We start from the raw sequence: 72,089 nt of genomic DNA, 5'->3' as shown, positions 1-72,089 counted from the left end.
TTCAGAGTCCAAAAACTGCTCTCTGACTTTTGCCTTGTGTACCACTGAGAGTCGACCTGCCAACCATCGGAGTCGACTCGCGTTCCACAGGAGTCGACTCGAATCTCAGGGTCGAAAATCGCTCTCTGACTTTTCTGTCTGTAACTCCTTGGAGTCGACTCATACTACTCCGGAGTCGACTCGGTAATCATCGGAGTCGACTCGCGCACTTCAGGAGTCGACTCGCTGACAGGTTTTGAGTTGAGTCTTTCTGTTCGTCTGTCAGTTCTCAGTCGGAGTCGACTCGTAATGATCCGAAGTCGACTCGAGCCCGTGCCAGTGATTCTGATACGCTTGGAGTCGACTCGTAATATCCCGGAGTCGACTCGAGTCTCAGACTTTGGTTCAAACTGACTTCTTAACTTATCCAAAATATCTTGAACCAAGTCTAGAAACACTTAGACAAGATTTTCACTAAAACACTCAATTGAATTCATTAGTAAACAAAAGATATACTCAAATGCTTTGAGCTCATCAAAATCAAATAGGGTTTTAATCAATCACTCCACAATGGCCTCAAACTGTGGCTTGCCAAGGAGATCAAACTCAAACAACTAACGCGGCTACAAGAGACGATGCACACGGCGGAAATCCTAGACCAAAGCTACAACCCGGAGTAGCGGATATCCAAGGATAGTGCGGGCAGCAAGCACACCGAATCCCCACCATCCAAGGTAATGAATGAAGGCAAAAAAGAGGCCGGAACCAGCAACAAACACCATCCAAAGGAGGTAAAAAAACTAACTCATGATGACCTAAAGGATTACATAAAAAAGGACTATGTTTCAAGAGCGGTGAAAAGTGGAGCCGAGAGTATCGTTGCAAGACCAGTCAAGTCTACGTCCTTGATGCAAGCAGCGAGGAAGAGGACGAGGTGTCTGAATTTTCTGATGAAGATGGTGAAAAATCTCATCAAAAGAAGGCCGAGCATTATGAAATGATCAAAAAAGCTGAACTTTCATTACATGCTATGTCGGAAGTTCAAAAACCTTCTACTATGTGGCTTACGGCATGGATCGATATGCCTGAAGTTTCTTTATTGATTGATTCGGGCTCTTCACATAATTTTATTAATGCGGAGACACTGCAAAAGATGGGCTTGAAAGGTATATCGGTGGAGCCCTTTGAGGTAAAAATTGCGAGTGGAAAGAGAATGAAGCGTGAGGAGATTGTGAGAGATGCAAAAATGAGGGTCCAGAGGGTTCAAATTAGTGTTGATTTGCATGTACTATAGTTGGTTGGAGTAGATGTGGTACTTGGGATTTCATGGATTCGAAGATTGGGCAAGATAGAGACAGACTATAAGTCGATGACCATGAAGTTTAGACTTGGTGGACGGATGAGGAAGCGGACCGCTTGGGGAAGTAATGACATGAGGCCTTGTGAGGCCAGTATGTTGGAGAAACTGTACGGCCGAAAGCCTAAAGAAGAAGCTATATAGAAAGCTAATGAAGGAGGAGTTCGATGACACTCAGAGCATATCCTTGGGGGCAAGGATATTTTTCAAGGGAGGGGGTTTGTTAAGGACCCACGCAAGCAACGCCGAGGTAGCGCCAAGCCGAGAGAGGACCATGTGCCAACCGAAGGCCAAAGTAGCCAAATGATGTGTATTGTGGCTGGCTGACCCTTGGCCAACCATAAGGTTCATCCACGACTTCGGCATCACTTGGGATCAGCCCGTGCGCCAGACCTCACCCTATCAACCCAATGGGCAGTCTCCACATATGCTCCAATCCGACCTTGGGCCTTGCCGAAGGCCGAGCCGACCTCGAGCCCTACCGAAGGCCGAGCCGACTTCGGCTAGACTGGGACTCCCGGGTTGCGCGTCCCGTGTGTCCCAGCCAGCTGCACACCATGGCCGTTGATCACCCTAGAAGATCGAGTCAACCATTGAAGGCCTTCTAGGACCCCTCCATGCCATTGATCACATGCCAATCAATGGTGGAGAAGCCTTGGATCCGTGGAAAGACGATTATCCATGTTTATTTTAAGGATGGTTACTTAATTTTGTCTAGGATCTTGGTCTATAAATAGAGTTGTAAGGGGCCATTGTGAGGCATCCCAGAATAATTTAGAGTTGAGTTTAGTCTTGTTCTCTTGTGAGAGAGTCAGCCGTAAGACTTAGGTGTTGAAAATTGTATCCTAAATGTCAATCGTCAGCATATTGATGATTGAATTTTGTAAATAAATTGACAAATTAATAAAGTATTATTTGGCATTATTCATCATTTCATCTTCAAATGAACTCTTATATGATGAAGTCCTTAGAACTTATGTTATGATAAAGGAGGATTTATCTTTGAGTCCTTAAACTTATTCGCGACCAAATAATATGTTGTTACTAGGACGACAACATTATCGAGATTAGGTCGTTGTGTGACATATACGTTGGTTGTCCTCTTAACCAAGGAGTGTGGAGATACTGGTATGTCATACAGGTGAAGTGTAGGAGTACATTTCACTGAACGTGACCAATTCCGGAACGCTCTACTGTCGAGAGATGTTCCGAGTGGATATGGGTATAAGTTTGGCCCTCTGACCTGAGACCGCAACCTGTGACTAGCAAGCAACTCACTGTACTTTGGTACCGGACTACCTGAATTTCTAATTTAGTGACGAAAGGTCACTGGGTGCAGTCAAGTACTTGCGTAGTCAGTTGTGAGTCAAGATGGAATTGACCCCTCCTGGAAACAGGAATAATGTATTGTGATTAATTTAGCAAAACCTTGGCCAGGGTAATCCCAGTGAGGAGTCACGGGATATCTAAAGTTAATCACATAATGGATGTACTAATTATAGGGTTGACAGTGAGCTCTAAGTCATCCTGGCATTAAGAGTCAAAGGAATTGAATTATACAGTAACCATAGTTCAAGGTTCCAGAATATTTGCTTCGCATATATTCGGCCTATTCGGACGTCGGGTACCATTGCTAGATGGTCACATCGATTAGTGTAGGAAGTCGTTCCTATACTATCGGCTTAGGTTCGAACCTATGAGGTCACACGCATAGAAGATTCCTGATTGATCAAGAAGGCTGATGAATGATTAAGAATCATTCAGGGATAATTTGGTCAATTCGATTGGCAAATTATCTTATAAAATAATTAAAGTAATTATCGGAGGATTAATTAGTAATTAGATTGCTAATGAACTCAATTGGATTGAGTAATTAGACTAAGGATGAGCCAAATTGAATTAGATTCAATTCTGGGCTCAATCAGGGTTTTTGACCTAATTGGATTAGGTCTGAATCAAGAGGACTTAGGTTGACCAAATTAAATTAGATTAAATTTGTGCTTAATTAGGGTTGACCTAATTGGATTAGGCTCAACCCATGGTAATTGGATCATTCTAATTGTTAGGATTTAATTAAATTAAATGGGTTTGATTTGAAACTGTTCGAATCTTGAAATCCACTTGTCACATATCCATACATGGCGCCATAAATTGATTTTTAATACGATTAAAAATTAATTTAATTTATTTAATGGTGCCATAGGACACTTGGCAACATCAGGGACCTCTTTCATCATTAGATGGGTCGAAATGGACAGATAAATTCATGAAAAGAATTGGATAAGATCAAATTCTCTCTCTTCATGACATATGTCAATCCTTATCTTTATCTCACTTCTAATTAAGGTTGAATTTCGAATTTAATCATCACAAAATCACCACGTGCCCCTCTAATCTGTTTGGGGGCATGGGAATTTCAAAATTGAAAGAGAAAAGTGGCAACATGATGAATGGTTTAGATTAGAACAAGCTTCATCATGTAATGGCACATGAACTTGAATTTTGAATTCAAAATTCAAACCCCCACAAAATCTTCCACAAATATAGGATGGTTGGCATGAAGTTAGGTAGGAGAGCAACATTAAAAGGACCTCCATCATCTGGTGGTCGAATTCAAGGAAAAAAGAGAGAAAAAGAAGAAGAAAAAAGGAAAAAGAAAAGAGAGGAACCCTAGTTCATGCATGGAAAAATTCTGCATTCAATCTAGCTGACTTCTTCCTCCTCTAAGTCCATCGCGCCATTAGTGTTAGGGGTCCCTGATAAGAGTCTTTAGATCAGATCTAAGTCCTCTTCAATCCCTTTAAACCTTTCCTCCAAGTTCTTCCAAGAAGGCGGATCAAAAGTTGATAGCGTTTGGAAGATCAAATTTCAGCCTCAAGAAATTCTGCGCAAGCTAGCACTTCCGCAGGATTGGATCTCTTCAGAAACTTCGCGTGGACTTCTCGTAGAGGCCATTCGTGTGCGTGGCTGCGAAGTCGAGGATCAGATCCACAAGTTTCATCCATCATAAAAGGTATTAATCCTACATTAATCTTTTATTATGGTGTCAAGATCTAGGTCTGATTTCCCGAGGTTTTACCCTCTTTTGGGGCTCCTCACGGAGATATCTCCAGAATCCATTCAATGGATATTCCGAGATTAATCGGAATAGAGTTCTTAAGTTTCAGATCTGATAGTTAATCATGCATGAAAGTTTTAGCATAATTGTTTAAACGATTTCGGCATAATTCTATGTGTTCTTAAGGTGCTGATTTCTAGATTTGATCTTGTAAGCATGCATGAATTAAATTGTTTGATTCGATTTTTCCGCTGTATTTTAAAACTTAAAAAGAACTACGTATGGCTTGATCCCCCTTATGAAGGGGTACGTAGGCAACCCGATCAGGTTCAGCCATGGTTTAAAAAAAAAAAAAATCAGCATGCTTAACACCGAAGAACCTAGGATTCACTTTCAGTGGTATCACAGCCAGGTTCATGTTTAAACTTTTATGTTTTAATTCTTGTAATTAAATCTGAAATCATTAACATATTTAGATTAGATCTAAAGTATTGATTTAATTGCTGATTATGCATGATTAAGTAGATCTAAAATTTTGGATGCATATGATGCATGTTTGTGTTAGGATTAGTAACATGAATAAATCTAAAATTATAATATTATTTAGATTAGATCAAAATAAAGTTTATGATTTATATGATCTCTGATTTTAATGAACAAATCAGATCTGAAAATAAAAGTGAAAAAATAAATACATAAGATGTATGTTGTTTGAATTAATTCATGTTGTTGTGTATATGTGATGCATGAACATAAAACATAATGACTTAAACATGAATTAAATCTGATTACATGTGATTAATTACAAAAACTCAGATCTGAAAATATGTTTTAAGAACTGAAAGATTGTAATTAATATGTTATTAAAAATAAATATGCAATGATCAAAACTTTCATAAGTCTAAACTTAATTGAGAATTAAGTGTTATGAAATAGAATTGTAACTCAATTAATTGACATTACATAATTATTTGGGCATATGGGTTAGCTTGAATCAAGTTCCTAGGATTGGGTTAGACCTAAGGTTAGAATCATACATGGACAAATAGAATTAATTGATCAAATCTAATTAAGTAGTAACTAGATTAGGTCAAGGAAATTCTAGGTCAATTTACAATAGTTGTAGATGGATCAAGTCCGTGTCTTTGATTAGACCAAGATGGAACTTGATTTAGGCTCAGAGGTGTAGCCCGAGTCATTTGAGTAATCAAATCGAAATTGATTAACCAGTCGGTGTCTAAGGTAAGTTTGGCAGTTTTGACCGGTGGTTTTTAATTGGGAGCTACTCGCACTGATTCGTCTTTGCCGAGTTAATGGCATATCCCTTCCTCCGATCTCACTTATCTGGCCGACATGGTCAATCACATTTTGATTGGATCACTTAATAATTCGAGTTAGCCCATGCCTATAAGGAAAATCAATTTGACTGATTTAGGTGCCTCCTTAACCGGTTTGAGTCTAATCTGATTTGGTGAAGTCAGTGGGAGAAATTAGACTAACCGGATCTTCTTATCTATCCTAATTAAGAAATCCTCTAAAATTATTAGGTCCTTAAAATGAAATGGTTATGGGGATAACTAGGTCATAGCCTCCCATTAAGTTGGGTGATAATGGGTCCAATGTTTTGATAATTATTGGATGCGCGACACGCCTGGTACTTATCAAGCATTGGAATTGTCATTCAATATATGATGAGTTAAGTGTACCTTCAATAGGCGGTCAGGTGAGCCGAGCCACACTCGGGCTTGGTCGTCTATTAGTTGATTAGACTTAACCCTATCATTTAATGGTTGGACCTGACTAGGGTATTCGGTGGAGGCGCCACACGCCTGCCGAAGAACCTAGGGCAAAATTATCACTAGAAGTTGCTTGGTGAAGCAACTGGTTTAGAACCTACCAATAGGTGCATATGGGTTAGCCGAGCCACACTCGGGCCTATATGCGATCTATTGGGTTCTAGTGCCTACTAACGAATTAGGAGTAATTTTTCGAATTGGAGGTAGAGGCTACCAATTTATATAAAATAGTGGGAGTACCTTTAGACTAAAGTCCAAGTCTAATGTGTTTAGTCAATTCATATACTAATAGCCAAATTTTTTTTTTTATGCAGAAATGGCCACTAATTTGTCACTTTGCTCATTGTTGGACAATGACAAGTTGACTGGTCTAAATTTTAATAATTGGCATAGAAAACTGAAAATAGTGCTAGAGTATGAAAGGATCCTTTATGTGATAACGGATCCAGCACCTGAGCAGCCCGCTGCTAATGCATCAAGATCGGCCAGAGACACTTATCAGAAGTGGCTTAGTGACCGGATCACTGTTCGATGCATCATGTTGGCAGCAATGAGTGATGAGTTTAGTAGGCGTTTTGAGAATACGCAGCCGGAAGATATTATTCAAGTGTTGAATGAATCATTCGGTGTTCCTGACGACGTTAAGAGGCACAAAACTAGTTGTGCCATCTTCAGCGCCCGAATGAAAGATGGAACCTCGGTAACTGATCATGTACTGTACATGATTAAGTTGATCGAGCGTCTAAGCTCTCTTGGTTTTCCCCTTTATGATCAATTGGGGAAGGATGCCATACTAAACTCATTGCCTGGATCATACCGTCCTTTTCTCACTCATTTTCGTATGACGAAACCTGTAGTGAATTATCACCAATTGTTGGGGTTACTACAGACGTTTGAGAATGATCACCAACTTCTTAAGAAGACGGTGAACTTTGTGGGAGGTTCATCCAAGGGTCGCCCCTTTAAGAAAGAAAAAAATAAAAAATAAAATCCAAAAGAAACAAGTGCACCATGCTCAGCCTAGTCAGAAAAAGAATAAAAAGGCTGATCAGAGCAAGGCGGAGTGCTTCTTCTGCAAGAAGCAAGGACATTGGAAGAGGAACTGTCCTCTTTACATTGCATCTCTCGATCCGAACCGGCTTAAGAAAAGTGGGCAATCAGTTGCCAATCAAGATACTTATATGATAACACCTTGCAATTTTTCTATTTGTGATAATTCGACCTGGGTATTGGATACCGGTAGTCCTTTTAATATTTGCAATTCGTTGCAGGGGCTACAAGTCAGTGAGAGATTTGAAAAAGGAGAAAGGTTCCTGAATGTTGGAGATGGAAGATCAGTTCCAGTTCTAGCTTTAGAAATTCTTAAACTTGAATTTAGCTCTCATGTAAATGTCCTTAGTGATTGTCACTATTGTCCAAGTTTTTTATTGAATGTCATTTCTGTAGGCCTTTTGGCCAAAAATGGTTATGAAATATCAATAAAAAAGGATTATTGCAATATCATTTGGAATGGTGCTGCTGTAATGAATGGAATTCTGAGTAATGGCATTTACATTTTGTCACAGCCTGTTCATGTAATGTACAAGTCCAATAAGCGCCCTAAAATAGATAATGTCACGGATGTCTACCTTTGGCATCATAGGCTAGGACATATTAACAAGAATAGGATGAACAGGTTAAGTAAAGAGGGAATCCTCGATGTTAATGATTATGAATCATTGACAACCTGTGAATCATGCCTTCTTGGTAAAATGACCAAATCACCTTTTACCGGAAAAGGTGAACGAGCCAGTGACTTATTGACCCTTGTACATTCTGATGTATGTGGGCCAATGAGCACAAATGCTAGAGGTGGGTATTCATATTTCATTACGTTTACAGACGACCTTTCTAGGTATGGTTATGTCTATTTAATGAGACATAAATCTGAATCATTTGAAATGTTCAAATTATATCGTAATGAAGTAGAAAAACAAACTGGAAAGAGTATTAAAACTCTTCGATCAGATCGAGGAGGTGAATACCTCACCAGTGAGTTTTTGACATATCTAGGAGAAAATGGAATTCTCTCTCAATGGACTCCTCCTGGTACACCACAGTATAACGGTGTATCAGAAAGAAGAAATCGAACTCTGTTAGACATGGTTCGATCCATGATGGGGTTTGCTGATCTGCCCATATCCTTTTGGGGATATGCTCTTGAGTCAGCCTGCTACATTCTAAATAAGGTTCCAAAGTCTGTAAATAAAACACCACATGAGATGTGGACTGGACGTAAGCCGATGCTCTCTCACCTTAGGGTTTGGGGGTGTCCAGTGTACGTCAAATGTTTGAAGACAGACAAACTTGAACCCAAGTCTGACAAATATTTCTTTGTTGGTTATCCTAAAGAAACTAAAGGATATTACTTCTACTTTGCTAAAGAACAAAAGTTATTCGTAAGCAATAGAGCTGTTTTCTTAGAGAAAGAATTCCTTAGTGAAGGAACTAAAAGCTCTAATGTTGAGCTTAGGAAAGTTCAACATGTAGAAGATCCGACACCATCTACTGAACTAGTTGAGTCGGATTTGATTAGATCAGATCCAGAACCCATCTTAGATGCACCATTAAGGCGATCAGGTAGAGTACCACGTCAGCCGGACAGATACTACGGTTTTTTGGTCCAGGACGGGGATCCTGTCGAACTTGATGAAAACGATGAGGATCCGATCACCTATATGGATGCTATGCAGAGGCATGACTCTGATGCATGGCTTGGAGCCATGCAATCCGAAATGGAATCCATGAAGGTCAATGATGTATGGACATTAGTTGACCCACCCGAAGGGATTAAACCCATAGGGTGTAAGTGGATTTTCAAAAGAAAACGGGGCGCAGACGGAAAAATAGAGACCTATAAAGCCCGTCTGGTTGCCAAGGGATATCGTCAACGTTATGGTATTGACTATGACGAGATATTTTCTCCTGTGGCAATGCTCAAATCCATTCGGATTATGCTTGCGATAGCAGCACACTTAGATTATGAGATCTGGCAGATGGATGTTAAAACCGCTTTTCTAAATGGAGATTTAGAAGAGGAGGTGTATATGATGCACCCTGAAGGTTTTATATCTGCAGATGAGTCTAAGGTGTGCAAGCTTCAAAAATCCATTTATGGATTAAAGCAAGCTTCACGGAGTTGGAACATACGATTTGATAAGGTGATCAAATCATATGGCTTCATTAAGAATGAAGAGGAACCTTGCATTTATAAATAGGCTAATGGTTCAGTTATTATATTTCTTATTTTGTATGTGGATGACATTCTTTTAATCGGGAATGACATTCCTGCATTACAAGGAATAAAGGTTTGGCTATCATCTCAATTTGCCATGAAGGATTTGGGAGAAGCATCTTACATCCTAGGGATGAAGATCTATAGAGATAGATCTAGAAGATTGCTTGGATTATCCCAATCCACATACATTGATACTATACTGAAAAGGTTCAGTATGATTAATTCCAAGAAAGGCTATCTTCCAATGGGCCATGGAATTAACCTCTCTAAAAGGGATTGTCCGACAACCTCTCAAGAAAGAGAAAGTATGGATAGAATTCCATATGCTTCGGCAGTGGAATCTATAACGTATGCCATGACATGTACTAGACCAGACGTGGCATACTCACTAGGAGTAGTGAGTACATACCAGTCTGATCCAGGTAGCAACCACTGGAAGGTTGTAAAAACCATCCTTAAGTATTTGAGAAATACTAAAGATCAGTGGCTTGTCTACGGTGATTCTGACTTAAAACTTGAGGGATATACCGATTCAGGTTTTCAGTCAGATCAAGATGATAGCAAGAGCGTGTCGGGATATATCTTCACTCTTAAGGGTGGGGCCATCTACTGGAAGAGTTCCAAGCAGCATACAGTGGCAGATTCTACAATTGAAGCAGAATACATTGCAGCATCTGATGCAGCCAAGGAAGCCGTATGGTTGCGCAAGTTCATCACCGAGCTGGGAGTGGCACCTTCCATTGATGGTCTAGTTCCTATATTTTGTGATAACACTGGAGCCATAGCTCAGGCAAAGGAACCTAAAGCACATCAGCGGACCAAGCATATTCTGCGACGCTATCACCTGGTTCGAGAGATTATAGAACGAGGTGATATTGATCTTCAAAAGATTGACACAAAAGAAAATCTGGCTGACCCATTTACCAAAGTCCTCGGCATCAAAGAGTTCAACGAACACAAGTCGAAGATGGGTATTAGATACTGTGCCGATTGGCTTTAGGCTAAGTGGGAGTTGTTGGGAATTGTATCCTAAATGTCAATCGTCAGCATATTGATGATTGAATTTTGTAAATAAATTGACAAATTAATAAAGTATTATTTGGCATTATTCATCATTTCATCTTCATATGAACTCTTATATGATGAAGTCCTTAGGACTTATGTTATGATAAAGGAGGATTTATCTTTGAGTCCTTAAACTTGTTCGCGACCAAATAATATGTTGTTACTAGGACGACAACATTATCGAGATTAGGTCGTTGTGTGACATATACGTTGGTTGTCCTCTTAACCAAAGAGTGTGGAGACACTGGTATGCCATACAGGTAAAGTGTAGGAGTACATTTCACTGAACGTGACCAATTCCGGAACGCTCTACTGTCGAGAGATGTTCCGAGTGGATATGGGTATAAGTTTGGCCCTCTGACCTGAGACCGCAACCTGTGACTAGCAAGCAACTCACTGTACTTTGGTACCGAACTACCTGAATTTCTAATTCAGTGACGGAAGGTCACTGGGTGCAGTCAAGTACTTGCGTAGTCAGTTGTGAGTCAAGATGGAATTGACCCCTCCTGAAAATAGGAATAATGTCTTGTGATTAATTTAGCAAAACCTTGGCCAGCGTAATCCCAGTGAGGAGTCACGGGATATCTAAAGTTAATCACATAATGGATGTACTAATTATAGGGTTGACAGTGAGCTCTAAGTCATCCTGGCATTAAGAGTCAAAGGGATTGAATTATACAGTAACCATAGTTCAGAATTCCAGAATATTTGCTTCGCATATATTCGGCCTATTCGGACGTCGGGTACCATTGCTAGATGGTCACATCGATTAGTGTAGGAAGTCGTTCCTATACTACCGGCTTAGGTTCGAACCTATGAGGTCACACGCATAGAAGATTCCTGATTGATCAAGAAGGCTGATGAATGATTAAGAAACATTCAGGGGTAATTTGGTCAATTTGATTGGCAAATTATCTTATAAAATAATTAAAGTAATTATCGGAGGATTAATTAGTAATTAGATTGCTAATGAACTCAATTGGATTGAGTAATTGACTAAGGATGAGCCAAATTGAATTAGATTCAATTCTGGGCTCAATCAGGGTTTTTGACCTGATTGGATTAGGTCTGAATCAAGAGGACTTAGGTTGACCAAATTAAATTAGATTAAATTTGTGCTTAATTAGGGATTGACCTAATTGGATTAGGTTCAACCCATGGTAATTAGATCATTCTAATTGTTAGGATTTAATTAAATTAAATGGGTTTGATCTGAAACTGTTCGGATCTTGAAATCCACTTGTCACATATCCATACATGGCGCCATAAATTAATTTTTAATATGATTAAAAATTAATTTAATTTATTTAATGGTGCCATAGGACACTTGGCAACATCAGGGACCTCTTTCATCATTAGATGGGTCGAAATGGACAGATAAATTCATGAAAAGAATTGGATAAGATCAAATTCTCTCTCTTCATGACATATGTCATCCTTATCTTTATCTCACTTCTAATTAAGGTTGAATTTCGAATTTAATCATCACAAAATCACCACGTGACCCTCTAATCTATTTGGGGGCATGGAAATTTCGAAATTGAAAGAGAAAAGTGGCAACATGATGAATGGTTTAGATTAGATCAAGCTTCATCATGTAATGGCACATGAACTTGAATTTTGAATTCAAAATTCAAAACCCCACAAAATCCTCCACAAATATAGGATGGTTGGCATGAAGTTAGGTAGGAGAGCAACATTAAAAGGACCTCCATCATCTGGTGGTCGAATTCAAGGAAAAAAGAGAGAAAAAAAAGAAGAAAAAAGGGAAAAGAAAAGAGAGGAACCCTAGTTCATGCATGGAAAAATTCTGCATTCAATCTAGCTGACTTCTTCCTCCTCTAAGTCCATCGCGCCATTAGTGTTAGGGGTCCCTGATAAGAGTCTTTAGATCAGATCTAAGTCCTCTTCAATCCCTTTAAACCTTTCCTCCAAGTTCTTCCAAGAAGGCAGATCAAAAGTTGATAGCGTTTGGAAGATCAAATTTCAGCCTCAAGAAATTCTGCGCAAGCTAGCACTTCCGCAGGATTGGATCTCTTCAGGAACTTCGCGTGGACTTCTCGTAGAGGCCATTCGTGTGCGTGGCTGCGAAGTCGAGGATCAGATCCACAAGTTTCATCCATCATAAAAGGTATTAATCCTACATTAATCTTTTTATTATGGTGTCAAGATCTAGGTCTGATTTTCCGAGGTTTTACCCTCTTTTGGGGCTCCTCACGGAGATATCTCCAGAATCCATTCAATGGATATTCGGAGATTAATCGGAATAGAGTTCTTAAGTTTCAGATCTGATAGTTAATCATGCATGAAAGTTTTAGCATAATTGTTTAAACGATTCCGGGATAATCCTATGTGTTCTTAAGGTGCTGATTTCTAGATTTGATCTTGTAAGCATGCATGAATTAAATTATTTGATTCGATTTTTTTGCTGCATTTTAAAACTTAAAAAGAACTACGTATGGCTTGATCCCCCTTATGAAGGGGTACGTAGGCAACCCGATCAGGTTCAGCCATAGTTTTTAAAAAAAAAAAAATCAGCATGCTTAACACCGAAGAACCTAGGATTCACTTTCATTAGGCGGTGTTTGTGCCGATTTCGGTCCTTAGATCTTGTGTTCTAGGACTTGGGCTAGCGGTAGATATATCAATCTCCACTAGATTGGGCTAGGAAAGGATCCTTTCGATCCTTTGCTAGATTTAGGCTTGTAGAGATCCTTAATTGCTCTACTAGATTGTTTTGCTTTTGGTTATTCTTATTATTGTTTGTTCTTCAATTTGAGGGGAATAAAATTTAGTTTGCTTCATTGTTAATCTTTGTATTGAGTTATTCCACCGACGTTACCTATAATTGGTCCACCGTCAGCGATTTTCAAAGGCGCACGCAAGGAGCGCGAGGCAAAGAGGCTTGGTGAGGGGCTTGGGACCGTGAGCCCCCATCAGGCATCCGACGACGCTTATGAGCGTCATTTTAGATCTAGGTCTCCGACAATGCTTATAAGCATAGTCTTAGGCCAGGCGGACACATTGGGGATGGCCTCTGACAATGCTTATAAACATCGTCTTAAGCCAGCGGACACGATACTTATAGCATCGTCTTAGGCTAGGCGGACATGTAGGGGATGGCCTCCGACGATGCTTATACGCGTCGTCTTAGGCCAGGCAGACACGACGCTTGTAAGCATTGTCTTAGGCTAGGCGAACACGTGGGGATGGTCTCCGACGACGCTTATAAGTGTCGTCTTAAGTCATGTTGACTCCAACAACGCTCTTTAGCATCGTCTACTTTCTGTACTTGCCGACACTTTTATCTATTGTGAGCCGTCAAAAATTGGAAGAGGCTACTTTTCTTGTAGCGCCGCGTGGGGGATAAAAACTGGGTACATGTAGGCCAAAAACGAAGTCCTCGACCGATGCATTTCCTCCCATCATTAAAGCTCATATCCTTTACCGGTGCTAGAGATTGTTCTGGTTAGGTTGGGATTTTTGGCGAGAAATTTTTCTGGTTAGCTTTATAGACTATAATTAAGAGAACTTGGGCCTGCGACACCTTTTGAGTTGGGCTTGTCACTCTTAATTGAACATGGTTTGGAGTTTCTCCAAGCTAAAGTACGAGGAAAGTTTGCCAGAAATCAAATTCTAGTAGTTGTTAGTTTTATTAATAATTTTCTAAATGGTATTTATGTTTTACTTTATAAAGTCATTTAATTTGCAAGAGGTTTGGACGAGCTCAAAAATTTATGGCAAGAGGTCTACTCTGATATCTTATGGGAAGGTAATGAAAAGACAATTTGCTGGCATTTATTGCAAAAAATTTATGGCTTTGGTTGGATAGTTTATTTACTGTTATTAAAAGAAAAGAAAAGCCGCTTAAACTGCATTGCATTTGGTGTCACAGTCATTTTAAAAAAAAATAAAAATAAAAATTCTATTTTTTAAAATTTTTAATAATTAAAAATATATTTGATTTTTCTTTTTTAACAACGAAGGCTGGCGATAAAGGAGAGAAAGAGAGGATAGAGTTTGCGACGTGGTCAAATGGAGGGTGGCAGGGGGGAAAGAATTTAGAAATAATAAAAATTATTTAACAAAAAAAAGAAAAACCGAAACAAGAGGAGGGCAACGAGACAAGTTTTCTCACCGTCCATATTTCAGTTTAAAAAAAGACGCAGTACCAAACAGATCCTTCGTATCCATTACAGACTATGAATGTTATTACTCCGTACAGAATCATTAAGCATGATTGAATCCTATGTCACATCTTTGTTTTTACTAATACACCTTAAGACACCATTTAGAAAGTAGAGTGTTCACAGAAGTAGGGCAGTTGAGGAGGTATCGTCCTAACAATGGGGAATGTTGCGGAGAATAAAGCAAGCTAAGCCTATTCTTTGAGCATCCAAAAAGAGAGAGATCTTTCAAGCCACCCAAGCTAGTTAGCTGTACTCAAAGTACGATCGCACTTGGAACTAAAATAGTGTGAAATCACTGTTCTTGCTGTAGTGATAAATGACACCCTGAAAGCATTCAATAGATAGAATTACCAGACAGAAGAGCATTTAAAGCAGTGGTAGGTGGACCCTGTGCCGACGGTCAAGTTGCGAAGAGAACCTGCAGGTCTGTACGTTTAAAGTGTCATATATAAGCGACCACATGGTCTCTGCAGCCTCCATTGTTAATGTAGGGACGAGAGAGAGAGAGAGAGAGAGAGAGAGATTGCAGGCTGGTATCACGAGTACGGCAATCAAAAACAACCAAACCGCACCAGGGTGGTACTGTCCAGTACGTAGATCTCCCTCTCTCTCTCTCTCTCTCTCTCTCTCTCTCTCTCTCTCTCTCTCATATATCATGTGAGAGAAGCATGGGAGGAGCAACAGAAAACTGCCTCTCGGTAAATGATGAAAACTTGGAGGATTGGCAAAGTAAGAGCTTGCTCGAGTTCTGGGAAAGTAGCATGGGAAAATAAACTTTGTAGTGACACTGCAGCGAGGGTTGTTTATTCCTATGCTTTCAGCTTCATTTCTGGGAGGACACACCATTTTGGATGGCTTGCATTGCGCAGTGACACATAAACTGCATATAAAGAAGGTAGCACAGTATCTTTCAGATTGTACTTTATAAATAAAGTTACTTTTATAGAGAAAGATATCAACTGATCAGGCTTCGACTGAGGGTTAATTCCAGCAATTCATGCGCCAAAAAAAAATACGAGAGAGAGACAGGCTTGGAGTTGGAGACCGTGTTCAACACCCCATCAGAGAAGACAAGGTAAAAGTGATCAGTGGGGAGAATCGGTTACTTAAGTTGCATTTTGTATTGCAGAAAATATTTTAATACTAAATAGGATGAGGTGCTGCTCGGTATCAGAGAAATTAACGTCAGAACCCAAGAATATAAATTTAAAATTAATGCTCCATTTCCTTACGTTAACATCAGGATCCAAGTTGCTCTTTTATTAAAGATCATCAAAGGTCCAAATGTTGTCGACAAGTAACTCCTAAGACAATTTAAAATATGGAACGAATCCTCGGAACAAATACTCACAAAAAAAACTCAGATAACGAAGGATTAAAATAAAAAACAAAAACAAAGAAGGAGAGAGATAAATAGACTATAGTAGGTTTGTAAATTACTATTGCTGCTAAAATCCAATATGATGATTTAGAGATGATAAGAGTGTTGATCAATCTGATACAATAGAAGATGAAGCATAGATCTATACACAAGAGGAAGAGCAAAGAAGAATATCGTTGAGTCACTCTGGTGAAAACTGTCCTTAGCTTGTTCTTGTTCTTTCTAGTATGCAATTCCATTGTACCCAAGGCCCTGTTGATAATTTTGGAGTAGATGCTCAGGAACTTAATTTGGAGCAGGCGGGAGGGCAGAGAAGGAGTGCACTTAGTGGCCTAGGAAGCTGATTGTCAACCCCTAGACAGTAGTGGCTTAGGTATTCATCCTTGCTAATGAGGGGCTTCTAGCTGCTAGATATGTGGTCAGGTACCTACTTGAGCTGGGGAGCCTTTGGTGCACTATGATGAGGGCTAAGTATAGCATGCAGTCCACGGTGAGAGATTTTCAGGCTGGGCAGCACGGCTCTTTCATCTAGTGGGAGATGTGTGTTCGCACCCCATTGGTGTTATCTAACATTAGATCGTCAGTTGGAGATGGTTAGTCGATAGATATGATGGAGGATAGATGGATGACTAAGTTGCTTCTATGTCTATGGCCTACTATGGTTGACCAGAAGAACGCAGTTGGCCTTAAGGTCAGTGACCTACTCATTTCGGAGGAGAGTAGATGAAATGAAACAGTTATTCAATGTATCTTCAGAGCTCAGTTGGTAGAGAGAGTTATGGCTCTATCAATTCTCACTTAGAGGGTTGCTGATAGAACGGTCTAAATATCGACCAACAGGTCGGAAGTGAGAGCCAGAGACCTCTATGATTTGTTCAAAGCTGAGGCTGCTCGGAGGATGGATCAAGGTTAGATCTGGAAGCTCCACATTCATCCCTGCATTATCTTATTCATTTGGAACGCAGCATGGGATTGTCTCCCAAATAAGGGTGTGTTGGCTAGATGGGGGCTGAAGGCTCAATCTTGCCTGTGACGGATGTTCAGATGATGAGGAATTTGTTGCCCACATTCTGTTTGGGTGGACAATAGGGGCCCAAGTGTGGAGTTTGGCTGGGGGTGCTTTGAGCTTCATGTAGTCTATGACCTCGATTGAAGTCTTCATTGGCTACCTCAAGGGATCCGTGAGGAACCCTGTTACTGCAACTTGGGGTATCGAATCTGGTATGTGGCCTACCATATTTGGTTGGATAGGAATGCCTAAGTCTTCGAAAAAAGAAGGCAGCATTTGAAGATGGTGGTTGACAAGGTGTTATTCTATGTGGCCGAGATCCTCTCGTCTCATTCCTTTGATGCACCTAGGATTGCAAGGGACATCTAAGACTCCCATTCAGCTTTTACAGCGATTCAGATAGTCTATATCTCCTGGAAGCCTTTACCCCCGAGCTTTCTCAAAGTGAACTTCGATGGTAGTATGACCAATGGCATCAATAGGTACGGTGTTGGATTTATGATTAGAGACCACGACTCTAGACTTGTTGCGGTTGGAGGACGATACATGATGCTTCCATCTCTGAAGCAAAGTTAAGAATAGCTTCGGAAGGTATTGTCTATGCAAGGCTCATCTTGAGACCGAATTGCATTTAAAGGGGATTCGATTATGGCGATCAAGTGGATCTAGGGCCAACATAGAGATTATGATGGACATTGCCTCCTGCAAGACATCCATAGGTTGATGATGAATTTTCCGACCACTTATGTTTATCGAGAGGCGAATAGAGATACTGATTGGATTGTTTTCGCTAGAAAAGCTATGAGACTATTTTTTTTTCATCATTTTTTTAATTTTTAATTTTTTTAGTTGTATTTATAGTAGAACAATACGGTCTATGTGGTCTATTAAAAAAAATAAAATGTTGGGGTTGATCTGACCGGAAGGCGGTGTCAGATATTGTTAATAAAAAGTGACAGGGAGGTCGGATTTTTGGCCACATCAACTACTTTTCCTACTAATTTCTCTGGTAGAAAGTGGGAAGTTGAAAAAACTGTACCAAAATCCTTTAAACCCAAGCAAACATATACCCACTTTGGATATGGGAATCAAATATCAGAAACTTTAGCCCCTCACAAACAATTCAACCAAAATGCAAGCACGGACTTCTGGACAAGATAGTATACGGAGGGAGATCTTGGTGAATGGGATAGGAGGGGCCAGGTTTGTCCTTTGGAAGGGCTGGCAGAGGGAGGTTAAAGGGTCAGCTGGGCATGTCGTTTCCTCCAGGACGCACACATTCCAACACACCCGTGGTCTGTCCTCCCCTTCGCACCCCACCACATGCCCCTGCTCCTCTCTCTCTCCACACCCCACCCCCATCTCACTCCCCCGCAAATACCTCCTCGCCACCCTCTTATTAGCTCTCCCACCACCACCACCACCACCACGGCAGCACACCACACTTCAAATTCTCTCCTTTCCCTCTCCAACCACTCCCAACTTTCTCTTTCTCTCTCAAGTTCTAAGCACTTGGTAGTTCTCGAAGAAGAGAAAAAGGAAAGAAATGGCCATTAGGAAGTTTAACAAGCTCCCTCAAACGGCTGTTTTGAAGCAAATACTGAAGAGGTGCTCGAGCTTGGGGAGGAGTGGAGGAGAGCAAGAAGGACTGCCAGTGGACGTCCCAAAGGGGCACTTTGCGGTGTACGTGGGGGAGAACCGGAGCCGGTTCATTGTTCCCATCTCCTATCTGAGGCACCCTGAGTTCCAGAGCCTCCTCCGGCGAGCCGAGGAGGAGTTCGGCTTCGACCATGACATGGGCCTCACCATCCCCTGCGAGGAGGTCGTCTTCCGTTCCCTCACCTCCATGCTACGGTGAACAGGAGAAGCGTGCTCGCTCTGTGTTCTTCTCTGCCGGCTTCTATCTAACTTCTTGTGTTCTTTTTGCCGGCTTTTTTTTTTCTTTTTTTTTTTTTTTGGTGATTCGGACTCAAAACCTATGGGATTATCTGTGGGTTGGATTTATACATCTCTGAGCGGCGTGCGGTTTGCGCCACCCTGTGAGAGCTGATTCCCCTGTTTATATCCATCTCTCTTCTCTTTGTCCATTTTCTATTTTCTCTCTCTTTTTCTTTTAACTTTTCTGTTTGAGCCCATGGCATGGCAACGAGAACACTGCAGGGAAATTGAGATTGCTGAATGAAGGTAGAGGTCAGATTAAGAAGAAAGGATGGAGAGAGGAGCCAAGGTAGCACGTAACTTTGGTTGGTAATAGAAACCGGGGTGGGAGGGGAATGGTGAAATTTTGACTCTTAATCCACCTTTTATTCTTGGACAAAATGTTAAATATAAGAAGCAGTGCAAAGGAAACTTAATTTACTTCCAACCACTCATACGGGCGGGCCAACACCGGCTGCTCTTTTATGAGCACTTTCTAAGTGGCGGACTACTTTAACTGTTTCAATTAAAAAGGATGTCAAGAATCAGAGACGTTATTTTCTGCTCCGATACATGTTGTACCAGAAAAAATCCTGTTTTTTTTTTTTTTTTGAACGTCTCACAAAGTCAACAAATAAAATACAATGCAGAGGAAGAGGAACAGATATATATCCCATCCGTAAGTACTTCGCCGCTTACGTATGGGATATATATGCACCTTTATTCGCTTCACAATAAATAGGAGTGGTATAGAGAGAGCTAAAGCTACTGGCTATAGCTTTTCCTTAAGTTGGACAGCAAAAGAAAAGCTACATTAGCATGGGGGGAGCCTTCTAATACTCCCACACCTTCCAATTTATCTCCTATTACAACAGAACAACCATGTCAAAGTCAATTGTAGGAACCCACCCTTTTTTAACTTTTGGCTTTTTTTTTTCTTAGAGTTAATTAAGGCCAGATCTCAGGCCTAAACTATATTTGGTTTTAATCAAGCTTCAGCTCGGGCTTATTTAAAATTTAATATTTATTATGTCCAAAGTTGACACATAATCGGCTCTAATTTTTCTGTATTAAAGAATATCTCCTAATTACAATAGAACAGCTGCAACAAATATAATATTTGGCCACCATTGTTTTTGTACTCACAATGTGATCGTTTGAAGGTCTCACCTGTTGGGATAGGGCCGGATTGTATCTTTGGCGCAAAAAAAAAAAGATTCATCTTCCTTCATGGGAATCTACCATTGCTGATCGCTTCGGGATTTATGCACGTAGATAAATAGAGATGTTTGAAGTATTTGGAGATCTATGCATGGTGTGATCCATTGATTCACACTGCAAAAGAAGATCAACTATTTTTTGGCACGAAAGATACAACCCAGACTTATGAGTTGCCGACATAGGTGCCAAATATGGCTAGCTTATTAAGATGTTAGGATATAACCTTGCATATGTGCAAGTATAGCAGCACATTTAATATGCAAAGTAATCAGATAGGTAAGCTAGCTAGAATGAGCACTATTTTTTAATGTACATCAGAAACTATAGAGCAGCTTTACAAGTGAAAAGAAATTTGTTAAAAATGATTATCCGCCCATAGGCTTGAATGATCGTATGTTTTGATTTATATATATACAACATATTCTATAGCCAATAGACTTTCACATCAGCTCTAATAAATTACGAACAAACTTTCTAACAAATTTAAGTTATAGATGGATGTGTAACCCTGTCCACATTTTTTTGTGTTGGATTATTATCATCCCCCTCAAGATAAGCTACTTATCAAGGAGACTCAGCTTGCCTTTCAATATGCGGATCCACCTAAGATGTAGCCCTTTAGTGAAGATATCTGCCATTCGATCAATAGAAGGAACAAAACGAAAATCGAGCAACTTCCACGCGACTTTCTTACAAACATAATGATCGCCAATTTCCACATGTTTGGTGCAAGCATGGAAGATAGGATTGTATGTAAGGGCTAGTAGGCCAAGCAACGATACTTAGCTTCTATTGATGATCTAGAAACCGTAGGTTGCTTCTTTGCATACCACAAAATTGGATTAGATCCCCAATAGATCTAGGAACCAATAGATTTGGACAGCTAACCCAATCGGCATCACAATATGCAACAAGATCTATTAGACCATGCTTGAGATAAAGTCCACAAGTAATGGACCCTTTTAAGAAGTGTTGGATACACTTTGCTGCTGTAAAATGCTCCTTAGTTGGGTTCTTCAAGAATGGGCATACTTGATTAATAGAAACAAAGATGCAGGTTGTGGGAGAGTGACATATTGCAAAGCTCCAACCATGCTTCCATAATGAGTGGGATCATTGAAAGGAGGATTGTATGAGAGGTCCAACTTTTGAGTAGATGATGGTGAGGCCACTAGTTTGCACCGAAGCATATTAGCATGTTGAAGAGGGTCCATAATGTACTTGCTTTAATTGAGAAATAAACTTGAAGATGTCCGATGAACCTCAACACCAAGAAAGCAAAAAAGATGTCCCATATCCCTCATTTTAAAGGAATTGCTAATTGGAGTAGCCATAAGATGTTGAAGAGAAGATTGATTGTTTCTAGCAAGGATGATATCATCAAAGTATAGAATAGGATAGATAATGACACCATCATAATTATAAATAAATAAAGAAAGATCGAAAAAGGATATGGTCAAGCCCAAGTCTTGCAAGTTGGAGCTAAACTTTTCACTCCATGCCCTAGGTGCCTGTCGAAGTTCATAGATGAATTACCTCATCAGACAAACATGATTAGGGTACTGGTCCACATAACCAATTGATTGAGCTATGTATACTTCCTCTTGAAGATTACCATAAAGAAAAGCACATTCTATATCTAGTTGACATAAAGTCCAATTATGGGACAACTTAAGGCTATTATAAAAAAGAACAACCCGAATGGTAGAATGCTTGACCATAGGGCTAAAAGTTTCAATAAAATCTACACCAGCTTGCTGATGAAAACCTTCAACCACCAAGCAATCTTATTTATTAATGGGTCCATTTGGGATGTGTTTAATTTTGAAAACCTTGCACTTGACAACATTCAAATTGGGCTTGTAAGAATCTAAGGTTCAAGTACCCTGTTGTTGAAGAGCATTGAACTCTTTGTCCATAGTTTCTCTCCACTCCACACTCTTGACAGCTTGAGCATAGCATGTGAGTTCAACAACATGATTAACAGTTAATGCAACAGGCAAGGGATGTTTAGTAGCTGAGAAAACTTTCTTGTTGATAATTCCATTTTGAGACCATGTAACCATGGGGTGGGTTCTCATGATCCATGTGGTGGGACCAGGCTAGTGGGTTGTGGTTCCATAGCAGGGATGGGCATGGGATGATTTTCTATTAGGGTACCTGATATAGGTAGAGTAGAGCCATGAGTTGTCTGAGAAGGTATGGGAAGAGGAGTCAATGGGCCTTATGAGTGATCCTGTGAGTTGTTAGTCATGGGTGAAGGATTCAAGTTGACATTGAGAGTAGACTCTTGTATAGGTGCCGCATGTATGGGGTGAAGATTGATGAGACCAACTAGTATATATTAGTGGGGTTAGTTTGTGAACTAGCATGTAATTAAGCCATGAGGGAACATTTAACTTGAATATGAGAAAAGCGAGAAGAATATGGGAACACTCGCTCATTGAATACAATATGACGTGAGATATACATTGTGCCAGTAGCCATGTCAAGACATTGGCATCCTTTATGTTGAGAGCTATACCTAAGGAAAATACACTTTGCAAATTGAAACTCTAGTTTATTTTGAGTATAAGGCTTCAGCCACGGGTAATACAAACAACCAAAAGCCTTTATATGATCATAGTTAGGAGGAGATTTGAACAATGATTCATAAGGGAATATTTTAGGTAGGGATGCATGTGGCATATGATTGATTAAATATGCAACAGTATTAAATACTTCAAACCAAAATTTGGGTGGAAGTGATGAGTGCGCAAAAAGAGAGAGCCTCATTTCAATGATATGGCAATGCTTGCGCTCAACTACACCATTTTACTCGGGTGTACAAGAACAAGATAATTGAAGGATGATACCATTACTATGGATAAAATGAGTGAAATGATTACTAGTGAGTTCCCCCACCATCAGAATTGAAAATCTTGATTTTGGAATTAAAGAGAATTTCAGCTCACACTTTAAACTCAATGAAAATATTACAAAACTCAGCTTTAAAATATATGAAAAATATCCATGAATTATAAGAGAAAATATCAACAAATAAAATATAATATTTAAAATTTGAACAAGATAAAATGGGAGCAAGACTCCACACATCACAATGAATCGATTCCAAAGGTTCATGAGAAATAAAAGTAGAACTAGAAATTGGCAATTTGCAACTCTTGCCTAATTGACATGATGAGCAATATGCTTCTCTTCTTTATTAGCAAGCAAAAAATAGGAGCAAATGGCTGATTAAATATCTTTGGAAGGGTGTCCAAGGTGGTGATGCCATAAATCATGGAAAACATAGAGGCTAAGATGGACGATGGGTTGCAGAGATGAACGAAATGGGTAGAGTCCATTCTCAATTGTTCCTTAGTAGAAAGTCTTTCCGGGATTTGGTCCTTCACAAGAAAAGCACAATCGTCAAAAACAATGAAACAATTGTTATCTTTCAAAAATTGTTTTGACTGAAAGTAAGTTGCAAGATGCATTGGAACAATACAAAATATGATTTAGCCAAAATGTAGCATTTGGAAATAAAGAAGAAGAAGATCCAATGTTGGAGATAAACAAACCTTGCCCACTGCAAATCTGAACTGTGTCCGAAAGATTACCAAGGTCGGATATAATATAGTGTATCGCTCCAATGTTAGAATACTAAGTGGTGTCATCGGTCATATGGTGAGAAGCTGCCATACACTATATTATAGCAAAACGGCCCACTTTATTGCAGGATATGACAAGTCGGTCTAGAAGACGACCGAACAGATTTCCATTGTTACATGGATGCTTTGGGCATGTTTGCTACTGTAACTGATTATTAATTTACACTCCATGGGCATTGTAGCATTGATTTGTTTGATCTAAGTCTGATTATTAGATTACACTCCATGGGCATTGTAGCATCGATTTGGTCATGATCTAGGTCTGTTCTATTATTCTATATTATGTTCTGTCTTAACCCATGAAATTGATTGGGCCTCATACTAGAACCATGAGATATGTTGCAGTTTTAGCATTTGGCAGCAAAGGCAGTACTTTGGTCTATACCATGAGTCTCTTCTTCAAGACTCACCTCATCACAAATCAGTAGATTGGATGCTTCCTCAAAGGATATATATGACAGTTCGAGCTCGATCTCAAATGATAGAAGCAATAGGATGATATATTGGGGGCAAACCATCGAAAATGCAAAGAGAAGTTCATCATTTGAGACAACAAAACCAACGGCAGCAAGTTGGTTTGTAAGTACCTTAAAATTTTGCAAGTAATCTTGCAGTGAGAGTGAACCTTTCTTGATGCACTGGAGCTGTTTCTGAAGTGTTGTGACTTGAGAGAGAGTAGCCAATCCATAATGACATTCCAAGACTTCCCAAACTTGCTTGGCAGATTTGATAAAAGCTGAGATCAACAAAGTGGCATTAAATCAAGATAAAAGCATTTGATCTTTTGCGTACTAGTCATTTTATTAAGGTATTGTCTTTCGATGGAGCCAGTGTTGAGCCATCAACATAGCCCATTAGATGATCCCCACGAAGTATTGGTTCAAATAAAGACTGCCTCATCAAGTAATTAGTGCCATCAAGCTTCATAGGTACAATGCTGGAAATATTTGCTATGACAAGGGAAGGTGATGGAACAAAAGATAAAACTAAGTTGGTGGATGAAGAAAAGGAAGAAGAGGATGTGGAAAAGGAGGAAGAAGATGAGAATGCCATGAGTAGGATCTGGGCTATTAGGCTAATGGCTCTGATATCATAAGAGTGGAAAGAGAATTGATGAAAATAGTAGCCTAGATGATCCTATGTTCTTACTTATATAGATATAACATATTGTACAGTCGATAGACCCACACCAGCTCTAACGAATTGCTAACAAACTTCCTAACAAATTCAAGTAACAGATGGGTGTGTAACCCAGTCAACATGTTTCCATGTTAGACTATTATCAAATTTAACATGACTCCATGCTTCCTATTTCTTATGCCATGCCAGTGGCATATGTAGTAAAGAAACTCCTTTTGTCAATTCATTATTTTTGTGTATTGAAATTTTATATTTATTATTTTTAATTTTTGATTTTATGGTGATTGATTTTAATTCTTTTATATTTTATATCAATTTTCTTTTTTGGATGCCTCAAAGAAACATATTTCTTGATGAATGATAGTTTTTTTTCTGAAGAGATGCATCCTTTCTTCTTGGCGCAACTCTTTGCAAAAGAGTGCGTTCCTTTAATAAAAAGATGCATAAATCAACATTCCTAAAGCATCATGCCTCTCTTCTTGCATCCTTTCTGAAACCTATAAATAGAGATCATAGGGCAGCATCAAACTGATCAATTAGAGACTTAGAGGATTGTGAGATTTTCCTACTATCTTGATCCTCCTTATCAGTATTATATCTTATATTACTATTTTAAAATTTAGGCTTAGACTAGTTCGGGTTCCCCCTTAAATTGTTTTCTTGGAGTACACCTTAAGGCAACAATGAAATGTTTGTTATATCTTAGGAGTAGACTATCAACTATTTGCATTAAGGTAGCAAAATTCTACTCTAAAGGGAATGCCACCCATAATGTGCTTCGAATAGGATTATCTTCTTCTAATTGCACTACAGTGTATATATTAGTAGGCTGAGAAAACTCAATATGTATCAATTGGGCATGTCCCATCTATTAGAGAAGCAATGATTTGAGCTATGTGTTACCTTAATTACAAGTGTACATCAATAACTATGAGGTATGTATCCATAATATGGTGGGTATCTATCAACAAATTGTTGGGCCGCCATTAGGTCGATAGCCAAGCAGGATACCTACATTAGGTCTCCTTCCTCTGGCAAAGCCCAAGCATTAGTCTCTCCCTCTGATCCACTGCCCTACATGTCCATATAAAGGAGAAGAGGAAGATCCTTTCATATCTCCTTTGATGGGTGAGATTGAAGTAGATATGATTGTATTGGATCTTTCAAGCCAAATCTTGCCGCAATCACGGATCACCGCTTCTAGGGGAAGAGGTGGTGGATTAGAAGAAAAGGGCATTAGAGTTCATGGAGATTTGAAGAGGCATGATAGCGATGGTGGTATTGAAAGATAAGGAGGAGGTGGAGTATTTAGGTGGTAGGTAGTTAAGTAGAGGAAGATGAAGTAGGGAAGGGAGACTGGGAGAGGAAGATGAAGTAGGGGAGGCTGGTGATCACTGGTGCCTCTCTTTCCTGTTCGTCTCTTCTTTCTTTGTTTTCCTAATCGTTGGTCTCGGTTAATGAGAATCTGTTACATAATCTCTAGTTTATCTTGTGTATGCTTTGGGATTCTTGAGATCAGGTACGTAGCATAATATAAATCAAGGCGCTTATGAATAATATAAAATAGGTTACGAGCACTAGAAAAATCTTATGCAATTATATGCTAATAAAAGCTTAGTGCACTAGAAAAATCTCATGCAATATGCTATTGAAAGCTTAGTTCCCCAGAAAAATCTCATTTAATGTGCTAATAATGTTAGTAGTCAATATGATAATAGACAGGTCATAAAAGGACATACTTAATCAAACTTGATTGGTCTAATATCTTGAACAATGAGTTAATTCAACTCAGTCCACACCCACGCCATATTTAGAGCTCAACTCAATATGAAGATCAACTGGAGCTCAAGTCCTAGGCCCTACTTGATCTGTGAAAAGAAGGATTTATTTTCAGATATATATCATGATTGATCTAATATTAGATATAATATTATATATGTCATAGAAATATATTTTATAATTTTTGAACGAAATATGTTATATGTGATAACATGTCTGAAGTTCTAGTAAACCTAGAGAATGAACGATCCCTATAATTCCCTTTCAAGTTCAATGAAGAAGCCTAGGACCCATAATGGTGCATATATGGTTATACGGATTTTCCACAACCTATTTCAAAAATTAACAAAACTAGTATGTCTGCAACAAGTCCTTGGGCGATGGATCTACAAGACTACTGCTTGGGTGATGGATGACACAGATCTCTCTAGTCTTCTGCATGCAGCTGATCGGGAGGACTTCTCTAGCTTCACTACTTTCTGCTAAGAGCCCAACGTGAAAGCCGTAGCACCCCAAAGCCATAAACCAACCAGGAATCATTGGAAGTTTCAACAAAGGATTTATAAGACTTAACATGGACAAACTTTGAGAGAGTAGTAATTTCCTATGTTGAAGGAGCCATGATTTAAAACTTTTTAGTGCGAAGGACTCAATGGGGCTCACGGAAGAGATCGAGCTAGGGGTTTAATTTGTCAAAAAGGAAGTCCTTTAGCCTCTTTTCTTCCTTCTGTTCTTTAGGTTATCGTGGTTTTTTTTTATGCATTAGCATGGCCTTACTCTTGCATAACTATGGCTAGTCCTATCCTTCCTCTCGGATTTTTAGGGGAAGGTGAGATGTTTTAATACCTCCCTTCCCCACGAACTTCCTTCTTTAGTATCTTCGCAAGTATTTCTTTTTTAGTTTTTAGTTTAGATTTAGCTTCTTGCACCTAATGTTTAATTTTATTTTCGCTTCTGCTCCCAGGCACTTTTAAATCCCTAGGCTAGGTATATCCTTACCCAGTGATTTGGGAGGATCATTGGATCTGTTGTTGATAAATTTGGCCTCTTAAGATCGGTTTGGGCAGGTCTGGGGCAAAATCCACCACGTCTCGACATAATGGTAAACCAAAATTTTGAGATACAGTCTGAGTCTGAGTCTAGCTTCTGCCCAAATGTTAAAACTTTATAATATTTTTATTTGAAAAGTTTTGCCCCAACTAGGAGAGGAATCTAACTTGGATTCTCCAAAAAAAAACTTCATCAGCATAAATCGAAGCTTCATACCACAATTTTGTACATGTTAATGTTAGGAGAAAGAAAAAGTTTTATCCTGCTTTTGACCTAATCTTGTTTCATCTCGAAAAGGAATTCGACCTAGATTTAGGTATTCTAATCTTGCTAATATAAACAGAGGATTTCTCGAAAAGTTTTATTCAATTAATAAAACAAAATGGACTTAAAACTCTGCTTTCAAAATTCTCCTATTTTTTATTATTCATAGGGGTGGCAATTTACTCTATCCCATCATGTACCCGCCCTGATTCCAACCTGAATATGTATAACTCTTCACAAATTTTCTCTCCGGGGCAAAAGGAAATTGATTTGGATGCCAAAAAAAGAAAATTTTGTAGCTTTCCATGACTTGATCCATTCAACCAGCCCCATCTAGCTCTACCTACCCCACTCCGAGACTCTACCTTCTCTGTCCCAAAGCAAGTATGGGAACGGAATGAGTAATAGCTTACCTGATCTATACCCGACCCATTGCCATCTCTAATTATTCTTTTTGAGAGGTTTGTGTTGAGTATATTGAAGGAATTTTTTCCTTTTCTCTTAGACTGGATCTAGTTAATATCAAAGCCTAGGGTCCTTGAATAATTGCACGTTGCAAGGCATGAGTAGGAGTGCCTGAATGATCATCCTTAGAGCATCCACATAGTCCTAGGAGTTCTCCTAGATGACTGCTCCTAAGGGACCTTTGACGGCAAGGGTAACCTTTGCAGATTACTGATTTTCATAGGTTATTTCTTCTCTTAGAAGCCACCATCCTCCTCTCTCAAGGTCAACTTTGATAGTAGTGTGTAGGAGAGAGGTGCATTTGGTGGAACTACATAATGCGTAGAAAGGGCAAACTTATATTATAGAAATATTGAGAACTTTCTACATCTATCTTGAGGGGGACTCGTTGACCGTTATCAGGTGACTTTCAGCTTCACCATATGTAGATACCAAATCTCATCCCCTCTTATAGGATTGCTGACGAATGGTGCACCTCTTGCTATCTTTTCAAATGACATATCTGCAAGAAAGCCAACAGTGCAGCGGATTGGATGACAATTGCTAATTTTTGAATATTTTGTATTCGGACTCCTATAGATATATCTATACATGTATAGTATAATATTTTGTATTATCAAACAGGATCTTTTGTTGCTAGAAATGCATGCTAGAGTCTCTCAAGTTCAGAAATGGCAGAGGAAGATAGGAGTGGAGAAGAGGATGGCATCCCATTCCATTCTCCTCGCATGACAGACATGGGGAGTTATAGAGAGTTACCTCTTGTGACAACTCCATGGTGTAGTTATCACCAAGATGGCAACTACTCTTCCGAGCGGCCATGAGCATGTCCATGAGCGCCCAACCAGGTTTCCGTCAGGTGCATTGTAAGAAAACTAGAGCTGGAATTTGTAATTCGATATTGGTAGATTAACATGGCCAGAAACAGCTGAAATCAACTATGGACAGTATCATTATCTCAAACAACTTTATATGCAGAATCTGTAATGATCCTCAAACACATAAAATGGGGACAAAAAATGTAGATAAACAAATTTATATAGGATTTGACAAGCTTCACGATGATAATAAACAATTCATTCTTACTGCAGGGTTGAACCATTGGTAACTAGTCATCTTAAGTTCGGCCGTGTGTCAGCTTTCGGATAGGTAATATTAACTAAATGAACGAAATTGACCGCCAAAGATACCATAATCTTAGATTGCAGAAGCTTTTATGCAAGTTAACTGTACATAAACAAATAGTTGTACCAAAAACACAGCTGTCAAATCCAAATCTCATGTTCTTCAAAAAAAATTAAAAAAAAATAAAAAATGGAATGCACTCCGCCATGCCATTTTACAGGGACCTTCAGTTTGGGAGACCCGTGATTCCTGTCCTGGTATTCTGATCAGTTAATTATCAAGGACATATGGTATGGAGCTTTGACAAACTGCAATTTGAGAAGCTCAATTCTTGGCCCCTGACACTTGAGTCGATAAGATTGAAGACTACCCCTACGATCACAAATAAACATCATCTTCTGCAAGTGGGATCTATTGAGCATCAGAAAACTACTTTGAAAGACTGCAAACTGCTTAAGTTTTAATAGACATTTAATAACTCATGGCTGATCAGAGAATGTATAACCACACCATTATATGCAGCAGAGAATTGCTCTCAAGGCATGCCTTAATGATCACTCTTTCCCTTAGAGAAAAATCTGCTGAAACCACGTCCGTGTTTCTCAGGCATGACATTAGGCAAGGAAGTAGAGGATGATGATCTGGATGACCTGTGCTTTTGGCGCTTTGAGCTGATAGGTGATCTAGGAAATGAGCTTGCTTCGGTGTCAGATGGGCTCATGTCGAAGTTGTATCCATCCAAGGGAGACCCGCCTCCTGTTATCTGTGTCATATGAACAGAAGCAATTTCCATCTCAGAGTGAACAGGGTTAAAGCCGCTTGGACCTGGTTCATTTTCCAAAAAGTAGTCGCTCATTGGATATCTATTGTTTGGATAGGAACTCAAAGATTCTGCTGGTGGACGCATTGCTTGCAGTTGCCTGCCAAGAAGAAGTATGGTCTCCTGACACTCTGCAAGCTTCTCTGCTGCTGCTGCTATCTCCTCCTGTTATGATACATATACAAATTTTAGAGCAAAATTGAAGGACGTTCATATTTTCAGAGTCTAGATATATTGCAAATAGTTAACAGTTTACTGAAAAAGATGTGTACACAGCAGAAAATTTAAACAGTACTTCTGGTATCCAGGACTTGGCTGATAAAAGTCCCAATATAAAATACATATCAAATGATAAGTAGCCAGATTATTCTTGAATTGGATGATTTATATTTAATTAACTGCATGTCCAACTTTCAAAGTGAGGAAATAACAAAACTCTGATTGCAGGGGGACTGATGTCCCTCCTTTTCTCCTCAAAGATATTCACATGCATTTTAAGAACTTGGATGGGAACAAGACATCAAGCATATAATATGTTTCCTAGTGACACATTATGATAGGGCAGTACTTGCTAAATCCCTTTCTTTCATAACTCTAAGTCACAACAGGTCCTACCACAAAAAGGATAAAAAAAAACTTAGCAATGACAGATTTGTAAATGAAAAAGGAAGAGCACACGGCATATAGAACCATGGAAACCTAAAAGAATATGTGGATATAATATAGCCAAGATGCCAAATAAGCAAAGCCAAGAGAAAAGGTTTCAGTAGCCTTCTCCATGAAATTGTGCGCTTCACCTACATGATCAACATTTGTCCCTGTCAATCAGAGTAATATTGAGACAGACCAAGTTAGTTTGCCCAGTGCCACAAGAAATGCTAATAATGGTTGGAAGCGTCCATGTGGATGAGTCATGCTGAGACTTTAATTCACTTTGCTAAAAAAACTTAGCAATGACAGATTTGTAAATGGAAAAGGAAGAGCACACGGCATATAGAACCATGGAAACCTAAAAGAATATGTGGATATAATATAACCAAGACGCCAAATAAGCAAAGCCAGGAGAAAAGGTTTCAGTAGCCTTCTCCATGAAATTGTGTGCTTCACCTACATGATCAACGTTTGTCCCTGTCAATCAGAGTAATATTGAGACAGACCAAGTTAGTTTGCCCAGTGCCACAAGAAATGCTAATAATGGTTGGAAGCGTCAATGTGGATGAGTCATGCTGAGACTTTAATTCACTTTGCTCAAGCTAGAAGTCTCGAAAGCTAGGAGCAAGTAAGCTCAATTCTTTTGGGTTTCTCCCAAGCACAAGATCCACTAGCTTCTTCAGGCATTTTACAGGCTCTAACCCTCTCAGCTTACTATGATATTAATGCCAGTTAAGCTTGCTTAGGAGAACAATGTTTTAGGTCACATAAGATTCCAGATTACTTTTCAAAGTTTTCTGGCTAAGAATGACACCAATCTTAAGTTAGCAAAAGTGGAGACAAGGATAATGCTGGTAGAAAGTGGGAAGAAGCAATTTTGTATGTATGTGCTTATGGATGCATGCATATATGCATGTATCATAAGTGTGCCCATGAGCAGCTGGGTGGGTGCGATGCCTGCATCTTTTATGGTGTGTTTTATTATTTTTGTTGTTGGAGAAAAAATTTACCTTCCATTTCTAAACCGAGGGTACTGCTTTATTAGTTATTACTCAAACTTGGCTGGATTTATGTTTAAATCGTTTTCTCATGTCCACACAACAATAAATTATTAAATACTTACACATGCCAATTTATATTTTGCTGTCAAATCAGAAAGAACTTTGCAAATCACAACTTGAAAGATCTCATCGATGGCTTATGCTCAGTATCGAGCTTCATCTTTTTGAAGAAATGTAAACTCAAATAACTCAATAAGGTTGCATGGTGCACCATTCAATAAGATGAGGCTTCCCTGATGATGTGAGTATAAGGTTCTAGAGGAAGATTGGGATAATGAGTCAATGTATCACCGGAAGAGCTTGATACCAGACATGAGGATGTGGAATTTGCTTCAAATTTAAGATCTCCTCAACCATGACCAAGGGGAATACAACTTTTGGGATTAGCTTCCCATGTTGGAAACATTGAGATAATCTAATTAAAACTGTTTAGGTTCTTCAACTTAGAACTTATATTTTCCTGATACAGCATGATTAATTATTGAAGGAAGCTTGAAAATAAAATATTATATGGAATCATATGTTTATAGCATCAAAGAATCCAAAAGGTATAAAATATGCATTAAAAGATGGGGACAAACAGAACCCAGTTGCTTCTGGAAATAAATCAAAGAGAATGGAATCCATAAAGCATTAAAATAAGCTAAACAGAATACAGCAACTAATGCAGAATAGTCTGTCTAGTAGTTAGCTACCTGAGATGAGTCTAAGATCAGATCAATGTGACAAGATCTCGAAATGTGAGAAATTCTACCAGAAGGCATCTAGAGCTCACTGGTGAGACCACGAGAATAGAAACTCCTAATAAATTTATGCTCAGAAAAAGAACAGAAGAGCCAGGAGCAAGATAGTGATAGAAGACATCTGATAGGAACATATTTGATTTTATCACAATCTTTTCTGGAATGGAACGAAGAGCTTAGAGGTATTAACTTAAGAGGTAGCTCTCTCATGAAGCTAGAACATGGATGACCTTCAAAACTGGAAGAGGTGGAAATCATTATTTGTGAGATGAAATCCAGTAAAGCTCCTAGACTAGATGGTTTCAGTCAAGGGTAAGGTCTATGAACTAGATAGAACTATTGATTTAACATTTTGATCCCTAAGGAGGTTAAGCATACCATTTTGACACAAGTTCCCAAAACAAAATGCACTACCATCATGGGACATTCCACTCTATAAGGTAACATCTGAAAAAAAACCTCCCTCTTGCAAGTGGCTAGCAGGGAAGCTTATCTCTTGCCATCCATCTTCTTTCACAAAGGCAGTGGAAAAATGGTGAATATTTTATTAGCAAAAGAATAGCAAAGGACTGAGAAAGCACATGATGGCAGATGTCTATGATACAGAAAGCAGAATTTGTTATTCATAATTTGAGTTGTATGGACTTTGGTCAAGCTTAGATTATGTGAAAGAACATTTTGAATCTTCAACTTGGCAAACCTTGTGGATTCTTTAAAAGCAATTGAATTGTAAGGCAAGGTGACCCCCCCCCCCCATCTCCTTTCTTATCTACGACTCACTACGCCACCTCATAGATGGACGAGGTAGTTGCCAGGGAAGATAGTAAAGTTTGTATATTTAGGCCAAAGGCGCAATAAGTCATCTAATATTTGATGATGGGTTGTTGGTTATCATCAACGATGACTCAAATTTGTGGGAATTTGTGGACCATTTTGAATGAGTATTTGCTAAGTTGTCAATAGTTTATAATTATATTTGTAATGTGAAACTTATTATCCTGCATAGTTCAGCAAATTTGATCCAAGAAGGCACGTGGAGGGTCTGTAAAATGTTAGCAAATCGGCTTTACATTGATAGATTTGAAAGTTATTTAATTAAGTTTTGCTAAAAAAGATGAAGTTGAACCATGAAAGAACTATGAAAGAAGATTAAAAGCATAAGCAACATCATTTGAACAAAAAACTGCTCAAGTACTATGGAAGAAAACACTAACAGATTTTAATCCTGCAAATTACTTTATCTGAAAATTCTTACTTCTACACATATGGGGAGTTTATCCTCCTTACCTGTTTAGATTTAATATCAGTGTCAGCACCAGAGCACATTGAACTCTTCTCATTCCTTCAATCAAATAAGAAGCATACAAGGATATCAGAAGAGAGAATCACAAATAGCAGGACATAAAAATAATTGCAAAATAGAAAGAAAGCAAAAAAGGAAACACAGATCGGCAGCTTGATGAAAAGAAAAGATTAATTTATGTTAGGTAGGTAATTTTAATATGAACCTTTCAATCTGCTCTTGAAGATCTTTGTATTTCGCCAAATCATCTTGATGGCTGCACCTTTCTTCCTGAAGTTCATTATCCAAAGTTTCTGCTTTTGTATGCAGCAGGACTACTTCAGCTTCTAATTCCTGTGTCCGTGATTCCAATGCCTTATAGGACTCAGCCATACATTTCAATTGTGTCTCAGACAAGCTGTTTGATTTCTGACTGGCGGCCAATTGTGATTTAAGCTCTGCCAGGTTTTCTTCCGTTTCAACCAGCTGATGCTTTGTATGTTCCAGCATTTCATTACATCTAGCCAATTCCATCTCCATGTTCTCTTTCTCCAATTTCAGGCATTTAAATTCCTCCAGAGAGCATTTCTTCAATGTAGCCTTTACTTCAAAGTCATGGCTGATGGGCCTTTCAATCTCAGGATCAGAGGAAGAATAAGGTACAAGCGAACACACTCCTGAGAAATTCTCTTTTGTTGATGCATGCCGGATCACTTTATTTTCTAGTAAAGTTACCTTATCTACGCAATCAGAGATATTGCTTTCTCCTTCACTGCACTTTTTGCCTGATATGTTAAAACTCATCTCACTGGTTTCACACAAAATGTGGGACAAGGCAAGAATAAAATCGGTTATACTTATTTCATTACATAGAACTTTGTTGACAGATGCAGAGAACTGCTCAATTCTCTCACTTAGTCCATGGTCTTCAGAAGTCTTTCCTTGAATTTCCATAGCTTCTTTACCCAGAGAAATGACAAAATCATGAATATGAGAAATTGCATTCTTCAATCCTGGATCTGTGACATGGCTGGCATCACTACATGAATTATGATCTCGCCTTGAAGAAATCCCACTGTAGCTAGTCTCACCCATGTCTTCGTGGCAGCGATTTTGATCACAAGTAGCATCTGTGGAGTGAGTTTCTTCGATAACCCAACCAGAGTGCTGGGGAAACTCTTCTTGGACTGCCTGAACTATATGTCTAATACCTTCCAAAAGCTTTTCCATATCAGTGTCCAGGGCTTCAGATTCAAACATAGAAGCTATTCGTGACTGCAGTTTTGAAAGTGCAGAATCGAACTTTCTTGTTACATGTTCCCCACCTAGTTGCTCCTTGCTAGTATAAACCAGATTTGTTGATGGCACCAAACCCAGCTGTTGTTCTTCACCACCCCCATTCTTTTGAACGTCAGCCACTGAAGTAGCATCAGCATTTTCAATTTTCATCTTGTCAATCACACCATCTGAAATAGTGACAGTACCATGGGTCTCTGCTGATGAACATGCTAGTTTCTCCATCTCTAAAAAGTCATCCATAAGTTTCAAATGATTTGAATTTTCTGCTTTGTTACTCTTGTCAACATCTTTTTCTTTCTTGAACTGCGAGAGCTCTGATATTAATGCTGTAGCCCAAGACTCAGAACAGCTTCCTTCCTCATCAACACCATCTTCAGACATGGAGGTCAAGCTTGGTGGGTTGCTTTCATGTTGGCTTAAGGTACCACTGAAGGGGGTATAACTATTCAACTTTGAGGGGCTCTTTTGTTTGTTTGGAGCAATCATCTGTGTTTCCAAGCTCCGAAGCTTGCTTGCTGTATTAGCACACATGTTTCTTGAAACCTGTAGCTCACTATTACGTTTTGACAAGGCCTCTTTTAGCATTTTTGTCTCTTCCTCCATTGTTAACAAACGTGCTGTAAGAAATTCATTCTCTTTCTTGAACTGCTGGATTTGTTCCGGGGAAAAATCTGGAACTGAAGTTGATATATGATGCGGGCTAGAGTTTTTAGAAGGAGAGCGCCGTAATTTGGTTTCCCCATAGTCTCGACCTAAATTCTCAACTTCTAACTTCATTTGAGCTAATGCAGCAGGGCCAGGCAACTTCTTTCGAACAAGACCACGTAACCTTTGGCATTCTGCTTCTAATTTCAATATTTTCTTGACATTTTCTAAATGCTGCTTGTTTGCCACATCAGCAGATCTCATGCTCATGTTCTTCTCTTCATTGCGAATTTCAAGCTCCTTGGAGACAACATGAAGCTCATATTTTAATGAACTTATTTCTCTTTCAAATGATTGTATATTGTTCTTCAATACTTCAATTTCAGCATCAGCTTGAGATTTTTCATCATTAATCTTCATCAGCATAGCAGAACGTTCTTGAAGAGATCTCGAAAGTGCAGCATTTTCGGCAGAAGCCCTTAAGACCTCCTGTTCAAAATCAACTATTTTTGCTTCCAGTTCAGCCTTGACCTTTTCCCATTGCTTAGTTTTTGCAAAAACTACATCATGTAACTTTTGCTCACTTTCTTCCTTCACATTCCGTATCTGCTTCATGCACTCCTTTAGAGCACCATCAAGATGTGATGCCCGTTCTTCAGCTGTAAGCCTTGATAGCGTTACAGACTCAAGTTGAATTTTCAGTGCTGAGGCTTCTGCTTCAGCTGTTTCCCAACCTAAAGGAAGGAACAAACAGAAATTCCAGAAAAATCATTGCCTTGCAAATTAATAATATGGTATTCTTTCTTAGTTAACGAACTTGTAAAACAAAAAGAGCTCATGACAGCGCTAAGAAATAAGAAATATTAAGTCATATTCCAAAATGTTTAAGAAATAATGTCAAGTGTTGAGATCTTACACTAACAAAATTTATCAGCATCAAATCAAAAGATCTAAATTCCAACAGTAAGCACTGCTATACCTGATACTGCATCTTCAGCAACTTTTGCATGCTGTTTTACCAAATTCTCCTTAGTGGTCATCTCTGATTGTGCTGAAGATAATTTTTCATTCAAGATAGTCACCTGGTCCTCCAATTCAGTGAGATGTGCATATTTCTCCAAGGAAACTTGGACATAATTTACGCTTCTTGTACGTTCCTGCCAACAAAGTGATTTGAGATGCAAGAACTAAACCAACCACATTTAGAATAAATCAAATCAAGAAAAAGGGACAACATAACAATAATAATGAAGAATAATATATAATCCATTTCCAATGGTAAATAAGCTAATAAACATTAAGTTAGGGAGAATATCAGGTCACAAGAAATAAATTAAAAAGCAGCAACAGCTTGTACCAGCTGACAATGAATAAATTAGAATGATTAGTCTACCTTTTGCTCAGCCAGTCCATTATAGCAGAATAAAAAAATACTTGAATTTCTAGAACCGAAAGATATGCTATATGGGTCACTTTTTATTTGCTATACAACTTTTAGGTCAAAATATATTGATTAAAAACATCTAGCTAAAACATATTTTTCGGCACTTTTGTTCTTAAAGCTTGTTATACACAAGTCACTATGAAGAACATGACGTCAACATTTGGGTGACCTGACTCTAAAAGAATGAAGAATTTGAGCTCATAGCAATGTCCTCTGGGTATGTTGTAACTCTGTAAATAACAGATGAATTTAGCTGTATGGTCTTTGCTTTTGTACATAACATAAATTTAAAGAAGTAAAGAATCGCCCTTTGCCTCTAAGAGATGGCCTCAATCAGAGAATGCCAGACTTAAAAAATCATGGCCCTTGCCTTAATGCATGGTCTCACTCTAGAGAGATGGTCTTAGACATCATGGCATTTGCCTTTAGCCTTGGTCTATGACCTAACTCTACAATAAGTGATAATTGTAGTTTATGAACTTGCCTTCTGATATAGCCTCAAATAATGTCTGAAGACTCAGTTTATGGATGCCACAGGATAAGGGAGTGTGGGGGCACGGCCCTCGCAAAAGTTATGAGCCTGTCCACTATTAGATTTCCATAGTGCCGTTGAAATGGTATGTAGCTCCTTATTATTGACCCCTTTAAAAGTTTTAGTTATATTTCTAGTACACAGTTGCTGCCTAATTGGACAAGAATCACATAAACCCTACTATGAGCATAAATTTTTAATATTAGCTTAGACTCGCTTTTAAGGGATAAAAAATATAATAATCTTTCAAATGGAAAGAAAATTGCTTCTTTTCAATGAAGAACTGCTCTTATTTTCAGGATAACTATCTACGGTTATTTGGAATCCAAATTAGATAAGCAATGCAAGAGACAGAGAGTCATTGGTTTCTCTTTTTTGTTTCTCTTTGCAACAAAAACTATCTATTTGCAAATATCTTCTTGAGAATGAAAGGTGAGTATCTTTGATGATTTCTTTTCACACATTATTTTAAATGCACTTGTTTTGTGTTTTTACTTTTTTCTTTCTAGTGAAGCATGTGCTGTTAAAACTTAAAGCAACATTACAAACACTTCTTTCTAGAAAAATTCATTACAGTATTATTGCCTTTTAACACATGTGACTGGCAATATAATCATGATGTCCGCTTATGGTTCTCTCAGTCGAGCTTACATATTAGTCAATCAATATGATCAAGTAGAAACCAAGAAAGAAGTTCATGAACATCAAACACAACCTAATTAATTCTTGAACATCTTATTGTTAAAAAGTTATTTGATAATGCATTCCCCTGCCCATCACCAGCCAACCTCCTTAAAAGGAAAAATATTTGTCAACTCCTATTTATGGACTTTGTGTTTCAATATGGTGAAACTCTAAAGAAGTAAAGACTTGGAATCTATGGCCTTTGCCTTCACAAACAGCTTAACCTTAAAGGCATGAATACCTGGAGTTCTTGGTCTTTGTGATCCAGTGTTGCCTAACTGTAAAGAATCAAAAACATAAAACACACGGATTTTGTCTTCAAGAATGGGCTGGATTCCAAGAAATTGAAGATCTAACCAGACTCTAAATGAACTGATGGCTTTTAAGTATATAGCTCCCAACTTCATAATTGGCCTAAAAGACATAGGTTACACAACCTCCACCTTCATAGTTGGCCCTCCAAAGAACTTAAGAGTATCTCCAGACTCCATGGATGGCTTACCTTTAAGAACTTTGAACATGATGGCCTCACTTTTCAGAGTCATCTTGAATTTAACAGAAGATGTAAAATGCCCTTAAGACTTTAAACTTAGCATATAAATATCTTGTTATCAATTGGCATCCATGCTTTCAAATTGGGCAAGTCAAATAAGATATAAATTGGAAAGTTAAACTAGTGTTGTCAATGATACGTTTAAACTATTTGAAAACTTGGGAAACTAATGCATACTTGACTTTAATTGGGGACCTAAAAATTAATCTTGAAAATTTCATCCATATTAGACCTTGGCAATCCAAAATGGATCAACTACTGACTTGACTACATGACCCCTAAGTAACGACCCACTTCATAGAGAAAATTAGCTTCAGTTATTGAAGACAAGATAGAAGTTAGACATTATTTTACTTTCATAATAAAGCTATTTTCATTAAAACATTCATGAAACTATTTTTCATAATAAAGCATGATTTTCATAATATATATGCTAATCCATAATTTAAAAAAAATATATGATATTTTTACTAACAAATTATATGCATGAAAAATATGATAATTTAAAAATAATGAGTATAACATTTACTTTATTCTTTCGTCTTAGACTGTCAAACTTTACTAGGCAATTCAGTTAACCCTATTAAAAATATTAAAAGCAAAATTAATTTCTGCTTGACAATTTTAATTGAATTAAAATAATAAGAAATAAGGACGATTAGCTAAATGATAGCGTTCAACAACTCCAAATGGGTCAAGTCTGAGCGATTCAATCAATAAATCATAAGGCATAGACTCGATCAAGGCCAAGAACGTTTAACATAGTTCATCATAGTGGGATCTATGGATACTTGACAAGGCCGGATGATCGATTCAATAGGCGTCCTGAGCACTAGAGCAGCTTAGAACCTCTTTTCAAATATCAACTCGAGTTCGTAGATCAGGTCGACAGGATCCGATACTGGGTTCCACAGATCTTAAAAAAATAGAGAAAGGAGAGAGAAAGTAGAGAGAGGAGAGAAGAGGCAAGAATCCTTCCCATCTCTCTTCTTCCGGTAACAGGTGGCAGCAGCAATGGCCCAGCTGCCCATCTGACAGCGACCTCAGGCAATTGCAATCCCCAGCCAAACTCGGTAACCGGCAGTGTCAAATCATGGTGGAAGAAACCAAAATAGGGGTGCTCTATTTCGGAAGAGACTTCGGCGATTGCCGACTCAAATCCATGGAAACGAAGGCCTAAAACACAAAAAAGGGAGGAGAAGATGGAGAGCTCGTACCTAGGTCTGGCGAGGCTCTCCGTCGCGGGCCTCTTCAAGCCGACCCAAGATCAATTAGTGTGTAGGTCAGTCAATGGACCAGGCCCTCACAGATCTGCTTGTCGACTTCTTGAATGATGGAAAAGTGCTTGCAGATCAGGCTGGAGCCTGCCGGATAAAGTGACAAGCCTCCCATTATATCCTCTTCGACGACTAGTTATATCGGAGATCATTTTCGCTGTCGTTCCTCAGGTGCCTCCGTCCAACTAAAGCAAATTATACACTTTGGGAGGTGCACAAAGGCATCTGTGGCAACCATCTGGGGAGTAGATCCCTAGCCTACAAGATCCTGTGACAGGGATACTACTGGCCGACCTTGCAAAAAGATGCGGCCAACCTCATCTAGAAGTGCGACCGATGTTAACGACATGCGAGTATCCAACAACGACCAGTTGTGTCGTTGATGTAGATCAGCGCCCCTTAGCCATTTGCACAATAAAGAATCGACATCCTTGGACCCTTTCTACTAACAACAAAGTAGCGTAAGTTCCTCTTTGTGGCGGTGGACTACTTCACCAAGTGGGCAAAAGCCAAGCCGGTAGCATGGATTATCGAGGCGAAGGCCCGAGACTTTGTCTAGAAAGCCTTAATCTGCAGGTTTGGAATTTCTCGAGTGATCGTCACCAACAACGGACGCTAGTTCGATAATGCCTGATTCGAAGAGTTCTGCACCGAGCTCGGTATTGACCATCGGTTCACTTCGGTGGCACATCCGCAAACCAATAGAGAAGCCGAGGTGACCAATCAGACTATCCTACAGGGGCTGAAGGCAAGGCTTAACCAAGCAAAAGGGTTGTGGGCCGAAAAGCTGTACAATGTCTTATAGGCATATACTGCACGACACATCGGATTCCCACTGGAGAGACGCCCTTCAACATTGCCTTTGGCACAGAGGCGGTGATCCTACTCGAGATGGGTCTTCCATCATTTTGGGTGGAAAGCTTCAAGGACTAGACAAACTTAGATCAGCTCCAAGCTAACCTCAATCTGCTGGAAGAAACCAGAAAGCAAGGCCCGACACTATAACACTAGGGTTAAGGGCAAACTCTTACGATCTGGCAACCTCGTCTTGAGGAAGATCGAAGCGTCGTAGCCAAAAGAACTTGGAAAGCTGAGCCCGAACTGAGAAAGCCCGTACCGGGTAACAGAAACAGTGTGGCCGAAAACATACAAGCTAGAGCACCTCAATGGCGCCCCGATCTCACGAACATGGAACTCCAACAATCTCAACATCTATTATCAGCAAGGTCAGAGGAACTGGACCGGACCCCGTACTGGCTCCCCAGCAAGATGGCTCACTAAGAGCCCACGTCGTGTTGTGCCGGGCCCGTACCGACATTAGGAACAGACAGGGAAGAGGCAAAACGAGAGAGAAAAAGAGAAAGCAAGGGAGGGAGGAAGAGGATGATGAAGGTGCATGTGCATGGACGCCATATAATTTGTATGACATTTTCAGAATATTAAATGGCCGAATTTGGAAAAGTTATTAAGATGAAAGTTTTAGGTCTCTTTCTCTTCTTTCCAACAAGCCCAAGAACATTAGAATCAGAGTTATGGTTGTAATATTATAGGTGTTTTAAGAGGCAGGTGTCTTTTGACCTTTCAAATTCTCTAAGAGAATTTGGTTTTAGCTCTGATATCTTTTATTATGTGAGTTACCCATATCAAGGTGACTCTTGACCTTTCATTTTCTTTTATCTTTTCATGCTGCCCATGACTTGCCTATAAATAGTCATGAATTGTAATGAAGAGGCATCCAAGCTTTGAATGAAAGTTATCTTCCTTCTTTGCAAAGAAATTGTTTTTTGTTTTTTCTCCCACTTTCATTGAATTGCAAATCGATCCAAGTTATAAAAAGTGATATTAGAGCAAGGTTATCATCTTTTGACATTTCGAGAGGGGTCCTATCGCATTTCTCGTGGTGGTATTAATGCAAGCTCTAACCAACCATGGCAGGCCGAGGCAACCGAGGTCCTTCTAGCGATAAAGAACCTCGTAGAAATCGAGATCTTGGAGATATAGAGAACGTTGAGTTGCAGCGGCAAGTCCAAAACCTTACCTAAAGGTTGCCTCGTTATGAGCAAAACCCGAGTGAGGAGGACGGCACCACTAAAGAAGATCGCAACACCATCCATGACCAAAGTTCTCGTCGTGGTAGGAGCAACTCTTCTTCATCTCACCAACATCGTCATCAATTTCGATTTCCAGACATCAAAGTAGATATTTCCGAGTTCGAAGGAAAAATGCAACCCGACATCTTCCTAGATTGGCTCAACACTGTTGAGAGGATCTTTGACTACAAAAAGGTTCCTGATGAGCTTAAAGTGAAGATCCTAGCCATCAAACTTTGAAAGCATGCATCAATCTGGTGGGAGCGCCTCAAGTTGCAAAGAGAAAAAGAGGAAAAATCTAATGAAACTGGGAGAAAAGAAAAGAAACAATTTCTTTGCAAAGGAGGAAGATAACTTTCATTTAAAGCTTGGATGCCTCCTCATTACAATTTATGACTATTTATAGGCAAGTCATGGGTAACATGAAAAGATAAAAAAAAAAATTAAAGGTCAAAAGTCACCTTGATATGGGTAACTCACACAATAAAAGACATCAAAGCCAAAACCAAATTCTCTTAGAGAATTTGAAAGGTCAAAAGACATATGCCTCTTAAAATACCTATAACTTTTCAACTATTACTCTAATTCTAATGTTCTTGGACTTGTTGGAAATAAGAGAAAGAGACCTGAAACTTTTATCTAATAACTTTTCTAAATTCGGCCATCTAATATTCTGAAAATGTCATGCAAATTGTATGGCGTCCATGCACATGCACCTGCATCAACGTCCATGGGGGAACCGTTCTTTACGAGGATGAATCCATACAAGGTCACCTTGTTTAAATAATGCCGGACAACGATACTTATCGGCTCTCTCCTTAAACTTCCAATTGCTCTTTTCAATCTTGGATCGAACTTGCTTATGCATCTTTTTGATTTCACTAACCCTTGCTTCTGCATCACCGCTAAATCGAGCAACATGAGGAAGGGGAGCTAGATCAAAGGGGCCATTAGGATTGCACCCATAAACAATCTCAAAAGGACTAGCACCGGTAGTAGAACTACTTGAGCGATTGTATGCAAACTCCACTTGAGAAAGAATTAAGTCCTATTGCTTCTTGTTGTTGCCCAAATAACTTCAAATAAAATTGCTAAAGCTTTGATTTACCACTTCCGTTTGACCATTGGTTTGTGGATGATAAGAAGAGCTGAACTGAAGTTTGGTGCCTAATTTTGCCTATAGAGTCCGCCAAAAGTGTCCTACAAATTTTGGATCTCAGTCCGAAGTAAAAGTCTTTAGGATGCCATGAAGTTTGATGATCTCTCGAAAATAAGATCGGCAATTTTAGATGCATCATAGATCTTCTCGCAAGGTACAAAAAAAAATTATTTTAGAAAATCGATCAACAACCACCATGATCGAATCCTTTCCACGTTGAGTGCGAGGAAGACCAAAGACGAAATCAATACTTACATCCTCCCATGGAGCTTGAGGTACAGGAAGAGGAGTATAAAGGCCAGTATTTTGAGCTCGGCTTCTGGCAATATGACATGTTCGGCATAGGTTGACATATCTCTCTACGTCCTTTCTCATCTATGATCAAAAGAAATTTTCTTTGACAGAGGAGCCACTAGCCGAGAAGCCAATCAGCCGAGAAGAACAATCAGCACATATCAACAAAGACTGACAGTCCTAACAACCGACAATCCTGGCATCCTGCAGTCATGGCAACACCACGGCTTGCGTCCCACCAACGTCGCACACCGCCACGCGGACTAGCTCCCACGCCACTGTCGTACTATCGGTTATTATCTGGTCATCAGTGCATGCTACATCAGTCTAGATAACAACAAAACGGGCTCTCCTATATAAAGAGGCAACTCGGAGGCCTCAAGTATGCATGATAATATGTATTATGCATGCCATTATGTCACAAAGAACAAACTCTGTTGAACTCTCTTCCTTCCATATTGTTGCTTCTCTATTCTAACTTAGGCATCGGAAGGTCCTCCGCCGAAAACTTTCCAATAAATAGACTTCTTGCAGGCCACTAGTAGAGGATACTGGCACTCGACGCCTCAATCAGCCTACTCAACTTGACTTTAGCCGACCTCAGGGTCGTCCAAGCTGCGCTTTGACCACGTTTCGGATTCAGCGGCAACAGAAATCTTAGGTAAGAAGAATTTATGTTCCTGCAATATAAAGCATAAATAAATGATCCAAGAAATAAATGGAGTAGTTTCATCTTTCTAACTTTTTAATGGGTGCTGCAGTCTTTCCCCTGATATCAAAAGGGAACTGAATAGACTAGAAGCCCATCCCAACCTTCCCAATCAAGGAAGTCGGAAGAAACCTTTATAGCCTCTCAAACTCCAGGTCTATCCACAAATGACATTTTAAGAGATACTACAGAATCAGCCTTATAAGCTTTATTTTCTTATAGCTTCCAACCTTCAACTACGATGATAAGACCCCACTGTATTCTTTGTATTTTTACCAACTATTTTGGAATTGCAAATGGAGCTTCAACCTGATGGAGACCTTTCTTAAAAGCCCCTTGGTGCACTTAAAAGGGTTTACAGTGTCCAGTTTGTTTGGTTCAATTGTCGCATTGTGATAGCAGACTTGATTATCTCTTAAAAGACTTCTTTATGCAAAGCAGCCACAACTGCCTCTACAACCCATCATTAGTGTAAATTACTTGATTTGTTATCTCGTAAACTTCCTCTTACCCAACCTCACTAACACTCTGGGCCAATTAAAAGGACTATCATGAGCAAAACAACTTTTAATAGCATATAGTTTCAACTACTAGATTTGAATATAACTATGAGTTCTCATGATCATATCGGATACCAAATAACTTCATATATCTATGGCCATTCATATCTTTCTCTTTATGCAAATACAATATTAACAGTATCAAGACACAACTATATCACCATTCAGTATATCATAATATGAATCGGCATCTAATATGTTTTTGAGTTGTTATGTTTTTTAAAAGATTCAAACTTTACAGTAAACTTGGATCATGAAGGATGGTATATACTATGTACAGTCTAACTAGCAAAGAGAACTTGCACAAATTTCATCCAAAACTGCATTTCCAGTCAAGTTTACATGCAAAAACAACTAGCATCAATTTGGCTCCCACAAGTACATTATCTTGAGCTTGCATTGTAAAAAGTGGCCGATATGGTCTAAGAAGCAAAGAGAACTTCAACACCGTTTCAGCCAAAACTACAAATTTGGTTTAACTTACATTCCAGACCAAGGACCTTGTTATGCACCCAAAAGCCAGAGTGGAATGAGCTTGCATTGTGACGGATGGTCCATATGGCTAACTTGCCAAGAGAGCTTTAACAAAAGTAAGATGTAAGAAAGGAACCCTTGTCCTCATTGTCTAGAGTTTGTCAGGGTGAATAATGGCTAACCGTCTTACTGACCCACCATCAGTTATGAGCATTTATAATGAGCCGACCATCGATATCCTTAGCACATCATCAACAGGAAGGGAAAGCAACCCATCGGTATATTGAACTAAGCCTTGGAAAATGAGTCTGACAAATAGAACGATAAGATATTTGCCTATTATCTAGAAAAATGTTGAGTGTTGAGTTTGAATCCATAAAATCAGCCAAAACAGAATGTTGGATGAAAATTAAAATCAGTTAAAAAAATCTGCTACATACTTAGAATTGGTTTTCCGCAGAGTTTTGATTATAATCTTGTATTTCTTGAGAAGTTCTTGCATAATCATAAATTATGTCTGGATTACATAGTTTTAATGATTTTATCTTCACTTCATTCGCATACTATTAAACTGCTCTGCTTTTCACTTCATTGATATCTTGTTATTGTAGCATTTTGTTCTTCAATTGCTTATACCCGCAAAATTAACTACTAACTGCAGAAAATAAAAATTGGGGGAAAGGGCAAACTTGTTCTTCTTGATTGCCAGCTGGCTTAGGTGAAGAAGTGCTAGTCGAATTTGTTGTAGTTGCCGTTTTCTCAGATGATTTCTTCTTCCAAGGCCAACTTCGCCGATCCATTTTCAGCTAATGTAGCCTATAAAATGTTTTAAAAGTCAAAACTCCTCTGATCATCAGCAATCAGCTGAATAAAAGAAATGAAGACTAGAACAGGCAACCACAAAAGTCGAAGCAATTGGTAATGGCAGTGAAGCTGCAGATTCTTTAAAATGAGGAGGAAAAAAGAAAACTCCAGTTATAAATCATTTCGAAGGACAGAAACAAAGAGAACTATGAATGTCGGCACCAGAAGTTCTGGAAATCAATATTTATATCCCCTTTTTTACAGTAATCCGAGAGGATTTGTACAGTGTTCTGTTAAGAAGTGTGAAGCTGCAGAATGTCTCAATGAGGGAGAAAAAAGAAAACTCCAGCTCTAAATTTATTACTTCTGACGACACAAACAAGAGAATTATAAAGAGTTGACAAAAGAAAATGAAAACCCCATATGGGTTAAGAACCTCCCATTTCAATAAAATTTTGAAATTCACTGAACATAACTTAGAAAAATGAATCATACACCAAAACAACTGACATTGTTAAACATTCATCCCAAGTAATTTCCTATTTTGTGTATCCCAGTAAGCTGGCATAACAAGAGATCAATACATCAATCAGGTTAAAATATTTATCAAAAACAAATGAAGATTACAAGCAGTAAAGAAGTGCCGACGAAAAGTAAACATGGTGAAAGGTAGTTGCAAATCTTTAAAACGAGTGGGGCAAGGAGTTAAGACTCGCTTAAGTCATTAGTGATTACTGACTGTTGCCAGAAACTATCCATTTCCCAGTCCACTCTCGTTATGACCCACCTGAAGGAAGAGCTCTTCTAAAGCCGAAACTATTCACCAGATCGAAATCGTACTTCTATCGTAACAATTTCTTTACCTGCCACCGCCAGGCAGTGGAAGAATAAACGAAGTTTCCACAATCCCGAACCACAAATCAAAAGCAAAAAGTTGGAAGCAAAGTTGAATCAAAAGAAACAAAAATGGAAATTTTAAGAAGAAAAAACAGAAGTAGAGATCCCAATGTCGATGATCACGCAATCGATTCCTTCCAACAGATCAAACGCATCAATTGTTGGGAATTGCCAGAAACTCCATCAAAGAATCGGATCGATGCCTTCGTTGCTTGATCATGAAAAAGCCAAATTACGAATCGGAAAAAGTAGTAAAGAAAGGGATTTTCTTCGGCAACTATTTAAGATCTCCACAATGTGAAGCATCGATCAAATAGGACTAATAATCCAAGCGAACCTCACCATATCAATGAGCCAAAAAAGAGCACAGGATCAGCCAAAACAATGATGTCCCCAGACAAATCTACGCAAAAACCATCTAAATTTTCTTAAAAGCAATTATCTTTTCATCTCCAGCACGATCCAGAAAAGAGCCACAGCTTGAAAAAGAATCCAAACAAAAAGTCTAAAAAACGACAACAACTCCAGAAACTCTCACCCAGCGAAATCCTCCAAAAATCCAATAATTGTCGTGCCGGAAGAACCAAATAAAATCGCCTCAATTAACACATACAAAATAAAAGCGAAAAAGGATCGAATAGGCTGAAATATTCCCCAGATAGAAAGATAGAAGAAGGGAGAAGAGCACACGGTGGCTTACCGGATAGAATGTAGCTTAAAAAAAATGGAAATTTTTGGAGCAGATCTGGCAAGCGATATCGTAAACCTCTCAGAAGAAAAATTAGCTCATTGCTATTTTTAAATTTTTCCGCTGTTTTTTCTTTAATTTCGATCTCCCCTGGTGATGAAGCGGTAGATATACAAAGAATGAGAACGATGTAGTTATTACTCGTGCTTCGCTGCTCCTCTCTCTTCTCTCTTTTTCTTCTCACTTCTTCTTCTTCTAAATCCGCTGTCTACTTCGGCCGAGAGAAGAACAGAGAAAGGTGGGTGGAGAGAGAAAAAAAAAAAAAAAGCAGAGAAAGAAGAGAAGAAGCAAGGATAGCAAGAGGGCGAGGTGTTTCTCGGTAAAAATATTCGCGTTAGGTGCCACTTAAAAGCAAGACGTTGGAAAGGACCAAAAGATGCCCGCTTTGTTCCCCATCTCTTTTCAAATCCTCCCCTCTTTTCTTCGCCCTTGGACACGTATTATCCACTTTAACCTCCATTCTTATAAAAATTATTATTTTATTTTACGTACTTCAACATTCTCGACAAATACGAGGCTTTTCTTTTCTTTTCTTTTCTTTCAAAAAAAAAAGAAATAAAAAAAAGATAAAGATGGCCGACCGGACAGGAGTTCCCGATTTGGACGGCGGTGATTGACGCCGCCTGAAATAGAATCAACGGATCCATCTGTCGGTTCCCCGTTGTTTTTTAATTTTCGACACCGTGTGGCTTGTAACGTACGCCGTCGGTGTCAGCCGTGCTGACGTATCCTGAGCATCATCGTGCACCGTCTGATCGGCGCTCCCACCGCATCCATGGGGCTGACCTTGGGAGGCATTCAACAAATCGATCGACGATGACCGTCCGATCGGGCGCGAGAAAAACCATCGCCAAAAAAAAAAAAAAACCTGCACTTCTATTTTTTATTCCGTATGATTAGAGCGAGTCGCCCACCTGTTTTCAAATATATGTCGTCGGTATAAAGCGAAAAGACCGTCTTTTATATATTAAATTCTATACCAGCTACAGGTAATACCTTTTTTACCTGCTCCGATGTAACCGCACGTGAAACCTGGTGCCTCGAGATTCGTGATTGGCTGGGGACGTGCTCGCTCTTTGCCTCTTTGGCGTCTAGCTGAGGGGACAGTCGTTGGATTGTGGGGATCCAAGCGTTACAGTTGTCGTTTATTTCGGCTCCCTTTTTTTTTACTAATGTTGGAGTAAAATCCATTTACCGCGAGCATGGGGAGACGTTTCCAACAAGAGAAACCAAACGAGCGGATTTCCTCGTGGGGGCAGCGGCAGAACCCGATTCGGGGGGGATTTTTCCGTCGGGACAAAAGAGAAGGGCATGCGTGTCTCGCAAACTTCCAATCCCATTGGGTCCAACGCCCCAAGTCTCCTCGTTTAAATGGCCGGAACACCTTCACTTATGTTAAAAGAATTACAAGGTTAACTTTTTTTAATGGGAGCGTTCCTGATAGTGTGTCGTTGAGAAATTTGGGATCGTTATATGGTTGTGGTTGCACTAGAATAAAATTTTAGATTTTTTTATATGTACATGAGAATTTTTACTGTTAAAAACTAATCCAATCATGCACCAAGTTAACAAGGGTCATCAAAGATCTCGACTCATCTACTATCTAGATCAAAGAGATCGGATGGGACCGCTGCATACCTCTGCAGCGATGTTCCATTGACCACTATGCTCCATCGACAGTAATCCCGACATCGAGCATCCACGAGTTGGCATTATACGACGAAGGAACAACTTCAAATAATGCTCTGATGTTGGCTCTGACTTGAAACAGTAAAAATAAAGAAGTTCAACCACCAAAGCGTGTCTAATGGAAATCCCTCTGATGCCTAAGTCAGATGAAACTCTTAATAAATAGGAGGAGGTTTGAGAGGGACAGAGAGGTAACATAAGAGAGCCGAAAGAGAACTTACCAGGAAGACTCCCAGGAATGTAATATATAGACGAGGGCTGAAGCTCGTCGTTGAGTAATTTGGAGCTATTTGCTGGTTGATAAGGCAATAAACCACGTATCTCGCTCGTGAATCTCGTATGCATTTCTAGGTGGCAGGATTTGCTTAGATATCGTGTTTATTAAGAAATAGTAAGCATTCACAACCGAATTGATGGCTAGCTGTGGAAAAAGTTTAAAATACAGAGGACTCTCCATGCATGTTTTGGATCGACCACATGGCAAACTTCTAATGGTTAGCCCATGGCTAGGTAGCAAGCTTTCATTAATTAGTTAGCTTTGTCGGTAGAGGTTGATTTTGAGGTGTATCACTTGCCCCTATTTTCGAGATTGAGGTGACCTAATTGGCCCGAATGAAGAAAGTAGCTTTTCTTGGGTGAAACCAATCCATCAAGGCAAGCTATGAAGTTGTTTAACTGGAGCCACCTTGCCAGCTTCAGAAGCCTTCAAGAGACAGTATTTGTGAATGTGTGCTGGTGTTTACCCTTCCTAAAGTAGCATCATGAGTGTCCGAACTTTTAGGATGATGATTGGATGCTTTGCCAATAGCGATCCCAGCAACAGTTCTAAGTCAAACGCTCAGTCGACACATGGAGAAGATCGAACTGATGGCTCGAACGATTGCATCGATATTTGGCATTCGAGGCTCTATATAATGTCTGTGGTCTGTGCTTCATCTACAGAGAAGAGCATATTAGGAAGGTTGACTTGGAGAGGATTCGCTCTGAGTACCATATCTCTTAGGACTTCACCTTAGAGCTGCTTACCCTTTTTGGTCGGGTGATGTCGCTAGGAAAGAATCAACTTGCCCTTTATGAGGAAACTCTCAAGGCAGGTCAGGGACTTTCCATCCTGAACCTCTTTGCCGAGCTTTTGTATTGGTTTTAACTTATCCCAACCCAACGTTTTCCCAATGCTTGGAGGATGATCGTTGGGTTCTTTTTCTTTGGTCATTATTCACGGTTTTTGTCCTTCTTTGGGGCTATTTTGAGCTTTTCTCTAGTTTAAGGAGCACCCCAAAATATATATTGGTGGTATCTTTCCAGCATAAGAGGTTACCACCTTCTTCCATCTGGCCCGTTCTCCATTCTTTTTTGTGTCCTCAGAGAAGGGTTGGGCCTTCCTGTTGCAGTGATCCACACCAAGGAAGAAGATGATGAATCTGTTCCCAATTTTGTTTGATCAAGTGTAGGCAATTGTCGATACTCTTCGTGGTAAGTAGGCGCTGTCGCTGACCAAACTACTTTTTGAGACTGTCTTGGTGAATGCAATCCTTAGTTCAGCGTTTGCCAATGGTAATATCTTGGTCTGATTAAATTTCAATCCAAATTCTTTTAAATATCAATGCTCGATTTTTTTTATTTATTGCATTTTTGCAAGGATGAAGTTCAACATCGAAGACCTCATGTTCGAAGCCGCCAAGGACACTCCTCACAAGAGGAGGCTTGGCAGAAGTGAGACCGACCTTTCAAGAAAGAAAGAGGCAAAGGCACCTACTACTCTCCTCGTCGAGCTTTTCGCGGCCCAAAGTTCAGCTAGTGTTGCTTGGGCCGAGGGTCGATCTGATGAGGTGGGGTCATCCTTGGTGGAGGTGATCTCTTTAAACCCTGCTTGTCCATCTGCTTTGGAGGCTCCTCGGAGGATGACTCATAAGAGAGCCCTCAAGGAGATGCATGTTGTTGCACCTGAGTTCCTCTAGATCTAACCTTGGATTCCGCAGTTGTCGTCGAGCCTGCTTAGACACTGATGACTATTGATGAAGCTGCTTATGTTCTTGTGCCAGTTCCTGCACGGATATAGACTCCAACTCCCATTTTTCAAATCCTAAGACCATCAAATTTCCAACTACTCCCATCTTCATCCTAGGGGGCCAAGCCAAAAATTTACCATCCAGCACAGTCACTCAATATCACTAATTTGATCCTTGAGTCCCTCTGAGCTTTCTGACGAGTTGGTCTGGAGAATGATGCTTCTAGAAGACAAAAGGCATCTTCGGGCAATGACAATAGAGGAACTTGTCAGCACCACATACATTGGGATGGTTGAAGTAAGCACCAAGGATTCAGAGTTATTGTTTAATGCATGATTCTTTTTGTGGACTTTATCTTTCTACTCTTAGACCTCCTATGCCATCTTTGCCTTGGGAGCTATCCTATCGGCTTATCAACAAAGGGTTGTGGCGGTTGAGTGTAAACTTTGCAAGGTTGAATGAAGGAGAGGCTTGGCCAAATCAGAGCTAGCAATAGCTTGGATGCCAGAGAGCATGCTGAAGAGCAAGCCCGCCTCGCCTAGGAGAAGAAGCATGGCTCAAGTCCACTCTCACTGAGGGACAAAGGAGGCTCATGGAGGCGAAGCTAGAGATAGAAATGATGGTAGTCGGGCTCGGGAAAGAGATTGCTTGACTCCAATGGGGCATTCAAGTTGCAGAAAGCAAAAATTCTGCAATCGAGAAGAAGTTGGCCCAAGCCAAGGGTTGAGCAGTTTGAAAGAATGAATGGATCGCTGGGGCTGAAAAGAAGGCCATGCAAGCCACGAAGCGGGCTGCCGAAGCCAAGACAAGGGCTCAACAGGTAGTCAAGGACTTCAAGAGCTCGAAGGACTTTGTGGCAAGATGTAGGAGGCGGCTATGGACTACTTCAACAAGGGGTTTGAGGTGTCTCGCTTAATGGTCAGCGAGATGCACCCTCAAGTCGACCTTAACTGCATTGTTCCTAGAGAATCCATTGCTGTCAAAGAAGAGGAGGGAACTTCTTCTGAAGGAGAAGAAGGAAAAGGAAAAGAATAGAGTAGGTTTTTATTTTTGTAGCTCGCAATGAAGCAAGATTTTTGTACCTTCTTTTTCCTATTCCATATTCCTCCCACACAGTCCTTAATATAAAGAACTGCAGCTCTAAGATCTTGACTCATGCTTTATTTTGTTGAAATGTTATAGCTTTGTCCAATGTCAATAGCTCATCTATAGGATTTTTAGGGCTCTCTATCGAGACTTCTTGGTCAGCTTTCGTTGGTCAGCACTTGAACGAGTCGCAAGCTATCTAAGTTGGTTACTCCTCTACTTTAATACATTCAAGATCAAAGTTCGCTATTTCTTGAGGCCACTTGGTATTCTCATCAATAGGCGATTGGCTGTTGTCACCCCACCCATCTTCGATTATTCTAAAGGATTTTTTTCATTCTCAATATTTGAAGGGCGAATGTCATCGAATCTTGAACAATCATTATGAGGTTGTAGTTCCACAACAGTGACCTTCAAGAGTCGAGCTTCAGTGGATGTTTTCATGAGGAAGTCTTACCGTCAGGGGCCTAACAACCCGCCATATGGTTGCAATCTCAAGCCCTTAGAGAGCATGTTATGTAGTCAACAATCAGACTAGGTGAGACAATCCCGGTCATCAAGACTCTCAACAAAAGAAAAAGGGTTCTCCCTATGGAAAGGGCAAGCATTGCCTTCTTTTTTCTTCCTTTATCAACCTCCTTCTTTAAGCACATGGAGCACATGCTGGTGGATTGGCTTATAGAATACCTTGAAGCTCTCCAGCTTGCCCCATGGGCCATAGAGAGTGGTCAAGAGCAAGACAGAGTTGAGGCTTCTATAGAGTTAGCTGGAAAAAGCTATTGATGCACGTCGAAAGGTGGGGGAAATGGAGGATGAGCTGAGAGGAGACCAAGTTCGGATAGAAGAAGTGGATCTCTGAGCTTCAAAACTTGGGAGGGATTTGTAGATAGCTCGCCATCGGGATGCAGAAGTAGAGAGAAATGCTTCCAAATTAATATAGTGTGAACCTTCGGTCGGGTTCGAGCAGAACATCGTAGAGTCTTTGCAGGGGACTATGCGCTGAGGTTGTCTTCTTGTTGAAGGAGTGTGACGTGAGGTGGAGGTTGGACTCCTTATGAATATTGTAGTTGATGAGGATCTGACTATACTCAATCTGTTCTCAAGTGAGGGGGAAGCATTGCTCGGAGGGAGCGTGCCTTTTCGATTAATGGCCTCTTCACTCGACCTATTTGGTTTGTAGAGACAGTAACATCTGAGTCCTCTACTCATTTTGTGTAATTCTTCAGCTGTCAAGGTGATGCTATTTTATAATTAGAGCAATGAATTTAAATAATTTTAACTTATATTTATCGCCTTATTTTTACTTGAGCTTATGCATGAGAATTTTGATTCGATAAGTAGCATAGGTCAGCTCCATATGCATTCATCTCGATCAACATTTAAGTTGGTGCCTTTGGAGGCAGAAGGACTAAACCATCCTCGGTAGATTGTAGGGGCCTTGTCTCCATTCTCGGCTGCACTTGGATGAAGACGAAGACTTGCACTCTTTTGAAGGAACATCTATGGAGTGGATAAATTCAATAGAGGGTTAGACCCTCATTGTCAGCTGTATGAGGCCGACGCTTGGGACTTGAAACTCTTTTGAAGAAGCTTCCATAGATTTGGCGAGCTTATTAGTGAGCCATAGGGGCCTTGCCCTCTGAGTCGCTAAGAATCGAGAGTCACATTGTAGTCGACAGGAGTTCATTGCATTCATTTGATATAGGGATTCAATCAAACTTTACAATGGTTCAAAAGTCATCATCTCCACCTGGACCATCCAAACCTTGAGAGATCGGTTGGCTCGCCAGGTCTTCATGTGAGGGCCAGTTCAGGATGGAGGTGTTGCCTTCTTGGAACTATAGAATGGCTTGTTCAACCTATGGACCCTAGTTGACCCAACCTTTAGAGGTTGATTAGCTTGCCAGATCTTCGGCTCGAGGGCCGGTTCATGATAGAGGTGTTGCCTCCTCAGGGTTATGGAATGGCTCGCCCGACCTATGCACCCAGGTCATCCCAATCTTAAAAGATCGATTAGCTCACTAGGTCATCAGTGCAAGAGCCAGTTCAGAATGGAGGCGTTACCTCCTTGGGGCTATGGAATGGCTCGCTCGAGATGTTCACCCAAGCTATTCCAACCTTCAGAGGTCGGTTACTCGCCAAATCTTCAACTTGAGAGATAGTTCAAGATGAAGGTGTTGCCTCTTTGGGTCATGGAATGGCTTGCCCGCCCTATGCACCCAAGCCATCCTGATCTTTAGAGATCGATTATCTCACCATGTCTTTAGTGTGAAGGCCATTTTAGGACAAAGGTGTTTTCTTCTCAAGGCTGTGGAGTGGCTCGCCTGACCTGTATGTTCAAAGGTACTTTCATCGGTTGTCACTAGAGAGACTCGCCCGATGATAAAATCTAAGATCGGCATTCATTGGAAGGGACACCCGATCAGAAGGGCTTAAGCGCACACTCTTGTTGTGGGTATTGCAATCAATGATGTTTAGAGGACATGCTCGATCCCCTTAGGGTCATTGGAGAGCAAGTTACCCAACTGATAATACACTTGAAAATTGGCTAAATTCTATGTCTAAGGTATAGGTATCCCGTCGAGATGCTTTTGGCAATAGGTTCCGAGATGAATGACCTCTGATACTTAGTATGGTCCTTCCTAATTTGGTGCGATCTTGCCTTGTTCTGCTCGTTAGGTCACCTAGACCCTTCTAAGCACAAGGTCTCCAATTCGGGCATCTTATACCGAGGAGGAAAGGGTTCCTCTATGATCTTCACTGAGAATGGAGGGTCGGTTATGTAGTCGACTTTGTCCTTGAGCTCGATGTTGCAGCCTAGAGACGTTGATCCATCTTCTCGAACCTACGGTCGAGGTCAACTTCACTCTTGGAGATTCTCTTCAATCAGTGGTAGGACAAATGTCCTGTCATCCATCCCTCGAAGACTGCAAGCTCAAGGACTGATGCTGCCTCCCTCGCTATATTCTCTTTGAGAAAGAATAGTGATTTGTGTTGGATCCGTCTTGGACTCCAAGGATGGGACTGATGACTCAGTTGCATTGGGTCCTCCCGATCTCTCGGTGCATAAGTCTGCTATGGCGGTTGTTATTGGTTAGTGGCCATCTGCTGTAGGTTCTGGACAACAGCGGTCACCATTCAAAGCTGCTACATGAGTAGATGGAACTGCTCTATGGTGACCGACAAGCTAGGTAATGGCTCCTACTGAGGAAGAGCCCTTTAAGGGCTCTATAAAGAGCCATTAGACTTCGAAGCTACAATGTCATCCTCTTGATCGGTCAGACCTCCAAAGATAGGATCAGGGCCTTCATTCTAGCGCCAATCTATTACTATTGGAAACTGGCCCGACTTAAGCATTGAGTTGGTAGGGGTTGTTGGAGATCTTGGCTCGTTTGCTATCTAAATCGAAGAGATAAGATGGGATCGCTACACACCTCCGTGGAGATGTTTCGGTGGACATTGCACTCGATTGGAAGTAATCCTAATATTGAGCATCCATGAGTTGGCATCAGACGGCAGAGGAACGACTTCGATGGGTCCTCTAATGCTGGCTCTAACCTAAAGAAGCAAAAATAAAGAAGTTCACCCACTAGAGCATGTCCGATGGGAAATTCTCTGAAGCCTAAGTCAGATGTAACTCTCAGAGAACAGGAGGAGGCCTAAGAGGTGCAGAGAGACGACGCAAGAGAGTTGAAAAAGAATTTACCTAGAGTGTTCCCGAAAATACAATATATAGGCGAGGGTTGGAGCCCGTCGCCGATAGAGCTGATCAAAACCCGGGTCGGGCTCTACAGCAGAAATTAAACCCGATGGCTATGCCCAGACCCGGCCCGATCCGACTGTCAGGCTTAAATTTTTGTCCAAGCCTGACTTGACTTTATAAATCTGGTCCCGGGCCCGACCCGACCAGCCCGCCCCGACAGGCCCAATTTTTTCTTTGTTTGGAATCTGGAAATAGGCCAGAATGGCCCGATAGCTTAATGGGCTTTCTAAAACTGGATGTATTTTTCTACCTTTATTTTGTTTATTGGGTTCAACACATGATTTGTGGTGCCAACTTTTTGAGACAAACATCTTGATTAATGCTAAAGATATAACTAGCCTATTTCAAATAGATAGTATTGATGGTGGTTTCAAACTTTAGAATTTGGATATATCTACAAACATTAAAAAAAAAAAATTTGCAGCTTCAAGCCAATAGAAAGAAATATAAAATGTATGAAACATTGTTGTCCAGCTAAAAATTACAACCCAACAATAAAAACTACAAACTTAGACAACTACATATTTAGACAAAATACAAATTATATTGTCCCATTAACATTATAACAAACATGCATCTTTGTGCATTCAAAAGTAAATGTTACCATAATTCTTGAAGCCACTTCCATGATAGAAAACTATAGAAGAACATCATTGTAACTTCTAACTCTCAAAACCTACAAACACAAAAGTGAAACATTAGCAATTGTTAATGATTGAACATGAATAATTGTTAGAGTTATTAATAGAATATCTAAATGACTGAACCATGTAATCCCTCTTCCATCTCTTCCTCGTCATCTTCATCCTCACTAGATTCTTCCATGTTAGCTCCTAAGACACCCGATTGTCAAAAAAAAAAAAGTAAAAACAAATAAATATGAAACAATAGAAAATTATTTTTATTCAAATATATATTAGAGAAAAAAAATAGAAGAACAAGCAAAGATTTAAAGAATTACCTAGTGAGAAGCCCTTTGCTCGCAACCAATCCTCATAACATGCAATAGCTTGAATTGTCTTTGGTGAAAGTGAGCTTCGCCAAGGATTTATCAACTTAAGACTTAAGAGTTAAGACTTAACTTTATATATATATATATATATATATATATATATATATATATATGTGGTGTTTTATATATAAAACACGGGTCGGGCCGGGCCGGGCCATTTTTAAAAGTTTCCAAGCTCGGCCCGATTTTTTGGTCGGGCCATTTTTCCTGCCTAGGCCCGACCCATGGGCCTTTTTTTTAATACCCAAGCCCAAAAAATTCCGAGCCGAGCTGGGCGGATTGGGCGGGCCCGAAGGTCCGTGATCAGCTCTAGTCGCCGAATAATTTGGGGCTATATGTTGGTTGAAAAGGAAACCAACCCATATCTCGGCCACAGGATTTGCTCGAGTATTGTGTTCATTTGGAAACAATTGGCGATTATGACCTAGTTGCTGTCAACTGTGAGAAAAGTTTGAAATATAAAGGACTTTTCGTATGCCTTTATGGTTGGTCATGTAACGAGCTTTAAATGGTCAGTTTGTGGCTAGGTGATGAGCTTTTATTGATCGGTAAGTCATGTTAGCCAAGGTCGGTTTCAAGATGCATTAAGAATTATAACTATATTTGATTACATTATTAAAATAATATTAATTATGTCTCCATTATTCACTATTTTTGTTGAAATTTAAAATTAAGATATCTCTAAATCCTCCCCTTGCAGCAGTCTATGTTATGGCCAATCTGACTGCAAGGAGTAACTAGCAATTTAAACACCAAAAAAGGTCCACTTCCCATAAATGATGCACTTATGTACACTTAGGTATCCAAATAATTCTCTATATTAATTTTTTTTTGGCCATCCAACCAGTGCGGCCAGCAAAGGTCTTTTGGAGGGTCTAATCACTGGGCCAAGCCAGTGCAACACTTTATATTATATGTTTTATCTAAACGCGCCATGCTCGATTAATCAATGAGTTGTTGGCGTTAAGCAAGGGTTAAATTGATTAATTTAATCGTACAGTAATAATTTTGTGGTGACCGCAATCTCGTATTTGGGGTATGAGGTGGGGAATTCTACCCAACCGAACGAGCTAGAATGCAGCCAGCCAGCGGTGGGAGAGAGTGTAATGATTACATAGTGAAGTGTAGCCAAAAATGTCGCTAAAAAAATTATTAATTAATAGAGTTACAGTTTGAGTGACTTTATATGTGGCTAATCATATTTTTATCTAAAATACTATATAATTTATTTTTTAATATTTTTATATGTATCTGTTCTTCTCAAATTATATGAATCATTCGGTTTAGAAGAAAAAATATTTATGGAATAAATTTAACCACCAACTAACATATATAAAAATAGATAAAAAAATATAAATGTATTCATATATTTTGGTGTGTAATTAAACAGATTCAGTAGTTCAGCAGTCCGGTAGATCCGCTTGTTACCCAATTACCCGGCAATCCAAATAGTCAAGATATGCGGGCTAGTTTTTCTCCATCTCTTTTGGTCAGAGATGTCAGAAAACAAGCTAAATCATTAAATTACTCGTCCAGCATAATGAGCCCAATGATCCACCACCGTCGCTAATTCCGCGTTTCATATGGTACGGACGACTCTGCGAGATCTGAGCACAGCATGACTGCCGGATCCAGCGTTGTTCGTACGGTACAATTTTTTAATGTTCTGATTTCATTTTAAAAAACTACAGTGGTGATGCTACAGTCAGGGTGGAGACTTGGATTTCTTTTGAAGTGAACAGGATACAAACTAGCTAAGTAAAATTAATGATCTCGTACCTCAAATTCGATCAAGAGGTTTGCATAACAGTCATTATGATATTAACAGTGACATCATTGATATGAGCATCTTGAATGCGCGTGTTAGAAGTACAAGAAAAGCTATGATTGTTGGAAGATTAAGGGAGAATATTTATAAGATTAAAAAATTGAGATTTATACTTAGATCTGTGTGGAAGAATTTTTATTTTAAAATATTGGTACACATTTTACATTTTTCATGACCAAACTGCGGCTATTTTTGATGGATAATTAGATAGCACCCATTATAGTTACAAAAGCTGAAGCTTGGACTTGAAACTTTCATAGCTGAGCCTCATCAATTTTCAAAGTTGAAGATAATTAATACTTGCGGTGTCTATAATTTTGACTTTTGAGAGTTAGCCTAAAAAAATATTGGCATTTAGAAAATCAAAAAAAAAGGAAACACAAGTTATTCTAATAAAAAAAAGAGAAAGTGAAAAATTCCAAAACCTAGGACTCCATGATAATTTTAGTGTTGAAGAATTGAATAATCTAGAATTATAGAGTTGAACTTGACGCTGGAGCAGAATTCTTGGGATTCACTTTATATTAGTGAAGATAATAAATGATGAGCTTTTTCTTTTTGAATATGAATTTCTATTCTTTTGATAACTTAATGAATCCACATCATCTTTTGATTATTATTTTATTAAAATGAAATATAATTAATTTTTTTTGGTTTGGTTAGAAATGACATTATCGCATCCCGAATCTCTGCTATAAATTTATAGTCAAGAGTTAAAAGAGATATAACCACTAAAAGAACCCTCAATTCATTAATTATAAATTATTTTTATTTAATATAAACTTATTATCAATATCATTTTATACTATAAATTCTAATTAATAATCAGTAAATTTTATTGTAACAACAGTTAGCAACAGTAACCGTAGGGTGGTCCGGTGCTTGCAATGTGCACTCATTTCCAACGTTCATCTGATCCAGGCTGGAGAAGCCAATCCCACCTCCGCCAGCCTGACAAAAGGCCACCGACTCTCTAGCCTCGACAAGCCCTAGATCTTTTCCTCAACTCTAACTTTAATTGCCGTGGCGGAGAAGATTACCCGATTTTGGCGGTCGGGGACCCCATTCTCTCCCCCCCGCTCCCCGCCTCCAGCGGGGCCCACACGGGGACGCGTCCTTGCGCCCCACCATTCAACGCCCAGAGAAATTATACGCTACATCAACTGTACTACGTCAGTAACATGCCACAGGAACAATCCAACACGGAACGAGAAGGACGACAATCCGAAATAAAATTGAAAAATCAACGATCCAAGACGAGCCACGTAATAAATAAATATAGTAAAAACGAGAAATCTAATTAATATGGTATGCTGCTGAAATTATGTATCTAGGATGGAGAATAATTTCTCCCATTCTATGCTCCAAAAAAAAGAAAAGAAGCACCACATAAAATGCACCATATCAATGGTGCACTATACTAATTGTAAAAAAATATAAAATATATAAATAAATCTATCTCATTCTATTAGCTTAAATTTTTAGAACAAGTGGTGATTTTAATATAGTATCAAAATAGAGTTCATGAGTTCGAACTCTGTTAAGCTTTCCAATTAAAAAAAAGTTTGGCCCACATATAGAAAGAGTGTAAGAAAATATAAAATATATAAATAAATCTACTTCATCCTATTAGCTTAAATTTTTAGGATAATTAGTGATTTTAACACTAATTAACTTTTTTTTTTTTTCTTGGATCAATCATTCAGTACATCCACCAATATAATCCTACAATAATGTAGGAGTGCACTATGCTAATCAGCTATCTCTTTTTTAGAGAATCAATCATCGAGTATACGATGAGATGCTCGCTATGATGAGCATCCCTACATGGTGGTACAGGGGATAATTTCTTTGCTCTTGGCTGCATGTGGGACTATATTTACTGTAGATGTGGCATCCACCGGCCATCGTGTGGGGAAAAATTAAAGCACATGACCTTAGCACGGTGGGGAGAACAAAAAAATAAAAGCTTTGGCCGCTCAGCACCTTACCCGTGCTTGTATAGATGGCGTGTCTAGACTTAAGTTGGCTGTTTATGCGAATCGTCCCCGTGAATGTGCTAATGCTGTCGTGGCACGTGCTGCGGAGACTCTCGGGTACTCTGATTGAGCGGCGTAGATTTACTTCAGAAGAAACGACAAAAGTCGTTCACCGTCGGCAGAAAGGAAATCCAGTTCCGGGGCAGAACGGGAAAAGGAAATTCATCCCCACTTCCTATAATGACTACATTGGCCCATTCTTATCTTAAAATTATGATAATGCCATTACCGACTAGACCAGAGGGAAAAGAAAAAAAGAATGTGCCTTTTATCGGTTGATAGAATGGTTGATTTTATTCAATTTGGGCTGAAATTTCGGCATCAAAAGCTACATATTGGACAGTTAGACTATTTAAAAGCTTTTTCTATTGGTTGTTTCAAGCATCAATTCTTGATAAGATCTATTCTGTATTATGATAAATAGTGAAAGTTTTAGACTGAAATAGGTCCCGCAGTTTTTTTCTTCACATCGAAAAATTTTTAACATTAAAAAATTATGCTGTCTTTTATTTATGGATTGCTTGATTATTTTGTTTGATAATTGCTTGTAAAGAAATTATTGTTGCTTCCTAAGTGATATTTCTTTTTCTTTTTTTTTTTGGCTTGGAAAAAGGAGAGAGGGGGCGAGGAAAACCTCACTCGTGTGGCAACCCCCACTGGAGAGGGTTCAATACGAGAAGAACATTTTTTATTCATACCATTTCCACCCATGGCAGAGCCCTACTAGCATGGCAGCTCTATTCCGTATGAGTACGTCATACCAGCATTACCTAAGTAACAGCAAAGCAGATAGCGACTTCATCGAGCAAACCAGGCGGAGGGCATCCGGTTTCCGCATTTAATCGACGCCCGCACGTTTCGAACCTGGGCCAATCCGGCGAAATCAAAGCTCCGTTTCCACCGTGCTACCACTTCGGTGGTTATCTCATTTAATTACTTAATGGAAAAAAAATGTTTACAACATTATTATTTTTTGAATGCATTTTTCTAACATTAACAAAATTCAATACACGTATAGTACGGACAGCCAATTCCAAGATCTAGATGCTGGATACGATGTTAGCAAAGCAGGTGAGACACAGTCTGGAATGCAAAGATTTCTTTAGGTTCCGTGCCGTCTTCATTCATGTGGCCATGTCGTGTCTGCTTGCTTATTTAGAGCTTCGTAGTACCATGGCAGCTCATGGACAGCTTCCTGTATTTATGCCTCCATGGCGTTAGGGGGCATGAATGAACCTTGGAGTGATCATTTTGATTTTTGTCGCAATTGAAGACCATATATTGATTGCACCATGCTAAACAAATCATATAGTTTTCTAGTTAATCTGCACAGCATATGCTAAATATATTGAACTTGATGCATTTATTTTGGAGTTTTTTTTTTTGGATGGCTAAACCTAATTGTATGTTGTTGTGGGTGTTCACCTAATTCGAAAAATAATGCGAGGTGTGTTACAAAGTCATTATCTTTGAGATATCGAAAGCTTTTGGCTAAATTATTCCTGGACATCTAGCTTAGATGCTACTTATAGATTTTAATAGATTGGTTTATGGTAGAGTTGATGTTAAGCCGATCCAATAACTTAGTCCTATTGACTTAAACCTTGTTCTAGCTGCACATTTAGCTGGAAATTAATGCCAATAATCAACTATTGGCTCATGTGAAGCCCAGCCTGGAAGTTAGAATCTAGATTGACATGGCACAACCAAATTTGAATTCGAGCACATTTAGTTGACAATGTCAAGATCATCTCTGGAAGGGATCAAGAAAAATAAAGCTGAGCAACCACTTACCAAACTGCTATCTGCAAAGGGTATTACCATAAAGAAGGAAACAATGTATTTATATTTATAGAAGATAAAATGAGAGATGAACTGAAAAGATTTACTGAAGTATAACTAATGATTTAGTTCCTTCTTGAAAATGCTGTAGTTTTTTTGGCCATAAAACTGGTGGCTATCAGTTTGATCCTATCTTGTGTGCAACAAAAGCAATACATGGCATATAAAATGATTTTCTATGACTTAAATATGAAACTAATTGGAAACTCCGTTCTGAAGGCTCCAACCAAGCTAAAAATAACTAGTCAAAATGCTATCTTATTCTTATATGTTATTGAACAAATTGACATACTGGTAAAATTGGTTCTTTTGTCACCATTAATTTTGCTTTTATATTTACTTTTCTAGCACATGAAAGTTACTTAAAGAACCACAAATTTCCTTGACAAAACCTCCAAATGCCTACATTCTCCAATAATTGCCGGTCGGATTCATAGAAGTTGAAGCATTAAAAATGCACTCAAAGAATCCACCGCCCCCAAGACCCCCCGGGCCCTGCCCACCCACCCAAAAATGAAGACTCTCAATCCAAAAAAAAGAATCTACCTCATCATCGTATTGTATATATGATTTCTATTATGAAAGTGCAGCCTCCCTTTAACCTACCATTTGGAAGGCTCATAAGTCTCATCTCTTGAGCAAATGTCCATAAATTCGACGACATGTACACCCTTCTTTTGGTAAGTAGACCCTCGCATTTACTTAATATATGGCTTAAAAGAGCATGGTGAGGTCTACTTGGTATCCAAAAACTGCTTATATAGCAAGTGTCGAACAAGTTGATATATAATGTTGGGGTAAATTATAGAAGTTTGGGTGGAGTTACTTCTAAGAGTTGGCTAGGTAATTTGTCCCACATTAAAAAGAGTAGATATGAACCCTCTATACCATCCCATGTGGGACAGAAAGGAAGAGCCATACATGAATGTTGACTAATTTGGCTAACATTAAACTTGATAAAATGAGATAGTTGAATAATTGAAAAATTAGATTATATAGAAATATATACCGAATGCTATGATTAAGTATCAAATTTCTGGTAGTAGATCCACAATCAAAAAAAAGTTTTTGTAACTATTCCAAAAGAAAAGAAACAAAAGATACAATAGAACTAGGATAGAGTTTTTCTCGTATCACTTCGCTTGGCCCATTTTTAATCAATTTCATTTTTATATTTTTTTTGTGGAATGAATAAATTTGAAGTTTTAATTTAATATTTTGAATTTTATTGCATTTTCTATCAAAAATTATATTTTCAGTTGTAATTCTATTTTCTATTAATTAATGACCATGATCACATTCCATTTTCTTGGGAGGTCGGGAATGAGAAGGGAGGATTAGTAGAAACCTATTGATTTCCGCTTTTTCTAAATCTCTACGAAAAGCATGAAAAAAAGGCTCGAATTTTATGATCCCTCCATTACCCCAAAATGAAAGGAGCAATCTTGTAGTTGTTTATCTTTGAAGAGGTGTTGTTGGATGCTTAATATTTCCAATGAGGTCGAATACAAATGTGCTTGAGAGATAGTTGTCCATATGCTAATAGATGTGTTGGCTGCACAAATCTTTTATTCAAAATGAAATTGGGAATAGGTATGCCTGATGATATGAATAACTCAAAAAAGAAACATATTAATTTTGTAGCTAACCTATTATAATATCCATTCAAGTTGGCTCCTGTTCGTTTAGAAGAACTCTATGTAGAGAAATCAAGAATAGATTTATGTAGACCCCGAAACCTCAGGTAGCAGAACAAGGCACTGGGGAAGCATCAGCTCTGAAGAAGAAGAAGATGAGGAAGAGAGAGATGAAGGCAAAGTACCGGCAGATCCTACTGAGAAAGAGGAGAAGCCTAGGGATCCGATTGTCTCTATTTGGGAACTTTAACTTCATTAGCAACCATGTATCCAGGACAAGTGGAAGTCTAATTTGGGAGCCATCGAGTTAGTGCTATCAATAAAGTTGCTTTTCTTAGCTTGGATCAGGCATCTTCAAGGAGAATGCAATTGATGGGTCTTGAAGGCCATAGAATTCCCTAAAGATAAACAAACTCCTCATTCATATAGAGAAGATTAACAAACTTTTCTCATCTGCTGGTGAATCTATTCCAATTTTAATAGACTTGAACTTTAATAGCTTAGACGTGCACTATGGAAATTACTAGAATACTTATATTAACAAATAAGATACTTGGTATATCAATATTGCTTAGATCCAAAATCTATTATTGAACCTGTAGTGTGTATCTTTGATGCAGTCATCGGTTCTCTTGATATGCCACAATTACTATGAGCAACTTATTGATGATGAGGAAGACAATTTTGCTATACTAGTAATACTTGTACCCTACTTTTCTGCCCAAGTAATTCTAGTACTCGCTATTTTGCCCTAATTCTAACTAGATCTTAGTCTCAAATGAAAGAGGAATATGGCTTTGAAAACTTGAGTGGAGCAAGCCATACCATTGAATTGGTATTTGAATAACAACTTTAGAAAAAGAAAAAGAAAATGAAAATAGTCCAAATAATCAGAATTGGATAAGGAGAAGAATTCCTAAATTTTAGGAACCCATCCTTATCTTCTTGAAAAAAATGATACCTTGATTTTTTTCCAATATTTTCCATGCCTATCCTCTTTATTTTTGGCCAAAAATTGGCATGAGAAGAGAGGAGGTGTGGGGCTATATTTTCTATAAAAATGGCGCCTTAAATCTTTCTAAAAAGATTTAGATCAATTTCCAAATTTATAAGGATTGCATGGCGCATGAAATAGGGTGGTCTGCAGCTGAACTTTGGATGCATGAATTTCTATCTTTCAGGAATCCAAAATGTACGAAATTTGGATATTTTTATCTCCTCTTAGATGCCAAACCACCAAAATTTTTTAGAAATTTTATCAGCCAAATTAATTGGCTAAATTAGGTGTGATACGTGGGGGGGTCTTTTGGCTATAAAAGACCCCCATGCCTTGGGTTTAAGATATACCATATTTAGAGGTTTCAAAAAATTCTGAAAAAATTCTCTGAGGGCCTCCATTTCTTCTTCTCCTTCTTCCTCACGTTCATCCTTCATCTTCTTGAAGAACAATCAAAGGTTGAGTGTTTAGAAGGAGAAAGCTTCAGCCATTGCAGCATTCCTGCGCGAGCTAGCACTCCCGCGGAAGACGATCTACCTAGGGCTTCGCGTGTACTTCTCGTAAAGGCCATTTGTGTGCGTGGCAGCGAAGTCAAGAATTAGATCCACAAGTTTCTTCCATCATAAAAGGTATTAATTCTATATTAATCTTTTATTTTAGAGTCAGGGTCTAGGTCCGACTCTCCGAGGTTTTACCCTCCTTTGGGGCTCTTCACGGAGTTATCTCCAGAATCCATTCGATGGATATTCGGAGATTAAACGAAATAGAGTGTTTACCTTTCAGATCTGATAGTTAATCATGCATAAAGTTTTAGCATATTTGTTTAAACAATTCCGGCATAATCCTATGTGTTCTTACAATGCTGATTTCTAGATTTGATCTTGTAAGCATGCACGAATTAAATTGTTTGATTCGATTTTTCCGCTGCATTTTTGAAACTTAAAAAGAACTACGTATGACTTGATCCCCCTTATGAAGGGGTACATAGGCAACCCTATCAGGTTCAGCCATGGTTTTCAAATAAAAAAGAAAAATTTAGCATGCTTAACACCGAAGAACCTAGGATTTGTATCCTAAATGTCAATAGTCAGCATATTGATGATTGAATTTTGTAAATTAATCGATAATTAATAAAGTGTTATTTAGTATTATTCATCATTTCATCTTCAAATGAATTCTTATATGATGAAATTCTTAGGACTTATATTATGATAAAGGAGGATTTATCTTTGAGTCCTCAAAGTAGTTCACGACCAAATGATATGTTGTTACTGGAACGACAGTATTATAAAGATTAGATCGTTGTGTGACATATACGTTGGTTGTCCTCTTAACTAAGGAGTGTGGAGACACTGGTATGCCACACAGGTGAAGTGTAGGAGTACATTTCACTGAACGTGACCAATTCCGGAATGCTCTACTGTCAAGAGATGTTCCGAGTGGATATGGGTATAAGTTTGGCCCTCTGACCTGAGATCGCAACCTGTGACTAGCAAGCAACTTACTGTACTTTGGTACCGGACTACCTGAATTTCTAATTCAGTGACGGAAGGTCATTGGGTGGAGTTCAAGTACTTGCGTAGTCAGTTGTGAGTCGAGATGGAATTGACCCCTCATGGAAACAGAAAATAATGTCTTGTGATTAATTTAGCAAAACCTTGGTCAGAATAATCCCAGTGAGGAGTCACGGAATATCTAAAGTTAATCACATAATGGATGTACTAATTATAGGGTTGACAGTGAGCTCTAAGTCATCCTGGCATTAGGACTCAAAGGGATTGAATTATACAGTAACCATAGTCCAGGGTTCCAGAATATTTGCTTCGCATATATTCGGCCTATCCAGACGTCGGATACCATTGCTAGATGGTCACATCGATTAGTATAGGAAGACGTTCCTATACTACCGGCTTAGGTTCGAACCTATGAGGTCACACGCATAGAAGTTTCTAGGTTGATCAAATGGCTGATTGATGATTAAGAATCATTCAGGGATAATTTGGTCAATTCGATTGACAAATTATCCAAAGCAAAAGTTGCATTAAAATAATTATTGAATTATTGGAGGATTAATTAGAAATTAGATTGCTAATGAACTCAATTTGATTGAGTAATTGGATTTAGGTTGAGCCAAATTGAATAGGCTTCAATTTGGGCTGCATCAGGGTTTGACCTAATTGGATTGGGTTCAACCCTAGTAGATTGAGCTCGACCCAATCCATTAATTGGGTCAAGCTCAATCTACTTGAGTTAAACCCAATCCAATTAGGTCAAACCCTGATGCAGCCCAAATTGAATTCTATTCAATTTGGCTCAACCTAAGCCCAATTACTCAATCAAATTGAGTTCATTAGCAATCTAGTTTCTAATTAATCCTTCAATAATTCAATAATTATTTTAATGCAACTTTTGCTTTGGATAATTTGTCAATCGAATTGACCAAATTACCCCTGAATGATTCTTAATCATCAATCAGCCATTTGATCAACCTAGAAACCTCTAAGCGTGTGGCCTCATAGGTTCGAACCTAAGCCGGTAGTATAGGAACATCTTTCTATACTAATCGATGTGACCATCTAGCAATGATATCCGACGTCCGGATAGGCCGAATATATGCGAAGTAAATATTCTGTAACCCTGGACTATGGTTATTGTATAATTCAATCCCTTTGACTCCTAATGCCAGGATGACTTAGAGCTCACTGTCAATCCTATAATTAGTATATCCATTATGTGATTAACTTTAGATATCCCGTGACTCCTCACTGGGATTATCCTGGCCAAGGTTTTGCTAAATTAATCACAAGACATTATTTTCTATTTTCAGGAGGGGTCAATTCCATCTCGACTCACAACTGACTATACAAGTACTTGACTGCATCCAATGACTTTCCGTCACTGAATTAGAAATTCAGGTAGTCCGATACCAAAGTATAGTGAGTTGCTTGCTAGTCACAGGTTGCGATCTTAGGTTAGAGGGCCAAACTTATACCCATATCCACTCGAAACATCTCTTGACAGTAGAGCATTCCGAAATTGGTCACGTTCAGTGAAATGTACTCCTATACTTCACCTGTGTAGCATACCAGTGTCTCCACACTCCTTGGTTAAGAGGACAACCAACGTATATGTCACACAATGACCTAATCTCGATAATGCTATCGTCCCAGTAATAACATATCATTTGGTCGCGAACCAGTTTAAGGACTCAAAGATAAATCCTCCTTTATCATAACATAAGTCCTAAGGACTTCATCATATAAGAGTTCATTTGAAGATGAAATGATGAATAATGCCAAATAACACTTTATTAATTTGTCAGTTCATTTACAAAATTCAATCATCAATATGCTGACGATTGACATTTAGGATACAAATCCTAACAACTCCTACTTAGCCTAATGCCAATCAGCACAGTATCTAATACCCATCTTCGACTTGTGTTCGTCGAACTCTTTGATGCCGAGGATTTTGGTAAATGGGTCAGTCATATTTTCTTTTGTATCAATTTTCTATAGAATTTGCCATTGTGTGCTGCTTGGAACTCTTCCAGCGGATAGCACCACCCTTAAGAGTAAAGATATAACCCGACACGCTCTTGCTATCATCTCGATCTGACTAGAAACTAGAATCAGTATAACCCTCAAGTTTCAAGTCGGAATCATCATAGACAAGCCACTGGTCCTTAGTATTTCTCAAATACTTAAGGAAGATTTTTTCAACCTTCGAGTGGTTGCCACCTGGATCAGACTGGTATCTGCTCACTACTCCTAGAGAGTATGCCACGTCTGGTCTAGTACATATCATGGGATATATTATAGATCCCACTGCCGAAGCATATGGAATTCTATCCATACTATCTTTTTTTTGAGGGGTTGTTGAACAATCCCTCTTAGAGAGGTTAATTCCATTGCCCATCGGAAGATAGCCTTTCTTGGAATTAATCATACTGAACCTCTTCAGTATAGTATCAATGTTTGTAGATTGGGATAATCCAATTGATGATTTAGATCCATGAAAGTCAATGATGTATGGACATTAGTTGATCCTGTTAGATGTATGCCCTAGAAGCCAATCTGGCAGACACATTATTTATTCTGGGACATAAATTTGTACTTGACTTTATTATTATTGAATAATAAATGGGCATCTTTTCATTCATATTGTTTATGTGTCTATGAATCGTCCAAGAAATTAATAAGATGATGATACATATTCTCAAGAGTTGAGAATTTGAGCCATGTATCATTGGTGATTAATTTCTAAATGCTCCTGATCAATGGATCATCACGAGGACGGTGATCGATCCGATCAGTGCACAGATCGCTTTCCTTATGGATGGACGAGACTCGAGTCCACAGTGTAGGGACACTGAAGTGAGAGTGCAGGTGCTTGTTAGAGAACAAGGGTACTGAGCGTGACCAAGACAAGAAGTCACTTGGATGTCTATCCACTCGTCAGTGACTTACTTGATGTTGCAGTAGTGTGACTGGTCCTTTGACCTGCGGTGCTTCGGCTACTCACAGTGAGGTTATTGTAGTTTGACTACACGTATACATGGTCTCTAGCCATATGGGTCCTTATAGTGTAGATTGGCTGCAGTAAGTTCACTGTAGGAGTAGGGTATGCACTTACATGGAATCTATCGACCTTGATAGAAGAGGAGTGATCCTATGTGATTTGTTAGACTGAGTTCTAAGACCTTGGCCAGGGCAGAAATATAAAGTGGAGAAAGAGTTTTTCACTATCGAACTCAAGTCAAGTAAATCTAGACATATGACAGACGACGGAGTTTGACGAGTTTTTCATGACCTCCGATCTGTAGGGATCCACGATAGAAGGACTGTATCATACGATTGCTGCACTTAGAGGTTCATCATTCTATTCTGCTGGGTGGCCACTACATACTGCTAGGTGTCACTGGTGGATGGTGAGACTCACAGGGATCATCTAGATGGTCGATAATTCCTGGTGAGTTGAGTTGGAATTGTTTCAACCCATTGAAAGGAGTTTTCAATGATATTGTGATAGAGATCATAATATATCTCACTACCAGTCAGAATGGAACCTATGGGGTCACACACATTAGAGGTATTGACCGATCCAATGGTTGAATGTGATTAGGAATCACAAATAATCAATTAGATTGATAAATGAAAACCCGCTAAGAGTTAGTGGCTAGAAGAAGGAATAATTGCAATCGGATTGTAATTTAATTTAATTAATTGGATTTAATTAATTGGACTTGATCATGAGTCCTACTTGGAGTGGGAATCATGGAGTCCTAATTGGATTAGGATTTCAAATTAAATTAGAGTCCTACTTGGAATAGGATTTCTAATGTCCTAATTGTCCTAGGGCTGAAATTTGAACAAGTCCTGATTAGATTAGGATTTTCTTAAGTCCTAATTAATTTTAAATTTAATCTAATTAATTTCATGACTCTTAATTGGATTAGGATTGAAGAGTTCAATAGAGTCATGGTTCAAATAAGTCCTAATTAGATTAGGATTGGGAGGAAATTGAAATAGGTCCATACAAGTCCTATTTTGACTAGGATTGGACTCATGCACTAGACCCAAATTAAATCACCCATTAATTTGATTAAGTGGCAGATTTAAATGGATAAGAGGGAGGGGAATATGCCCCTCCCTTTGAGCCATGCGTGGGAGAAAAAGGAGGGGCGCATGCCCCTCCTAGGTGGCATGAAATAGAGATAAGGATGAGCTCCTAAA

At 39.1% G+C, this 72,089-nt stretch overlaps 2 protein-coding genes across 5 annotated transcripts; one reads left to right on the top strand and one right to left on the bottom strand.

The window, feature by feature from the left end:
- Window positions 1-18,538: 18,538 nt before the first annotated feature.
- LOC120107731 (auxin-responsive protein SAUR50-like) lies at window positions 18,539-19,201 on the top strand. The gene has a single exon (XM_039121156.1). The coding sequence runs from the start codon at window positions 18,659-18,661 to the stop codon at window positions 18,968-18,970; it is 312 nt and encodes a 103-aa protein (XP_038977084.1). The 5' UTR covers window positions 18,539-18,658; the 3' UTR covers window positions 18,971-19,201.
- Window positions 19,202-29,774: 10,573 nt separating this feature from the next.
- LOC103696588 (filament-like plant protein 4) lies at window positions 29,775-48,783 on the bottom strand. 4 transcript variants are annotated; one of them, XM_008778261.4, is made up of 7 exons: window positions 48,405-48,783; window positions 46,693-46,819; window positions 37,207-37,384; window positions 34,510-36,961; window positions 34,289-34,343; window positions 30,237-30,711; window positions 29,775-30,124 (listed from the first exon to the last, which is right to left on the bottom strand). In XM_008778261.4, exons 2-6 carry the CDS (start codon window positions 46,801-46,803, stop codon window positions 30,274-30,276), a joined length of 3,234 nt encoding a protein of 1,077 aa, XP_008776483.2. In that variant the 5' UTR covers window positions 46,804-46,819; window positions 48,405-48,783; the 3' UTR covers window positions 29,775-30,124; window positions 30,237-30,273. The 4 variants fall into 4 exon arrangements, with proteins under 4 accessions (XP_008776483.2, XP_008776484.2, XP_008776482.2 ...); XM_008778262.4 differs by having other exon boundaries at window positions 29,775-30,098; XM_008778260.4 differs by having other exon boundaries at window positions 29,775-30,711.
- Between the last annotated feature and the right edge of the window lie 23,306 nt (window positions 48,784-72,089).

Source organism: Phoenix dactylifera, unplaced genomic scaffold, assembly GCF_009389715.1.
Source record: "Phoenix dactylifera cultivar Barhee BC4 unplaced genomic scaffold, palm_55x_up_171113_PBpolish2nd_filt_p 000992F, whole genome shotgun sequence".
NCBI classification, from domain to species: Eukaryota; Viridiplantae; Streptophyta; class Magnoliopsida; order Arecales; family Arecaceae; genus Phoenix; species Phoenix dactylifera.
Note: the sequence above shows the minus strand (reverse complement) of the source record. Positions and strands in the feature narration are given on the sequence as shown.

What these genes read in the sequence shown, in the direction of transcription:
- LOC120107731 (XM_039121156.1), top strand. Translation starts at nt 18,659, where the DNA reads ATGGCCATTAGGAAGTTTAACAAGCTCCCTCAAACGGCTGTTTTGAAG.
- LOC103696588 (XM_008778260.4), bottom strand. Translation starts at nt 46,803, where the DNA reads ATGGATCGGCGAAGTTGGCCTTGGAAGAAGAAATCATCTGAGAAAACG. An exon ending in CTGGCAATCAAGAAGAACAA is followed by an intron (nt 37,385 to 46,692) that starts GTTTGCCCTTTC and finishes CTTTGTTGGCAG; the next exon opens with GAACGTACAAGAAGCGTAAA. An exon ending in CTTCAAGAGCAGATTGAAAG is followed by an intron (nt 34,344 to 34,509) that starts GTTCATATTAAA and finishes ATTTGATTGAAG; the next exon opens with GAATGAGAAGAGTTCAATGT.